This window comes from Phocoena phocoena, chromosome 3 (genome assembly GCF_963924675.1).
Source record: "Phocoena phocoena chromosome 3, mPhoPho1.1, whole genome shotgun sequence".
Taxonomy (NCBI): Eukaryota; Metazoa; Chordata; class Mammalia; order Artiodactyla; family Phocoenidae; genus Phocoena; species Phocoena phocoena.
In genome coordinates, this window is record NC_089221.1 from 154,462,063 (window position 1) to 154,531,887 (window position 69,825).

Here is a 69,825-nt window from a genome sequence, read left to right on the forward strand (position 1 = left end):
TAGGCGTCCGGAGCGTAAGAGGAATGCAGGGACCGCAAAGACGTTTTCGGCAGACTGCCCTCTCAGACTAAAAGATTCTCCCTGGTGGCAGTGAGACTCTCCGGAGATCAAGGTAGTGACTTGGACTGTAACCGACGCCTCCTCCCACAGGCCCCAGGCTCCGGAGGCTCCCTGTGCAGTCAAGACTGTTGTATCTGGCAAGCAGGGCCATGTTTCGGCCCCAGGTTGCATGCAGCTAGGCCAGTGCTTTGGCGCCAGCTTGCTTGCTACAGGCGATGGGCATACTGAATACAGGTAGTCCCTTAGTGAGGTCATCGGTAAGTAAGAGCGGTCCTTAAGTGAGTGGACTCCGCAAACATAGAGCCAAGGAGCTTGGTGGGAAAAGGCTCTGAGATGCCAACGGCCGGCGCGAGGTGGACAGATGCAATGGCACGTTTTGCTGCTTAGCCTAGGAAAGAACTCCTAAGCGGCGCATCCCGTCCTGGGCTGGAAGACATCTGTGGGCTCTAGGGCAAGACAACTTTGGGACGGAGATGTCCCGGAGCTCTTCTGACTAGGCCTCTCTACCGCCGCACTCACTTCTCTGGGGGCGGAGGCCAAGCAGTAAGCGAGCCTCGTCCATCCCCGCAGTAGCTTGTTGCCCCGGCTTAGGACGTATAGGTGGCGGTGAGGGACAAGGAGAGAGATGTGCCACAAGACGGTGCTGCCTGCAAACGTTACAGGAGACCCTGCGTTGGACTCCCTCGGCTAGGAGAGTGGTAGGAGCTCTGTCCACAAACCGTTTGCAGAGACGCAGACCCAGCCAGGTGGCAGGCTGCGTTCAGAGGGGAGGTGGCAGCAGGACGTCTGTGACGCCTGTGAGGGCTTTGGAGTGTTGACGTGTGGACCTCGGGGCTCAGAGCGTGCGCTTGTGGTTAGGCCCTTTGCACCGGGGACGAGGGCAGGTCAACTCGTTCGTTGAGAGATGCAGAAGGCCCTACCATTTGCACACAGGCTGCGCTGAGTGTATCCTCCAAGCAGCTTCTCAAAGAGCAGGGAGGCAGAGGGCAGCTCGGCCAGCATCACCAAGAGCGTCCTGTCACGAAACGCGCAACTTGCAAGCAGGCTACCAACGCGCAGCTTTCACGGGAGGTGCCTCCTCGCCAAGAGAGTGATACCTTGAGCGTGATCTGGGCAGCGATGTGTTCCCCCGGAGAGTAGTTTCTAGCACATATAGATGCTAAGTGAGCTTAGCGGCACAACGTACGCCCCACAGTGGCGAGGCAAAAACGTTTCCAAAGGCAGTGAACAGGCGCCGGCGCTTCCCCTCAGAGAACAAGCAGTTCCCATGCAGTGCCTTCCCTCCTCGAAATGAGAGTGCAGTTTAGTGTGTTCAAAGAACAGTCATGATCGAGGGCGCTGCAGGCGTACACTCTCGAAAGTTAATGGGAAGATGCCCTCCCACGAGTGGCTATAGGCCGAACGCCGTGAAGTCCTTTTCCCTGCGTGCCAAAGGAGCAGAGGAAAAGGCCATCTTTGCGATAAGAAAGGGGACCTATGGTGCCCCGAAACAACGACAACACTTTTCAAGTACGGCCCTTTCACAGTATGGCCCCTAACACCGTGACTCGCTGCAACTGGCGTATGTGTAGAGGTCCTGCCGAAGATCTGGGTGGTTTCCAGGAGAGCTACCGGATGCCTTCGTTTCAGACGCCAAAGGACCATGAACTGGATGCAAGCAGCCCGGCTTGGGCTGCCTCGCTCCACAAGCATGCGTGGTCCGCTGGAAGGGACTTGGAACGTTGAATGCATGGCCCCCGCTACTTTTAGGGGTCCGGAGCGTAAGAGGAATGCAGGGACCGCAAAGGCGTTTTCGGCAGACTGCCCTCTCAGACTAAAAAATTCTCCCTGGTGGCAGTGAGACTCTCCGGAGATCAAGGTAGTGACTTGGACTGTAACCGACGCCTCCTCCCACAGGCCCCAGGCTCCGGAGGCTCCCTGTGCAGTCAAGACTGTTGTATCTGGCAAGCAGGGCCATGTTTCGGCCCCAGTTTGCATGCAGCTAGGCCAGTGCTTTGGCGCCAGCTTGCTTGCTACAGGCGATGGGCATACTGAATACAGGTAGTCCCTTAGTGAGGTCATCGGTAAGTAAGAGCGGTCCTTAAGTGAGTGGACTCCGCAAACATAGAGCCAAGGAGCTTGGTGGGAAAAGGCTCTGAGATGCCAACGGCCGGCGCGAGGTGGACAGATGCAATGGCACGGTTCGCTGCTTAGCCTAGGAAAGAACTCCTAAGCGGCGCATCCCGTCCTGGGCTGGAAGACATCTGTGGGCTCTGGGGCAAGACAACTTTGGGACGGAGACGTCCCGGAGCTCTTCTGACTAGGCCTCTCTACCGCAGCACTCACTTCTCTGGGGGCGGAGGCCAAGCAGTAAGCGAGCCTCGTCCATCCCAGCAGTAGCCTGTTGCCCCGGCTTAGGACGTATAGGTGGCGGTGAGGGACAACGAGAGAGATGTGCCACAAGACGGTGCTGCCTGCAAACGTTACAGGAGACCCTGCGTTGGACTCCCTCGGCTAGGAGAGTGGTAGGAGCTCTGTCCACAAACCGTTTGCAGAGACGCAGGCCCAGCCAGGTGGCAGGCTGCGTTCAGAGGAGAGGTGGCAGCAGGACGACTGTGACGCCTGTGAGGGCTTTGGAGTGTTGACGTGTGGACCTCGGGGCTCAGAGCGTGCGCTTGTGGTTAGGCCCTTTGCACCGGGGACGAGGGCAGGTCAACACGTTCGTTGAGAGATGCAGAAGGCCCTACCATTTGCACACAGGCTGCGCTGAGTGTATCCTCCAAACAGCTTCTCAAAGAGCAGGGAGGCAGAGGGCAGCTCGGCCAGCATCACCAAGAGCGTCCTGTCACGAAACGCGCAACTTGCAAGCAGGCTACCAACGCGCAGCTTTCGTGGAAGGTGCCTCCTCGCCAAGAGAGTGATACCTTGAGCGTGATCTGGGCAGCGATGTGTTCCCCCGGAGAGTAGTTTCTAGCACATATAGATGCTAAGTGAGCTTAGCGGAACAACGTACGCCCCACAGTGGCGAGGCAAAATCGTTTCCAAAGGCAGTGAACAGGCGCCGGCGCTTCCCCTCAGAGAACAAGCAGTTCCCATGCAGTGCCTTCCCTCCTCGAAATGAGAGTGCAGTTTAGTGTGTTCAAAGAACAGTCATGATCGAGGGCGCTGCAGGCGTACCCTCTCCAAAGTTAATGGGAAGACGCCCTCCCACGAGTGGCTATAGGCCGAACGCCGTTAAGTCCTTTTCCCTGCGTGCCAAAGGAGCAGAGGAAAAGGCCATCTTTGCGATAAGAAAGGGGACCTATGGTGCCCCGAAACAACGACAACACTTTTCAAGCACGGCCCTTTCACAGTATGGGCCCTAACACCGTGACTCGCTGCACCTGGCGTACGTGTAGAGGTCCTGCCGAAGATCTGGGTGGTTTCCAGGAGAGCTACCGGATGCCTTCGTTTCAGACGCCAAAGGACCATGAACTGGATGCAAGCAGCCCGGCTTGGGCTGCCTCGCTCCACAAGCATGCGTGGTCTGCAGGAAGGGACTTGGAACGTTGAATGCATGGCCCCCGCTACTTTTAGGGGTCCGGAGCGTAAGAGGAATGCAGGGACCGCAAAGGCGTTTTCGGCAGACTGCCCTCTCAGACTAAAAGATTCTCCCTGGTGGCAGTGAGACTCTCCGGAGATCAAGGTAGTGACTTGGACTGTAACCGACGCCTCCTCCCACAGGCCCCAGGCTCCGGAGGCTCCCTGTGCAGTCAAGACTGTTGTATCTGGCAAGCAGGGCCATGTTTCGGCCCCAGTTTGCATGCAGCTAGGCCAGTGCTTTGGCGCCAGCTTGCTTGCTACAGGCGATGGGCATACTGAATACAGGTAGTCCCTTAGTGAGCTCATCGGTAAGTAAGAGCGGTCCTTAAGTGAGTGGACTCCGCAAACATAGAGCCAAGGAGCTTGGTGGGAAAAGGCTCTGAGATGCCAACGGCCGGCGCGAGGTTGACAGATGCAATGGCACGGTTCGCTGCTTAGCCTAAGAAAGAACTCCTAAGCGGCGCATCCCGTCCTGGGCTGGAAGACATCTGTGGGCTCTGGGGCAAGACAACTTTGGGACGGAGACGTCCCGGAGCTCTTCTGACTAGGCCTCTCTACCGCCGCACTCACTTCTCTGGGGGCGGAGGCCAAGCAGTAAGCGAGCCTCGTCCATCCCAGCAGTAGCCTGTTGCCCCGGCTTAGGACGTATAGGTGGCGGTGAGGGACAAGGAGAGAGATGTGCCACAAGACGGTGCTGCCTGCAAACGTTACAGGAGACCCTGCGTTGGACTCCCTCGGCTAGGAGAGTGGTAGGAGCTCTGTCCACAAACCGTTTGCAGAGACGCAGGCCCAGCCAGGTGGCAGGCTGCGTTCAGAGGGGAGGTGGCAGCAGGACGTCTGTGACGCCTGTGAGGGCTTTGGAGTGTTGACGTGTGGACCTCGGGGCTCAGAGCGTGCGCTTGTGGTTAGACCCTTTGCACCGGGGACGAGGGCAGGTCAACTCGTTCGTTGAGAGATGCAGAAGGCCCTACCATTTGCACACAGGCTGCGCTGAGTGTATCCTCCAAGCAGCTTCTCAAAGAGCAGGGAGGCAGAGGGCAGCTCGGCCAGCATCACCAAGAGCGTCCTGTCACGAAACGCGCAACTTGCAAGCAGGCTACCAACGCGCAGCTTTCGCGGAAGGTGCCTCCTCGCCAAGAGAGTGATACCTTGAGCGTGATCTGGGCAGCGATGTGTTCCCCCGGAGAGTAGTTTCTAGCACATATAGATGCTAAGTGAGCTTAGCGGCACAACGTACGCCCCACAGTGGCGAGGCAAAAACGTTTCCAAAGGCATTGAACAGGCGCCGGCGCTTCCCCTCAGAGAACAAGCAGTTCCCATGCAGTGCCTTCCCTCCTCGAAATGAGAGTGCAGTTTAGTGTGTTCAAAGAACAGTCATGATCGAGGGCGCTGCAGGCGTACACTCTCGAAAGTTAATGGGAAGATGCCCTCCCACGAGTGGCTATAGGCCGAACGCCGTGAAGTCCTTTTCCCTGCGTGCCAAAGGAGCAGAGGAAAAGGCCATCTTTGCGATAAGAAAGGGGACCTATGGTGCCCCGAAACAACGAAAACACTTTTCAAGTACGGCCCTTTCACAGTATGGGCCCTAACACCGTGACTCGCTGCAACTGGCGTACGTGTAGAGGTCCTGCCGAAGATCTGGGTGGTTTCCAGGTGAGCTACCGGATGCCTTCGTTTCAGACGCCAAAGGACCATGAACTGGATGCAAGCAGCCCGGCTTGGGCTGCCTCGCTCCACAAGCATGCGTGGTCCGCAGGAAGGGACTTGGAACGTTGAATGCATGGCCCCCTCTATTTTTAGGCGTCCGGAGCGTAAGAGGAATGCAGGGACCGCAAAGGCGTTTTCGGCAGACTGCCCTCTCAGACTAAAAGATTCTCCCTGGTGGCAGTGAGACTCTCCGGAGATCAAGGTAGTGACTTGGACTGTAACCGACGCCTCCTCCCACAGGCCCCAGGCTCCGGAGGCTCCCTGTGCAGTCAAGACTGTTGTATCTGGCAAGCAGGGCCATGTTTCGGCCCCAGGTTGCATGCAGCTAGGCCAGTGCTTTGGCGCCAGCTTGCTTTCTACAGGCGATGGGCATACTGAATACAGGTAGTCCCTTAGTGAGCTCATCGGTAAGTAAGAGCGGTCCTTAAGTGAGTGGACTCTGCAAAAATAGAGCCAAGGAGCTTGGTGGGAAAAGGCTCTGAGATGCCAACGGCCGGCGCGAGGTGGACAGATGCAATGGCACGGTTCGCTGCTTAGCCTAGGAAAGAACTCCTAAGCGGCGCATCCCGTCCTGGGCTGGAAGACATCTGTGGGCTCTGGGGCAAGACAACTTTGGGACGGAGACGTCCCGGAGCTCTTCTGACTAGGCCTCTCTACCGCCGCACTCACTTCTCTGGGGGCGGAGGCCAAGCAGTAAGCGAGCCTCGTCCATCCCAGCAGTAGCCTGTTGCCCCGGCTTAGGACGTATAGGTGGCGGTGAGGGACAAGGAGAGAGATGTGCCACAAGACGGTGCTGCCTGCAAACGTTACAGGAGACCCTGCGTTGGACTCCCTCGGCTAGGAGAGTGGTAGGAGCTCTGTCCACAAACCGTTTGCAGAGACGCAGGCCCAGCCAGGTGGCAGGCTGCGTTCAGAGGAGAGGTGGCAGCAGGACGTCTGTGACGCCTGTGAGGGCTTTGGAGTGTTGACGTGTGGACCTCGGGGCTCAGAGCGTGCGCTTGTGGTTAGGCCCTTTGCACCGGGGACGAGGGCAGGTCAACACGTTCGTTGAGAGATGCAGAAGGCCCTACCATTTGCACACAGGCTGCGCTGAGTGTATCCTCCAAACAGCTTCTCAAAGAGCAGGGAGGCAGAGGGCAGCTCGGCCAGCATCACCAAGAGCGTCCTGTCACGAAACGCGCAACTTGCAAGCAGGCTACCAACGCGCAGCTTTCGTGGAAGGTGCCTCCTCGCCAAGAGAGTGATACCTTGAGCGTGATCTGGGCAGCGATGTGTTCCCCCGGAGAGTAGTTTCTAGCACATATAGATGCTAAGTGAGCTTAGCGGAACAACGTACGCCCCACAGTGGCGAGGCAAAATCGTTTCCAAAGGCAGTGAACAGGCGCCGGCGCTTCCCCTCAGAGAACAAGCAGTTCCCATGCAGTGCCTTCCCTCCTCGAAATGAGAGTGCAGTTTAGTGTGTTCATAGAACAGTCATGATCGAGGGCGCTGCAGGCGTACCCTCTCGAAAGTTAATGGGAAGACGCCCTCCCACGAGTGGCTATAGGCCGAACGCCGTGAAGTCCTTTTCCCTGCGTGCCAAAGGAGCAGAGGAAAAGGCCATCTTTGCGATAAGAAAGGGGACCTATGGTGCCCCGAAACAACGACAACACTTTTCAAGTACGGCCCTTTCACAGTATGGGCCCTAACACCGTGACTCGCTGCACCTGGCGTACGTGTAGAGGTCCTGCCGAAGATCTGGGTGGTTTCCAGGAGAGCTACCGGATGCCTTCGTTTCAGACGCCAAAGGACCATGAACTGGATGCAAGCAGCCCGGCTTGGGCTGCCTCGCTCCACAAGCATGCGTGGTCCGCAGGAAGGGACTTGGAACGTTGAATTCATGGCCCCCGCTACTTTTAGGGGTCTGGAGCGTAAGAGGAATGCAGGGACCGCAAAGGCGTTTTCGGCAGACTGCCCTCTCAGACTAAAAAATTCTCCCTGGTGGCAGTGAGACTCTCCGGAGATCAAGGTAGTGACTTGGACTGTAACCGACGCCTCCTCCCACAGGCCCCAGGCTCCGGAGGCTCCCTGTGCAGTCAAGACTGTTGTATCTGGCAAGCAGGGCCATGTTTCGGCCCCAGTTTGCATGCAGCTAGGCCAGTGCTTTGGCGCCAGCTTGCTTGCTACAGGCGATGGGCATACTGAATACAGGTAGTCCCTTAGTGAGGTCATCGGTAAGTAAGAGCGGTCCTTAAGTGAGTGGACTCCGCAAACATAGAGCCAAGGAGCTTGGTGGGAAAAGGCTCTGAGATGCCAACGGCCGGCGCGAGGTGGACAGATGCAATGGCACGTTTTGCTGCTTAGCCTAGGAAAGAACTCCTAAGCGGCGCATCCCGTCCTGGGCTGGAAGACATCTGTGGGCTCTAGGGCAAGACAACTTTGGGACGGAGATGTCCCCGAGCTCTTCTGACTAGGCCTCTCTACCGCCGCACTCACTTCTCTGGGGGCGGAGGCCAAGCAGTAAGCGAGCCTCGTCCATCCCCGCAGTAGCTTGTTGCCCCGGCTTAGGACGTATAGGTGGCGGTGAGGGACAAGGAGAGAGATGTGCCACAAGACGGTGCTGCCTGCAAACGTTACAGGAGACCCTGCGTTGGACTCCCTCGGCTAGGAGAGTGGTAGGAGCTCTGTCCACAAACCGTTTGCAGAGACGCAGACCCAGCCAGGTGGCAGGCTGCGTTCAGAGGGGAGGTGGCAGCAGGACGTCTGTGACGCCTGTGAGGGCTTTGGAGTGTTGACGTGTGGACCTCGGGGCTCAGAGCGTGCGCTTGTGGTTAGGCCCTTTGCACCGGGGACGAGGGCAGGTCAACTCGTTCGTTGAGAGATGCAGAAGGCCCTACCATTTGCACACAGGCTGCGCTGAGTGTATCCTCCAAGCAGCTTCTCAAAGAGCAGGGAGGCAGAGGGCAGCTCGGCCAGCATCACCAAGAGCGTCCTGTCACGAAACGCGCAACTTGCAAGCAGGCTACCAACGCGCAGCTTTCACGGGAGGTGCCTCCTCGCCAAGAGAGTGATACCTTGAGCGTGATCTGGGCAGCGATGTGTTCCCCCGGAGAGTAGTTTCTAGCACATATAGATGCTAAGTGAGCTTAGCGGCACAACGTACGCCCCACAGTGGCGAGGCAAAAACGTTTCCAAAGGCAGTGAACAGGCGCCGGCGCTTCCCCTCAGAGAACAAGCAGTTCCCATGCAGTGCCTTCCCTCCTCGAAATGAGAGTGCAGTTTAGTGTGTTCAAAGAACAGTCATGATCGAGGGCGCTGCAGGCGTACACTCTCGAAAGTTAATGGGAAGATGCCCTCCCACGAGTGGCTATAGGCCGAACGCCGTGAAGTCCTTTTCCCTGCGTGCCAAAGGAGGAGAGGAAAAGGCCATCTTTGCGATAAGAAAGGGGACCTATGGTGCCCCGAAACAACGACAACACTTTTCAAGTACGGCCCTTTCACAGTATGGGCCCTAACACCGTGACTCGCTGCAACTGGCGTACGTGTAGAGGTCCTGCCGAAGATCTGGGTGGTTTCCAGGAGAGCTACCGGATGCCTTCGTTTCAGACGCCAAAGGACCATGAACTGGATGCAAGCAGCCCGGCTTGGGCTGCCTCGCTCCACAAGCATGCGTGGTCCGCTGGAAGGGACTTGGAACGTTGAATGCATGGCCCCCGCTACTTTTAGGGGTCCGGAGCGTAAGAGGAATGCAGGGACCGCAAAGGCGTTTTCGGCAGACTGCCCTCTCAGACTAAAAAATTCTCCCTGGTGGCAGTGAGACTCTCCGGAGATCAAGGTAGTGACTTGGACTGTAACCGACGCCTCCTCCCACAGGCCCCAGGCTCCGGAGGCTCCCTGTGCAGTCAAGACTGTTGTATCTGGCAAGCAGGGCCATGTTTCGGCCCCAGTTTGCATGCAGCTAGGCCAGTGCTTTGGCGCCAGCTTGCTTGCTACAGGCGATGGGCATACTGAATACAGGTAGTCCCTTAGTGAGGTCATCGGTATGTAAGAGCGGTCCTTAAGTGAGTGGACTCCGCAAACATAGAGCCAAGGAGCTTGGTGGGAAAAGGCTCTGAGATGCCAACGGCCGGCGCGAGGTGGACAGATGCAATGGCACGTTTTGCTGCTTAGCCTAGGAAAGAACTCCTAAGCGGCGCATCCCGTCCTGGGCTGGAAGACATCTGTGGGCTCTGGGGCAAGACAACTTTGGGACGGAGACGTCCCGGAGCTCTTCTGACTAGGCCTCTCTACCGCAGCACTCACTTCTCTGGGGGCGGAGGCCAAGCAGTAAGCGAGCCTCGTCCATCCCAGCAGTAGCCTGTTGCCCCGGCTTAGGACGTATAGGTGGTGGTGAGGGACAACGAGAGAGATGTGCCACAAGACGGTGCTGCCTGCAAACGTTACAGGAGACCCTGCGTTGGACTCCCTCGGCTAGGAGAGTGGTAGGAGCTCTGTCCACAAACCGTTTGCAGAGACGCAGGCCCAGCCAGGTGGCAGGCTGCGTTCAGAGGAGAGGTGGCAGCAGGACGACTGTGACGCCTGTGAGGGCTTTGGAGTGTTGACGTGTGGACCTCGGGGCTCAGAGCGTGCGCTTGTGGTTAGGCCCTTTGCACCGGGGACGAGGGCAGGTCAACACGTTCGTTGAGAGATGCAGAAGGCCCTACCATTTGCACACAGGCTGCGCTGAGTGTATCCTCCAAACAGCTTCTCAAAGAGTAGGGAGGCAGAGGGCAGCTCGGCCAGCATCACCAAGAGCGTCCTGTCACGAAACGCGCAACTTGCAAGCAGGCTACCAACGCGCAGCTTTCGTGGAAGGTGCCTCCTCGCCAAGAGAGTGATACCTTGAGCGTGATCTGGGCAGCGATGTGTTCCCCCGGAGAGTAGTTTCTAGCACTTATAGATGCTAAGTGAGCTTAGCGGAACAACGTACGCCCCACAGTGGCGAGGCAAAATCGTTTCCAAAGGCAGTGAACAGGCGACGGCGCTTCCCCTCAGAGAACAAGCAGTTCCCATGCAGTGCCTTCCTTCCTCGAAATGAGAGTGCAGTTTAGTGTGTTCAAAGAACAGTCATGATCGAGGGCGCTGCAGGCGTACCCTCTCGAAAGTTAATGGGAAGACGCCCTCCCACGAGTGGCTATAGGCCGAACGCCGTGAAGTCCTTTTCCCTGCGTGCCAAAGGAGCAGAGGAAAAGGCCATCTTTGCGATAAGAAAGGGGACCTATGGTGCCCCGAAACAACGACAACACTTTTCAAGTACGGCCCTTTCACAGTATGGGCCCTAACACCGTGACTCGCTGCACCTGGCGTACGTGTAGAGGTCCTGCCGAAGATCTGGGTGGTTTCCAGGAGAGCTACCGGATGCCTTCGTTTCAGACGCCAAAGGACCATGAACTGGATGCAAGCAGCCCGGCTTGGGCTGCCTCGCTCCACAAGCATGCGTGGTCTGCAGGAAGGGACTTGGAACGTTGAATGCATGGCCCCCGCTACTTTTAGGGGTCCGGAGCGTAAGAGGAATGCAGGGACCGCAAAGGCGTTTTCGGCAGACTGCCCTCTCAGACTAAAAGATTCTCCCTGGTGGCAGTGAGACTCTCCGGAGATCAAGGTAGTGACTTGGACTGTAACTGACGCCTCCTCCCACAGGCCCCAGGCTCCGGAGGCTCCCTGTGCAGTCAAGACTGTTGTATCTGGCAAGCAGGGCCATGTTTCGGCCCCAGGTTGCATGCAGCTAGGCCAGTGCTTTGGCGCCAGCTTGCTTGCTACAGGCGATGGGCATACTGAATACAGGTAGTCCCTTAGTGAGGTCATCGGTAAGTAAGAGCGGTCCTTAAGTGAGTGGACTCCGCAAAAATAGAGCCAAGGAGCTTGGTGGGAAAAGGCTCTGAGATGCCAACGGCCGGCGCGAGGTGGACAGATGCAATGGCACGGTTCGCTGCTTAGCCTAAGAAAGAACTCCTAAGCGGCGCATCCCGTCCTGGGCTGGAAGACATCTGTGGGCTCTGGGGCAAGACAACTTTGGGACGGAGACGTCCCGGAGCTCTTCTGACTAGGCCTCTCTACCGCCGCACTCACTTCTCTGGGGGCGGAGGCCAAGCAGTAAGCGAGCCTCGTCCATCCCCACAGTAGCCTGTTGCCCCGGCTTAGGACGTATAGGTGGCGGTGAGGGACAACGAGAGAGATGTACCACAAGACGGTGCTGCCTGCAAACGTTACAGGAGACCCTGCGTTGGACTCCCTCGGCTAGGAGAGTGGTAGGAGCTCTGTCCACAAACCGTTTGCAGAGACGCAGGCCCAGCCAGGTGGCAGGCTGCGTTCAGAGGGGAGGTGGCAGCAGGACGTCTGTGACGCCTGTGAGGGCTTTGGAGTGTTGACGTGTGGACCTCGGGGCTCAGAGCGTGCGCTTGTGGTTAGACCCTTTGCACCGGGGACGAGGGCAGGTCAACTCGTTCGTTGAGAGATGCAGAAGGCCCTACCATTTGCACACAGGCTGCGCTGAGTGTATCCTCCAAGCAGCTTCTCAAAGAGCAGGGAGGCAGAGGGCAGCTCGGCCAGCATCACCAAGAGCGTCCTGTCACGAAACGCGCAACTTGCAAGCAGGCTACCAACGCGCAGCTTTCGCGGAAGGTGCCTCCTCGCCAAGAGAGTGATACCTTGAGCGTGATCTGGGCAGCGATGTGTTCCCCCGGAGAGTAGTTTCTAGCACATATAGATGCTAAGTGAGCTTAGCGGCACAACGTACGCCCCACAGTGGCGAGGCAAAAACGTTTCCAAAGGCATTGAACAGGCGCCGGCGCTTCCCCTCAGAGAACAAGCAGTTCCCATGCAGTGCCTTCCCTCCTCGAAATGAGAGTGCAGTTTAGTGTGTTCAAAGAACAGTCATGATCGAGGGCGCTGCAGGCGTACACTCTCGAAAGTTAATGGGAAGATGCCCTCCCACGAGTGGCTATAGGCCGAACGCCGTGAAGTCCTTTTCCCTGCGTGCCAAAGGAGCAGAGGAAAAGGCCATCTTTGCGATAAGAAAGGGGACCTATGGTGCCCCGAAACAACGACAACACTTTTCAAGTACGGCCCTTTCACAGTATGGGCCCTAACACCGTGACTCGCTGCAACTGGCGTACGTGTAGAGGTCCTGCCGAAGATCTGGGTGGTTTCCAGGTGAGCTACCGGATGCCTTCGTTTCAGACGCCAAAGGACCATGAACTGGATGCAAGCAGCCCGGCTTGGGCTGCCTCGCTCCACAAGCATGCGTGGTCCGCAGGAAGGGACTTGGAACGTTGAATGCATGGCCCCCTCTATTTTTAGGCGTCCGGAGCGTAAGAGGAATGCAGGGACCGCAAAGGCGTTTTCGGCAGACTGCCCTCTCAGACTAAAAGATTCTCCCTGGTGGCAGTGAGACTCTCCGGAGATCAAGGTAGTGACTTGGACTGTAACCGACGCCTCCTCCCACAGGCCCCAGGCTCCGGAGGCTCCCTGTGCAGTCAAGACTGTTGTATCTGGCAAGCAGGGCCATGTTTCGGCCCCAGGTTGCATGCAGCTAGGCCAGTGCTTTGGCGCCAGCTTGCTTTCTACAGGCGATGGGCATACTGAATACAGGTAGTCCCTTAGTGAGCTCATCGGTAAGTAAGAGCGGTCCTTAAGTGAGTGGACTCTGCAAAAATAGAGCCAAGGAGCTTGGTGGGAAAAGGCTCTGAGATGCCAACGGCCGGCGCGAGGTGGACAGATGCAATGGCACGGTTCGCTGCTTAGCCTAGGAAAGAACTCCTAAGCGGCGCATCCCGTCCTGGGCTGGAAGACATCTGTGGGCTCTGGGGCAAGACAACTTTGGGACGGAGACGTCCCGGAGCTCTTCTGACTAGGCCTCTCTACCGCCGCACTCACTTCTCTGGGGGCGGAGGCCAAGCAGTAAGCGAGCCTCGTCCATCCCAGCAGTAGCCTGTTGCCCCGGCTTAGGACGTATAGGTGGCGGTGAGGGACAACGAGAGAGATGTGCCACAAGACGGTGCTGCCTGCAAACGTTACAGGAGACCCTGCGTTGGACTCCCTCGGCTAGGAGAGTGGTAGGAGCTCTGTCCACAAACCGTTTGCAGAGACGCAGGCCCAGCCAGGTGGCAGGCTGCGTTCAGAGGAGAGGTGGCAGCAGGACGTCTGTGACGCCTGTGAGGGCTTTGGAGTGTTGACGTGTGGACCTCGGGGCTCAGAGCGTGCGCTTGTGGTTAGGCCCTTTGCACCGGGGACGAGGGCAGGTCAACACGTTCGTTGAGAGATGCAGAAGGCCCTACCATTTGCACACAGGCTGCGCTGAGTGTATCCTCCAAGCAGCTTCTCAAAGAGCAGGGAGGCAGAGGGCAGCTCGGCCAGCATCACCAAGAGCGTCCTGTCACGAAACGCGCAACTTGCAAGCAGGCTACCAACGCGCAGCTTTCGTGGAAGGTGCCTCCTCGCCAAGAGAGTGATACCTTGAGCGTGATCTGGGCAGCGATGTGTTCCCCCGGAGAGTAGTTTCTAGCACATATAGATGCTAAGTGAGCTTAGCGGAACAACGTACGCCCCACAGTGGCGAGGCAAAATCGTTTCCAAAGGCAGTGAACAGGCGCCGGCGCTTCCCCTCAGAGAACAAGCAGTTCCCATGCAGTGCCTTCCCTCCTCGAAATGAGAGTGCAGTTTAGTGTGTTCAAAGAACAGTCATGATCGAGGGCGCTGCAGGCGTACCCTCTCCAAAGTTAATGGGAAGACGCCCTCCCACGAGTGGCTATAGGCCGAACGCCGTGAAGTCCTTTTCCCTGCGTGCCAAAGGAGGAGAGGAAAAGGCCATCTTTGCGATAAGAAAGGGGACCTATGGTGCCCCGAAACAACGACAACACTTTTCAAGTACGGCCCTTTCACAGTATGGGCCCTAACACCGTGACTCGCTGCAACTGGCGTACGTGTAGAGGTCCTGCCGAAGATCTGGGTGGTTTCCAGGAGAGCTACCGGATGCCTTCGTTTCAGACGCCAAAGGACCATGAACTGGATGCAAGCAGCCCGGCTTGGGCTGCCTCGCTCCACAAGCATGCGTGGTCCGCTGGAAGGGACTTGGAACGTTGAATGCATGGCCCCCGCTACTTTTAGGGGTCCGGAGCGTAAGAGGAATGCAGGGACCGCAAAGGCGTTTTCGGCAGACTGCCCTCTCAGACTAAAAAATTCTCCCTGGTGGCAGTGAGACTCTCCGGAGATCAAGGTAGTGACTTGGACTGTAACCGACGCCTCCTCCCACAGGCCCCAGGCTCCGGAGGCTCCCTGTGCAGTCAAGACTGTTGTATCTGGCAAGCAGGGCCATGTTTCGGCCCCAGTTTGCATGCAGCTAGGCCAGTGCTTTGGCGCCAGCTTGCTTGCTACGGGCGATGGGCATACTGAATACAGGTAGTCCCTTAGTGAGGTCATCGGTAAGTAAGAGCGGTCCTTAAGTGAGTGGACTCCGCAAACATAGAGCCAAGGAGCTTGGTGGGAAAAGGCTCTGAGATGCCAACGGCCGGCGCGAGGTGGACAGATGCAATGGCACGTTTTGCTGCTTAGCCTAGGAAAGAACTCCTAAGCGGCGCATCCCGTCCTGGGCTGGAAGACATCTGTGGGCTCTGGGGCAAGACAACTTTGGGACGGAGACGTCCCGGAGCTCTTCTGACTAGGCCTCTCTACCGCAGCACTCACTTCTCTGGGGGCGGAGGCCAAGCAGTAAGCGAGCCTCGTCCATCCCAGCAGTAGCCTGTTGCCCCGGCTTAGGACGTATAGGTGGTGGTGAGGGACAACGAGAGAGATGTGCCACAAGACGGTGCTGCCTGCAAACGTTACAGGAGACCCTGCGTTGGACTCCCTCGGCTAGGAGAGTGGTAGGAGCTCTGTCCACAAACCGTTTGCAGAGACGCAGGCCCAGCCAGGTGGCAGGCTGCGTTCAGAGGAGAGGTGGCAGCAGGACGACTGTGACGCCTGTGAGGGCTTTGGAGTGTTGACGTGTGGACCTCGGGGCTCAGAGCGTGCGCTTGTGGTTAGGCCCTTTGCACCGGGGACGAGGGCAGGTCAACACGTTCGTTGAGAGATGCAGAAGGCCCTACCATTTGCACACAGGCTGCGCTGAGTGTATCCTCCAAACAGCTTCTCAAAGAGTAGGGAGGCAGAGGGCAGCTCGGCCAGCATCACCAAGAGCGTCCTGTCACGAAACGCGCAACTTGCAAGCAGGCTACCAACGCGCAGCTTTCGTGGAAGGTGCCTCCTCGCCAAGAGAGTGATACCTTGAGCGTGATCTGGGCAGCGATGTGTTCCCCCGGAGAGTAGTTTCTAGCACTTATAGATGCTAAGTGAGCTTAGCGGAACAACGTACGCCCCACAGTGGCGAGGCAAAATCGTTTCCAAAGGCAGTGAACAGGCGACGGCGCTTCCCCTCAGAGAACAAGCAGTTCCCATGCAGTGCCTTCCTTCCTCGAAATGAGAGTGCAGTTTAGTGTGTTCAAAGAACAGTCATGATCGAGGGCGCTGCAGGCGTACCCTCTCGAAAGTTAATGGGAAGACGCCCTCCCACGAGTGGCTATAGGCCGAACGCCGTGAAGTCCTTTTCCCTGCGTGCCAAAGGAGCAGAGGAAAAGGCCATCTTTGCGATAAGAAAGGGGACCTATGGTGCCCCGAAACAACGACAACACTTTTCAAGTACGGCCCTTTCACAGTATGGGCCCTAACACCGTGACTCGCTGCACCTGGCGTACGTGTAGAGGTCCTGCCGAAGATCTGGGTGGTTTCCAGGAGAGCTACCGGATGCCTTCGTTTCAGACGCCAAAGGACCATGAACTGGATGCAAGCAGCCCGGCTTGGGCTGCCTCGCTCCACAAGCATGCGTGGTCTGCAGGAAGGGACTTGGAACGTTGAATGCATGGCCCCCGCTACTTTTAGGGGTCCGGAGCGTAAGAGGAATGCAGGGACCGCAAAGGCGTTTTCGGCAGACTGCCCTCTCAGACTAAAAGATTCTCCCTGGTGGCAGTGAGACTCTCCGGAGATCAAGGTAGTGACTTGGACTGTAACCGACGCCTCCTCCCACAGGCCCCAGGCTCCGGAGGCTCCCTGTGCAGTCAAGACTGTTGTATCTGGCAAGCAGGGCCATGTTTCGGCCCCAGGTTGCATGCAGCTAGGCCAGTGCTTTGGCGCCAGCTTGCTTGCTACAGGCGATGGGCATACTGAATACAGGTAGTCCCTTAGTGAGGTCATCGGTAAGTAAGAGCGGTCCTTAAGTGAGTGGACTCCGCAAAAATAGAGCCAAGGAGCTTGGTGGGAAAAGGCTCTGAGATGCCAACGGCCGGCGCGAGGTGGACAGATGCAATGGCACGGTTCGCTGCTTAGCCTAAGAAAGAACTCCTAAGCGGCGCATCCCGTCCTGGGCTGGAAGACATCTGTGGGCTCTGGGGCAAGACAACTTTGGGAGGAGACGTCCCGGAGCTCTTCTGACTAGGCCTCTCTACCGCCGCACTCACTTCTCTGGGGGCGGAGGCCAAGCAGTAAGCGAGCCTCGTCCATCCCCACAGTAGCCTGTTGCCCCGGCTTAGGACGTATAGGTGGCGGTGAGGGACAACGAGAGAGATGTACCACAAGACGGTGCTGCCTGCAAACGTTACAGGAGACCCTGCGTTGGACTCCCTCGGCTAGGAGAGTGGTAGGAGCTCTGTCCACAAACCGTTTGCAGAGACGCAGGCCCAGCCAGGTGGCAGGCTGCGTTCAGAGGGGAGGTGGCAGCAGGACGTCTGTGACGCCTGTGAGGGCTTTGGAGTGTTGACGTGTGGACCTCGGGGCTCAGAGCGTGCGCTTGTGGTTAGACCCTTTGCACCGGGGACGAGGGCAGGTCAACTCGTTCGTTGAGAGATGCAGAAGGCCCTACCATTTGCACACAGGCTGCGCTGAGTGTATCCTCCAAGCAGCTTCTCAAAGAGCAGGGAGGCAGAGGGCAGCTCGGCCAGCATCACCAAGAGCGTCCTGTCACGAAACGCGCAACTTGCAAGCAGGCTACCAACGCGCAGCTTTCGCGGAAGGTGCCTCCTTGCCAAGAGAGTGATACCTTGAGCGTGATCTGGGCAGCGATGTGTTCCCCCGGAGAGTAGTTTCTAGCACATATAGATGCTAAGTGAGCTTAGCGGCACAACGTACGCCCCACAGTGGCGAGGCAAAAACGTTTCCAAAGGCATTGAACAGGCGCCGGCGCTTCCCCTCAGAGAACAAGCAGTTCCCATGCAGTGCCTTCCCTCCTCGAAATGAGAGTGCAGTTTAGTGTGTTCAAAGAACAGTCATGATCGAGGGCGCTGCAGGCGTACACTCTCGAAAGTTAATGGGAAGATGCCCTCCCACGAGTGGCTATAGGCCGAACGCCGTGAAGTCCTTTTCCCTGCGTGCCAAAGGAGCAGAGGAAAAGGCCATCTTTGCGATAAGAAAGGGGACCTATGGTGCCCCGAAACAACGACAACACTTTTCAAGTACGGCCCTTTCACAGTATGGGCCCTAACACCGTGACTCGCTGCAACTGGCGTACGTGTAGAGGTCCTGCCGAAGATCTGGGTGGTTTCCAGGTGAGCTACCGGATGCCTTCGTTTCAGACGCCAAAGGACCATGAACTGGATGCAAGCAGCCCGGCTTGGGCTGCCTCGCTCCACAAGCATGCGTGGTCCGCAGGAAGGGACTTGGAACGTTGAATGCATGGCCCCCTCTATTTTTAGGCGTCCGGAGCGTAAGAGGAATGCAGGGACCGCAAAGGCGTTTTCGGCAGACTGCCCTCTCAGACTAAAAGATTCTCCCTGGTGGCAGTGAGACTCTCCGGAGATCAAGGTAGTGACTTGGACTGTAACCGACGCCTCCTCCCACAGGCCCCAGGCTCCGGAGGCTCCCTGTGCAGTCAAGACTGTTGTATCTGGCAAGCAGGGCCATGTTTCGGCCCCAGGTTGCATGCAGCTAGGCCAGTGCTTTGGCGCCAGCTTGCTTTCTACAGGCGATGGGCATACTGAATACAGGTAGTCCCTTAGTGAGCTCATCGGTAAGTAAGAGCGGTCCTTAAGTGAGTGGACTCTGCAAAAATAGAGCCAAGGAGCTTGGTGGGAAAAGGCTCTGAGATGCCAACGGCCGGCGCGAGGTGGACAGATGCAATGGCACGGTTCGCTGCTTAGCCTAGGAAAGAACTCCTAAGCGGCGCATCCCGTCCTGGGCTGGAAGACATCTGTGGGCTCTGGGGCAAGACAACTTTGGGACGGAGACGTCCCGGAGCTCTTCTGACTAGGCCTCTCTACCGCCGCACTCACTTCTCTGGGGGCGGAGGCCAAGCAGTAAGCGAGCCTCGTCCATCCCAGCAGTAGCCTGTTGCCCCGGCTTAGGACGTATAGGTGGCGGTGAGGGACAACGAGAGAGATGTGCCACAAGACGGTGCTGCCTGCAAACGTTACAGGAGACCCTGCGTTGGACTCCCTCGGCTAGGAGAGTGGTAGGAGCTCTGTCCACAAACCGTTTGCAGAGACGCAGGCCCAGCCAGGTGGCAGGCTGCGTTCAGAGGAGAGGTGGCAGCAGGACGTCTGTGACGCCTGTGAGGGCTTTGGAGTGTTGACGTGTGGACCTCGGGGCTCAGAGCGTGCGCTTGTGGTTAGGCCCTTTGCACCGGGGACGAGGGCAGGTCAACACGTTCGTTGAGAGATGCAGAAGGCCCTACCATTTGCACACAGGCTGCGCTGAGTGTATCCTCCAAGCAGCTTCTCAAAGAGCAGGGAGGCAGAGGGCAGCTCGGCCAGCATCACCAAGAGCGTCCTGTCACGAAACGCGCAACTTGCAAGCAGGCTACCAACGCGCAGCTTTCGTGGAAGGTGCCTCCTCGCCAAGAGAGTGATACCTTGAGCGTGATCTGGGCAGCGATGTGTTCCCCCGGAGAGTAGTTTCTAGCACATATAGATGCTAAGTGAGCTTAGCGGAACAACGTACGCCCCACAGTGGCGAGGCAAAATCGTTTCCAAAGGCAGTGAACAGGCGCCGGCGCTTCCCCTCAGAGAACAAGCAGTTCCCATGCAGTGCCTTCCCTCCTCGAAATGAGAGTGCAGTTTAGTGTGTTCAAAGAACAGTCATGATCGAGGGCGCTGCAGGCGTACCCTCTCCAAAGTTAATGGGAAGACGCCCTCCCACGAGTGGCTATAGGCCGAACGCCGTGAAGTCCTTTTCCCTGCGTGCCAAAGGAGCAGAGGAAAAGGCCATCTTTGCGATAAGAAAGGGGACCTATGGTGCCCCGAAACAACGACAACACTTTTCAAGTACGGCCCTTTCACAGTATGGGCCCTAACACCGTGACTCGCTGCACCTGGCGTACGTGTAGAGGTCCTGCCGAAGATCTGGGTGGTTTCCAGGAGAGCTACCGGATGCCTTCGTTTCAGACGCCAAAGGACCATGAACTGGATGCAAGCAGCCCGGCTTGGGCTGCCTCGCTCCACAAGCATGCGTGGTCCGCAGGAAGGGACTTGGAACGTTGAATTCATGGCCCCCGCTACTTTTAGGGGTCTGGAGCGTAAGAGGAATGCAGGGACCGCAAAGGCGTTTTCGGCAGACTGCCCTCTCAGACTAAAAAATTCTCCCTGGTGGCAGTGAGACTCTCCGGAGATCAAGGTAGTGACTTGGACTGTAACCGACGCCTCCTCCCACAGGCCCCAGGCTCCGGAGGCTCCCTGTGCAGTCAAGACTGTTGTATCTGGCAAGCAGGGCCATGTTTCGGCCCCAGTTTGCATGCAGCTAGGCCAGTGCTTTGGCGCCAGCTTGCTTGCTACAGGCGATGGGCATACTGAATACAGGTAGTCCCTTAGTGAGGTCATCGGTAAGTAAGAGCGGTCCTTAAGTGAGTGGACTCCGCAAACATAGAGCCAAGGAGCTTGGTGGGAAAAGGCTCTGAGATGCCAACGGCCGGCGCGAGGTGGACAGATGCAATGGCACGTTTTGCTGCTTAGCCTAGGAAAGAACTCCTAAGCGGCGCATCCCGTCCTGGGCTGGAAGACATCTGTGGGCTCTAAGGCAAGACAACTTTGGGACGGAGATGTCCCCGAGCTCTTCTGACTAGGCCTCTCTACCGCCGCACTCACTTCTCTGGGGGCGGAGGCCAAGCAGTAAGCGAGCCTCGTCCATCCCCGCAGTAGCTTGTTGCCCCGGCTTAGGACGTATAGGTGGCGGTGAGGGACAAGGAGAGAGATGTGCCACAAGACGGTGCTGCCTGCAAACGTTACAGGAGACCCTGCGTTGGACTCCCTCGGCTAGGAGAGTGGTAGGAGCTCTGTCCACAAACCGTTTGCAGAGACGCAGACCCAGCCAGGTGGCAGGCTGCGTTCAGAGGGGAGGTGGCAGCAGGACGTCTGTGACGCCTGTGAGGGCTTTGGAGTGTTGACGTGTGGACCTCGGGGCTCAGAGCGTGCGCTTGTGGTTAGGCCCTTTGCACCGGGGACGAGGGCAGGTCAACACGTTCGTTGAGAGATGCAGAAGGCCCTACCATTTGCACACAGGCTGCGCTGAGTGTATCCTCCAAGCAGCTTCTCAAAGAGCAGGGAGGCAGAGGGCAGCTCGGCCAGCATCACCAAGAGCGTCCTGTCACGAAACGCGCAACTTGCAAGCAGGCTACCAACGCGCAGCTTTCACGGGAGGTGCCTCCTCGCCAAGAGAGTGATACCTTGAGCGTGATCTGGGCAGCGATGTGTTCCCCCGGAGAGTAGTTTCTAGCACTTATAGATGCTAAGTGAGCTTAGCGGAACAACGTACGCCCCACAGTGGCGAGGCAAAATCGTTTCCAAAGGCAGTGAACAGGCGACGGCGCTTCCCCTCAGAGAACAAGCAGTTCCCATGCAGTGCCTTCCTTCCTCGAAATGAGAGTGCAGTTTAGTGTGTTCAAAGAACAGTCATGATCGAGGGCGCTGCAGGCGTACCCTCTCGAAAGTTAATGGGAAGACGCCCTCCCACGAGTGGCTATAGGCCGAACGCCGTGAAGTCCTTTTCCCTGCGTGCCAAAGGAGCAGAGGAAAAGGCCATCTTTGCGATAAGAAAGGGGACCTATGGTGCCCCGAAACAACGACAACACTTTTCAAGTACGGCCCTTTCACAGTATGGGCCCTAACACCGTGACTCGCTGCACCTGGCGTACGTGTAGAGGTCCTGCCGAAGATCTGGGTGGTTTCCAGGAGAGCTACCGGATGCCTTCGTTTCAGACGCCAAAGGACCATGAACTGGATGCAAGCAGCCCGGCTTGGGCTGCCTCGCTCCACAAGCATGCGTGGTCTGCAGGAAGGGACTTGGAACGTTGAATGCATGGCCCCCGCTACTTTTAGGGGTCCGGAGCGTAAGAGGAATGCAGGGACCGCAAAGGCGTTTTCGGCAGACTGCCCTCTCAGACTAAAAGATTCTCCCTGGTGGCAGTGAGACTCTCCGGAGATCAAGGTAGTGACTTGGACTGTAACCGACGCCTCCTCCCACAGGCCCCAGGCTCCGGAGGCTCCCTGTGCAGTCAAGACTGTTGTATCTGGCAAGCAGGGCCATGTTTCGGCCCCAGGTTGCATGCAGCTAGGCCAGTGCTTTGGCGCCAGCTTGCTTGCTACAGGCGATGGGCATACTGAATACAGGTAGTCCCTTAGTGAGGTCATCGGTAAGTAAGAGCGGTCCTTAAGTGAGTGGACTCCGCAAAAATAGAGCCAAGGAGCTTGGTGGGAAAAGGCTCTGAGATGCCAACGGCCGGCGCGAGGTGGACAGATGCAATGGCACGGTTCGCTGCTTAGCCTAAGAAAGAACTCCTAAGCGGCGCATCCCGTCCTGGGCTGGAAGACATCTGTGGGCTCTGGGGCAAGACAACTTTGGGAGGAGACGTCCCGGAGCTCTTCTGACTAGGCCTCTCTACCGCCGCACTCACTTCTCTGGGGGCGGAGGCCAAGCAGTAAGCGAGCCTCGTCCATCCCCACAGTAGCCTGTTGCCCCGGCTTAGGACGTATAGGTGGCGGTGAGGGACAACGAGAGAGATGTACCACAAGACGGTGCTGCCTGCAAACGTTACAGGAGACCCTGCGTTGGACTCCCTCGGCTAGGAGAGTGGTAGGAGCTCTGTCCACAAACCGTTTGCAGAGACGCAGGCCCAGCCAGGTGGCAGGCTGCGTTCAGAGGGGAGGTGGCAGCAGGACGTCTGTGACGCCTGTGAGGGCTTTGGAGTGTTGACGTGTGGACCTCGGGGCTCAGAGCGTGCGCTTGTGGTTAGACCCTTTGCACCGGGGACGAGGGCAGGTCAACTCGTTCGTTGAGAGATGCAGAAGGCCCTACCATTTGCACACAGGCTGCGCTGAGTGTATCCTCCAAGCAGCTTCTCAAAGAGCAGGGAGGCAGAGGGCAGCTCGGCCAGCATCACCAAGAGCGTCCTGTCACGAAACGCGCAACTTGCAAGCAGGCTACCAACGCGCAGCTTTCGCGGAAGGTGCCTCCTTGCCAAGAGAGTGATACCTTGAGCGTGATCTGGGCAGCGATGTGTTCCCCCGGAGAGTAGTTTCTAGCACATATAGATGCTAAGTGAGCTTAGCGGCACAACGTACGCCCCACAGTGGCGAGGCAAAAACGTTTCCAAAGGCATTGAACAGGCGCCGGCGCTTCCCCTCAGAGAACAAGCAGTTCCCATGCAGTGCCTTCCCTCCTCGAAATGAGAGTGCAGTTTAGTGTGTTCAAAGAACAGTCATGATCGAGGGCGCTGCAGGCGTACACTCTCGAAAGTTAATGGGAAGATGCCCTCCCACGAGTGGCTATAGGCCGAACGCCGTGAAGTCCTTTTCCCTGCGTGCCAAAGGAGCAGAGGAAAAGGCCATCTTTGCGATAAGAAAGGGGACCTATGGTGCCCCGAAACAACGACAACACTTTTCAAGTACGGCCCTTTCACAGTATGGGCCCTAACACCGTGACTCGCTGCAACTGGCGTACGTGTAGAGGTCCTGCCGAAGATCTGGGTGGTTTCCAGGTGAGCTACCGGATGCCTTCGTTTCAGACGCCAAAGGACCATGAACTGGATGCAAGCAGCCCGGCTTGGGCTGCCTCGCTCCACAAGCATGCGTGGTCCGCAGGAAGGGACTTGGAACGTTGAATGCATGGCCCCCTCTATTTTTAGGCGTCCGGAACGTAAGAGGAATGCAGGGACCGCAAAGGCGTTTTCGGCAGACTGCCCTCTCAGACTAAAAGATTCTCCCTGGTGGCAGTGAGACTCTCCGGAGATCAAGGTAGTGACTTGGACTGTAACCGACGCCTCCTCCCACAGGCCCCAGGCCCGGAGGCGTCCCGGTGCAGTCAAGACTGTTGTATCTGGCAAGCAGGGCCATGTTTCGGCCCCAGGTTGCATGCAGCTAGGCCAGTGCTTTGGCGCCAGCTTGCTTTCTACAGGCGATGGGCATACTGAATACAGGTAGTCCCTTAGTGAGCTCATCGGTAAGTAAGAGCGGTCCTTAAGTGAGTGGACTCTGCAAAAATAGAGCCAAGGAGCTTGGTGGGAAAAGGCTCTGAGATGCCAACGGCCGGCGCGAGGTGGACAGATGCAATGGCACGGTTCGCTGCTTAGCCTAGGAAAGAACTCCTAAGCGGCGCATCCCGTCCTGGGCTGGAAGACATCTGTGGGCTCTGGGGCAAGACAACTTTGGGACGGAGACGTCCCGGAGCTCTTCTGACTAGGCCTCTCTACCGCCGCACTCACTTCTCTGGGGGCGGAGGCCAAGCAGTAAGCGAGCCTCGTCCATCCCAGCAGTAGCCTGTTGCCCCGGCTTAGGACGTATAGGTGGCGGTGAGGGACAACGAGAGAGATGTGCCACAAGACGGTGCTGCCTGCAAACGTTACAGGAGACCCTGCGTTGGACTCCCTCGGCTAGGAGAGTGGTAGGAGCTCTGTCCACAAACCGTTTGCAGAGACGCAGGCCCAGCCAGGTGGCAGGCTGCGTTCAGAGGAGAGGTGGCAGCAGGACGACTGTGACGCCTGTGAGGGCTTTGGAGTGTTGACGTGTGGACCTCGGGGCTCAGAGCGTGCGCTTGTGGTTAGGCCCTTTGCACCGGGGACGAGGGCAGGTCAACACGTTCGTTGAGAGATGCAGAAGGCCCTACCATTTGCACACAGGCTGCGCTGAGTGTATCCTCCAAGCAGCTTCTCAAAGAGCAGGGAGGCAGAGGGCAGCTCGGCCAGCATCACCAAGAGCGTCCTGTCACGAAACGCGCAACTTGCAAGCAGGCTACCAACGCGCAGCTTTCGTGGAAGGTGCCTCCTCGCCAAGAGAGTGATACCTTGAGCGTGATCTGGGCAGCGATGTGTTCCCCCGGAGAGTAGTTTCTAGCACATATAGATGCTAAGTGAGCTTAGCGGAACAACGTACGCCCCACAGTGGCGAGGCAAAATCGTTTCCAAAGGCAGTGAACAGGCGCCGGCGCTTCCCCTCAGAGAACAAGCAGTTCCCATGCAGTGCCTTCCCTCCTCGAAATGAGAGTGCAGTTTAGTGTGTTCAAAGAACAGTCATGATCGAGGGCGCTGCAGGCGTACCCTCTCCAAAGTTAATGGGAAGACGCCCTCCCACGAGTGGCTATAGGCCGAACGCCGTGAAGTCCTTTTCCCTGCGTGCCAAAGGAGCAGAGGAAAAGGCCATCTTTGCGATAAGAAAGGGGACCTATGGTGCCCCGAAACAACGACAACACTTTTCAAGTACGGCCCTTTCACAGTATGGGCCCTAACACCGTGACTCGCTGCACCTGGCGTACGTGTAGAGGTCCTGCCGAAGATCTGGGTGGTTTCCAGGAGAGCTACCGGATGCCTTCGTTTCAGACGCCAAAGGACCATGAACTGGATGCAAGCAGCCCGGCTTGGGCTGCCTCGCTCCACAAGCATGCGTGGTCCGCAGGAAGGGACTTGGAACGTTGAATTCATGGCCCCCGCTACTTTTAGGGGTCTGGAGCGTAAGAGGAATGCAGGGACCGCAAAGGCGTTTTCGGCAGACTGCCCTCTCAGACTAAAAAATTCTCCCTGGTGGCAGTGAGACTCTCCGGAGATCAAGGTAGTGACTTGGACTGTAACCGACGCCTCCTCCCACAGGCCCCAGGCTCCGGAGGCTCCCTGTGCAGTCAAGACTGTTGTATCTGGCAAGCAGGGCCATGTTTCGGCCCCAGTTTGCATGCAGCTAGGCCAGTGCTTTGGCGCCAGCTTGCTTGCTACAGGCGATGGGCATACTGAATACAGGTAGTCCCTTAGTGAGGTCATCGGTAAGTAAGAGCGGTCCTTAAGTGAGTGGACTCCGCAAACATAGAGCCAAGGAGCTTGGTGGGAAAAGGCTCTGAGATGCCAACGGCCGGCGCGAGGTGGACAGATGCAATGGCACGTTTTGCTGCTTAGCCTAGGAAAGAACTCCTAAGCGGCGCATCCCGTCCTGGGCTGGAAGACATCTGTGGGCTCTAAGGCAAGACAACTTTGGGACGGAGATGTCCCCGAGCTCTTCTGACTAGGCCTCTCTACCGCCGCACTCACTTCTCTGGGGGCGGAGGCCAAGCAGTAAGCGAGCCTCGTCCATCCCCGCAGTAGCTTGTTGCCCCGGCTTAGGACGTATAGGTGGCGGTGAGGGACAAGGAGAGAGATGTGCCACAAGACGGTGCTGCCTGCAAACGTTACAGGAGACCCTGCGTTGGACTCCCTCGGCTAGGAGAGTGGTAGGAGCTCTGTCCACAAACCGTTTGCAGAGACGCAGACCCAGCCAGGTGGCAGGCTGCGTTCAGAGGGGAGGTGGCAGCAGGACGTCTGTGACGCCTGTGAGGGCTTTGGAGTGTTGACGTGTGGACCTCGGGGCTCAGAGCGTGCGCTTGTGGTTAGGCCCTTTGCACCGGGGACGAGGGCAGGTCAACACGTTCGTTGAGAGATGCAGAAGGCCCTACCATTTGCACACAGGCTGCGCTGAGTGTATCCTCCAAGCAGCTTCTCAAAGAGCAGGGAGGCAGAGGGCAGCTCGGCCAGCATCACCAAGAGCGTCCTGTCACGAAACGCGCAACTTGCAAGCAGGCTACCAACGCGCAGCTTTCACGGGAGGTGCCTCCTCGCCAAGAGAGTGATACCTTGAGCGTGATCTGGGCAGCGATGTGTTCCCCCGGAGAGTAGTTTCTAGCACATATAGATGCTAAGTGAGCTTAGCGGCACAACGTACGCCCCACAGTGGCGAGGCAAAAACGTTTCCAAAGGCAGTGAACAGGCGCCGGCGCTTCCCCTCAGAGAACAAGCAGTTCCCATGCAGTGCCTTCCCTCCTCGAAATGAGAGTGCAGTTTAGTGTGTTCAAAGAACAGTCATGATCGAGGGCGCTGCAGGCGTACACTCTCGAAAGTTAATGGGAAGATGCCCTCCCACGAGTGGCTATAGGCCGAACGCCGTGAAGTCCTTTTCCCTGCGTGCCAAAGGAGGAGAGGAAAAGGCCATCTTTGCGATAAGAAAGGGGACCTATGGTGCCCCGAAACAACGACAACACTTTTCAAGTACGGCCCTTTCACAGTATGGGCCCTAACACCGTGACTCGCTGCAACTGGCGTACGTGTAGAGGTCCTGCCGAAGATCTGGGTGGTTTCCAGGAGAGCTACCGGATGCCTTCGTTTCAGACGCCAAAGGACCATGAACTGGATGCAAGCAGCCCGGCTTGGGCTGCCTCGCTCCACAAGCATGCGTGGTCCGCTGGAAGGGACTTGGAACGTTGAATGCATGGCCCCCGCTACTTTTAGGGGTCCGGAGCGTAAGAGGAATGCAGGGACCGCAAAGGCGTTTTCGGCAGACTGCCCTCTCAGACTAAAAAATTCTCCCTGGTGGCAGTGAGACTCTCCGGAGATCAAGGTAGTGACTTGGACTGTAACCGACGCCTCCTCCCACAGGCCCCAGGCTCCGGAGGCTCCCTGTGCAGTCAAGACTGTTGTATCTGGCAAGCAGGGCCATGTTTCGGCCCCAGTTTGCATGCAGCTAGGCCAGTGCTTTGGCGACAGCTTGCTTGCTACAGGCGATGGGCATACTGAATACAGGTAGTCCCTTAGTGAGGTCATCGGTAAGTAAGAGCGGTCCTTAAGTGAGTGGACTCCGCAAACATAGAGCCAAGGAGCTTGGTGGGAAAAGGCTCTGAGATGCCAACGGCCGGCGCGAGGTGGACAGATGCAATGGCACGTTTTGCTGCTTAGCCTAGGAAAGAACTCCTAAGCGGCGCATCCCGTCCTGGGCTGGAAGACATCTGTGGGCTCTAGGGCAAGACAACTTTGGGACGGAGATGTCCCCGAGCTCTTCTGACTAGGCCTCTCTACCGCCGCACTCACTTCTCTGGGGGCGGAGGCCAAGCAGTAAGCGAGCCTCGTCCATCCCCGCAGTAGCTTGTTGCCCCGGCTTAGGACGTATAGGTGGCGGTGAGGGACAAGGAGAGAGATGTGCCACAAGACGGTGCTGCCTGCAAACGTTACAGGAGACCCTGCGTTGGACTCCCTCGGCTAGGAGAGTGGTAGGAGCTCTGTCCACAAACCGTTTGCAGAGACGCAGGCCCAGCCAGGTGGCAGGCTGCGTTCAGAGGGGAGGTGGCAGCAGGACGTCTGTGACGCCTGTGAGGGCTTTGGAGTGTTGACGTGTGGACCTCGGGGCTCAGAGCGTGCGCTTGTGGTTAGACCCTTTGCACCGGGGACGAGGGCAGGTCAACTCGTTCGTTGAGAGATGCAGAAGGCCCTACCATTTGCACACAGGCTGCGCTGAGTGTATCCTCCAAGCAGCTTCTCAAAGAGCAGGGAGGCAGAGGGCAGCTCGGCCAGCATCACCAAGAGCGTCCTGTCACGAAACGCGCAACTTGCAAGCAGGCTACCAACGCGCAGCTTTCGTGGAAGGTGCCTCCTCGCCAAGAGAGTGATACCTTGAGCGTGATCTGGGCAGCGATGTGTTCCCCCGGAGAGTAGTTTCTAGCACTTATAGATGCTAAGTGAGCTTAGCGGAACAACGTACGCCCCACAGTGGCGAGGCAAAATCGTTTCCAAAGGCAGTGAACAGGCGACGGCGCTTCCCCTCAGAGAACAAGCAGTTCCCATGCAGTGCCTTCCTTCCTCGAAATGAGAGTGCAGTTTAGTGTGTTCAAAGAACAGTCATGATCGAGGGCGCTGCAGGCGTACCCTCTCGAAAGTTAATGGGAAGACGCCCTCCCACGAGTGGCTATAGGCCGAACGCCGTGAAGTCCTTTTCCCTGCGTGCCAAAGGAGCAGAGGAAAAGGCCATCTTTGCGATAAGAAAGGGGACCTATGGTGCCCCGAAACAACGACAACACTTTTCAAGTACGGCCCTTTCACAGTATGGGCCCTAACACCGTGACTCGCTGCACCTGGCGTACGTGTAGAGGTCCTGCCGAAGATCTGGGTGGTTTCCAGGAGAGCTACCGGATGCCTTCGTTTCAGACGCCAAAGGACCATGAACTGGATGCAAGCAGCCCGGCTTGGGCTGCCTCGCTCCACAAGCATGCGTGGTCTGCAGGAAGGGACTTGGAACGTTGAATGCATGGCCCCCGCTACTTTTAGGGGTCCGGAGCGTAAGAGGAATGCAGGGACCGCAAAGGCGTTTTCGGCAGACTGCCCTCTCAGACTAAAAGATTCTCCCTGGTGGCAGTGAGACTCTCCGGAGATCAAGGTAGTGACTTGGACTGTAACCGACGCCTCCTCCCACAGGCCCCAGGCTCCGGAGGCTCCCTGTGCAGTCAAGACTGTTGTATCTGGCAAGCAGGGCCATGTTTCGGCCCCAGGTTGCATGCAGCTAGGCCAGTGCTTTGGCGCCAGCTTGCTTGCTACAGGCGATGGGCATACTGAATACAGGTAGTCCCTTAGTGAGGTCATCGGTAAGTAAGAGCGGTCCTTAAGTGAGTGGACTCCGCAAAAATAGAGCCAAGGAGCTTGGTGGGAAAAGGCTCTGAGATGCCAACGGCCGGCGCGAGGTGGACAGATGCAATGGCACGGTTCGCTGCTTAGCCTAAGAAAGAACTCCTAAGCGGCGCATCCCGTCCTGGGCTGGAAGACATCTGTGGGCTCTGGGGCAAGACAACTTTGGGAGGAGACGTCCCGGAGCTCTTCTGACTAGGCCTCTCTACCGCCGCACTCACTTCTCTGGGGGCGGAGGCCAAGCAGTAAGCGAGCCTCGTCCATCCCCACAGTAGCCTGTTGCCCCGGCTTAGGACGTATAGGTGGCGGTGAGGGACAACGAGAGAGATGTACCACAAGACGGTGCTGCCTGCAAACGTTACAGGAGACCCTGCGTTGGACTCCCTCGGCTAGGAGAGTGGTAGGAGCTCTGTCCACAAACCGTTTGCAGAGACGCAGGCCCAGCCAGGTGGCAGGCTGCGTTCAGAGGGGAGGTGGCAGCAGGACGTCTGTGACGCCTGTGAGGGCTTTGGAGTGTTGACGTGTGGACCTCGGGGCTCAGAGCGTGCGCTTGTGGTTAGACCCTTTGCACCGGGGACGAGGGCAGGTCAACTCGTTCGTTGAGAGATGCAGAAGGCCCTACCATTTGCACACAGGCTGCGCTGAGTGTATCCTCCAAGCAGCTTCTCAAAGAGCAGGGAGGCAGAGGGCAGCTCGGCCAGCATCACCAAGAGCGTCCTGTCACGAAACGCGCAACTTGCAAGCAGGCTACCAACGCGCAGCTTTCGCGGAAGGTGCCTCCTTGCCAAGAGAGTGATACCTTGAGCGTGATCTGGGCAGCGATGTGTTCCCCCGGAGAGTAGTTTCTAGCACATATAGATGCTAAGTGAGCTTAGCGGCACAACGTACGCCCCACAGTGGCGAGGCAAAAACGTTTCCAAAGGCATTGAACAGGCGCCGGCGCTTCCCCTCAGAGAACAAGCAGTTCCCATGCAGTGCCTTCCCTCCTCGAAATGAGAGTGCAGTTTAGTGTGTTCAAAGAACAGTCATGATCGAGGGCGCTGCAGGCGTACACTCTCGAAAGTTAATGGGAAGATGCCCTCCCACGAGTGGCTATAGGCCGAACGCCGTGAAGTCCTTTTCCCTGCGTGCCAAAGGAGCAGAGGAAAAGGCCATCTTTGCGATAAGAAAGGGGACCTATGGTGCCCCGAAACAACGACAACACTTTTCAAGTACGGCCCTTTCACAGTATGGGCCCTAACACCGTGACTCGCTGCAACTGGCGTACGTGTAGAGGTCCTGCCGAAGATCTGGGTGGTTTCCAGGTGAGCTACCGGATGCCTTCGTTTCAGACGCCAAAGGACCATGAACTGGATGCAAGCAGCCCGGCTTGGGCTGCCTCGCTCCACAAGCATGCGTGGTCCGCAGGAAGGGACTTGGAACGTTGAATGCATGGCCCCCTCTATTTTTAGGCGTCCGGAGCGTAAGAGGAATGCAGGGACCGCAAAGGCGTTTTCGGCAGACTGCCCTCTCAGACTAAAAGATTCTCCCTGGTGGCAGTGAGACTCTCCGGAGATCAAGGTAGTGACTTGGACTGTAACCGACGCCTCCTCCCACAGGCCCCAGGCTCCGGAGGCTCCCTGTGCAGTCAAGACTGTTGTATCTGGCAAGCAGGGCCATGTTTCGGCCCCAGGTTGCATGCAGCTAGGCCAGTGCTTTGGCGCCAGCTTGCTTTCTACAGGCGATGGGCATACTGAATACAGGTAGTCCCTTAGTGAGCTCATCGGTAAGTAAGAGCGGTCCTTAAGTGAGTGGACTCTGCAAAAATAGAGCCAAGGAGCTTGGTGGGAAAAGGCTCTGAGATGCCAACGGCCGGCGCGAGGTGGACAGATGCAATGGCACGGTTCGCTGCTTAGCCTAGGAAAGAACTCCTAAGCGGCGCATCCCGTCCTGGGCTGGAAGACATCTGTGGGCTCTGGGGCAAGACAACTTTGGGACGGAGACGTCCCGGAGCTCTTCTGACTAGGCCTCTCTACCGCCGCACTCACTTCTCTGGGGGCGGAGGCCAAGCAGTAAGCGAGCCTCGTCCATCCCAGCAGTAGCCTGTTGCCCCGGCTTAGGACGTATAGGTGGCGGTGAGGGACAACGAGAGAGATGTGCCACAAGACGGTGCTGCCTGCAAACGTTACAGGAGACCCTGCGTTGGACTCCCTCGGCTAGGAGAGTGGTAGGAGCTCTGTCCACAAACCGTTTGCAGAGACGCAGGCCCAGCCAGGTGGCAGGCTGCGTTCAGAGGAGAGGTGGCAGCAGGACGACTGTGACGCCTGTGAGGGCTTTGGAGTGTTGACGTGTGGACCTCGGGGCTCAGAGCGTGCGCTTGTGGTTAGGCCCTTTGCACCGGGGACGAGGGCAGGTCAACACGTTCGTTGAGAGATGCAGAAGGCCCTACCATTTGCACACAGGCTGCGCTGAGTGTATCCTCCAAGCAGCTTCTCAAAGAGCAGGGAGGCAGAGGGCAGCTCGGCCAGCATCACCAAGAGCGTCCTGTCACGAAACGCGCAACTTGCAAGCAGGCTACCAACGCGCAGCTTTCGTGGAAGGTGCCTCCTCGCCAAGAGAGTGATACCTTGAGCGTGATCTGGGCAGCGATGTGTTCCCCCGGAGAGTAGTTTCTAGCACATATAGATGCTAAGTGAGCTTAGCGGAACAACGTACGCCCCACAGTGGCGAGGCAAAATCGTTTCCAAAGGCAGTGAACAGGCGCCGGCGCTTCCCCTCAGAGAACAAGCAGTTCCCATGCAGTGCCTTCCCTCCTCGAAATGAGAGTGCAGTTTAGTGTGTTCAAAGAACAGTCATGATCGAGGGCGCTGCAGGCGTACCCTCTCCAAAGTTAATGGGAAGACGCCCTCCCACGAGTGGCTATAGGCCGAACGCCGTGAAGTCCTTTTCCCTGCGTGCCAAAGGAGCAGAGGAAAAGGCCATCTTTGCGATAAGAAAGGGGACCTATGGTGCCCCGAAACAACGACAACACTTTTCAAGTACGGCCCTTTCACAGTATGGGCCCTAACACCGTGACTCGCTGCACCTGGCGTACGTGTAGAGGTCCTGCCGAAGATCTGGGTGGTTTCCAGGAGAGCTACCGGATGCCTTCGTTTCAGACGCCAAAGGACCATGAACTGGATGCAAGCAGCCCGGCTTGGGCTGCCTCGCTCCACAAGCATGCGTGGTCCGCAGGAAGGGACTTGGAACGTTGAATTCATGGCCCCCGCTACTTTTAGGGGTCTGGAGCGTAAGAGGAATGCAGGGACCGCAAAGGCGTTTTCGGCAGACTGCCCTCTCAGACTAAAAAATTCTCCCTGGTGGCAGTGAGACTCTCCGGAGATCAAGGTAGTGACTTGGACTGTAACCGACGCCTCCTCCCACAGGCCCCAGGCTCCGGAGGCTCCCTGTGCAGTCAAGACTGTTGTATCTGGCAAGCAGGGCCATGTTTCGGCCCCAGTTTGCATGCAGCTAGGCCAGTGCTTTGGCGCCAGCTTGCTTGCTACAGGCGATGGGCATACTGAATACAGGTAGTCCCTTAGTGAGGTCATCGGTAAGTAAGAGCGGTCCTTAAGTGAGTGGACTCCGCAAACATAGAGCCAAGGAGCTTGGTGGGAAAAGGCTCTGAGATGCCAACGGCCGGCGCGAGGTGGACAGATGCAATGGCACGTTTTGCTGCTTAGCCTAGGAAAGAACTCCTAAGCGGCGCATCCCGTCCTGGGCTGGAAGACATCTGTGGGCTCTAAGGCAAGACAACTTTGGGACGGAGATGTCCCCGAGCTCTTCTGACTAGGCCTCTCTACCGCCGCACTCACTTCTCTGGGGGCGGAGGCCAAGCAGTAAGCGAGCCTCGTCCATCCCCGCAGTAGCTTGTTGCCCCGGCTTAGGACGTATAGGTGGCGGTGAGGGACAAGGAGAGAGATGTGCCACAAGACGGTGCTGCCTGCAAACGTTACAGGAGACCCTGCGTTGGACTCCCTCGGCTAGGAGAGTGGTAGGAGCTCTGTCCACAAACCGTTTGCAGAGACGCAGACCCAGCCAGGTGGCAGGCTGCGTTCAGAGGGGAGGTGGCAGCAGGACGTCTGTGACGCCTGTGAGGGCTTTGGAGTGTTGACGTGTGGACCTCGGGGCTCAGAGCGTGCGCTTGTGGTTAGGCCCTTTGCACCGGGGACGAGGGCAGGTCAACACGTTCGTTGAGAGATGCAGAAGGCCCTACCATTTGCACACAGGCTGCGCTGAGTGTATCCTCCAAGCAGCTTCTCAAAGAGCAGGGAGGCAGAGGGCAGCTCGGCCAGCATCACCAAGAGCGTCCTGTCACGAAACGCGCAACTTGCAAGCAGGCTACCAACGCGCAGCTTTCACGGGAGGTGCCTCCTCGCCAAGAGAGTGATACCTTGAGCGTGATCTGGGCAGCGATGTGTTCCCCCGGAGAGTAGTTTCTAGCACATATAGATGCTAAGTGAGCTTAGCGGCACAACGTACGCCCCACAGTGGCGAGGCAAAAACGTTTCCAAAGGCAGTGAACAGGCGCCGGCGCTTCCCCTCAGAGAACAAGCAGTTCCCATGCAGTGCCTTCCCTCCTCGAAATGAGAGTGCAGTTTAGTGTGTTCAAAGAACAGTCATGATCGAGGGCGCTGCAGGCGTACACTCTCGAAAGTTAATGGGAAGATGCCCTCCCACGAGTGGCTATAGGCCGAACGCCGTGAAGTCCTTTTCCCTGCGTGCCAAAGGAGGAGAGGAAAAGGCCATCTTTGCGATAAGAAAGGGGACCTATGGTGCCCCGAAACAACGACAACACTTTTCAAGTACGGCCCTTTCACAGTATGGGCCCTAACACCGTGACTCGCTGCAACTGGCGTACGTGTAGAGGTCCTGCCGAAGATCTGGGTGGTTTCCAGGAGAGCTACCGGATGCCTTCGTTTCAGACGCCAAAGGACCATGAACTGGATGCAAGCAGCCCGGCTTGGGCTGCCTCGCTCCACAAGCATGCGTGGTCCGCTGGAAGGGACTTGGAACGTTGAATGCATGGCCCCCGCTACTTTTAGGGGTCCGGAGCGTAAGAGGAATGCAGGGACCGCAAAGGCGTTTTCGGCAGACTGCCCTCTCAGACTAAAAAATTCTCCCTGGTGGCAGTGAGACTCTCCGGAGATCAAGGTAGTGACTTGGACTGTAACCGACGCCTCCTCCCACAGGCCCCAGGCTCCGGAGGCTCCCTGTGCAGTCAAGACTGTTGTATCTGGCAAGCAGGGCCATGTTTCGGCCCCAGTTTGCATGCAGCTAGGCCAGTGCTTTGGCGACAGCTTGCTTGCTACAGGCGATGGGCATACTGAATACAGGTAGTCCCTTAGTGAGGTCATCGGTAAGTAAGAGCGGTCCTTAAGTGAGTGGACTCCGCAAACATAGAGCCAAGGAGCTTGGTGGGAAAAGGCTCTGAGATGCCAACGGCCGGCGCGAGGTGGACAGATGCAATGGCACGTTTTGCTGCTTAGCCTAGGAAAGAACTCCTAAGCGGCGCATCCCGTCCTGGGCTGGAAGACATCTGTGGGCTCTAGGGCAAGACAACTTTGGGACGGAGATGTCCCCGAGCTCTTCTGACTAGGCCTCTCTACCGCCGCACTCACTTCTCTGGGGGCGGAGGCCAAGCAGTAAGCGAGCCTCGTCCATCCCCGCAGTAGCTTGTTGCCCCGGCTTAGGACGTATAGGTGGCGGTGAGGGACAAGGAGAGAGATGTGCCACAAGACGGTGCTGCCTGCAAACGTTACAGGAGACCCTGCGTTGGACTCCCTCGGCTAGGAGAGTGGTAGGAGCTCTGTCCACAAACCGTTTGCAGAGACGCAGGCCCAGCCAGGTGGCAGGCTGCGTTCAGAGGGGAGGTGGCAGCAGGACGTCTGTGACGCCTGTGAGGGCTTTGGAGTGTTGACGTGTGGACCTCGGGGCTCAGAGCGTGCGCTTGTGGTTAGACCCTTTGCACCGGGGACGAGGGCAGGTCAACTCGTTCGTTGAGAGATGCAGAAGGCCCTACCATTTGCACACAGGCTGCGCTGAGTGTATCCTCCAAGCAGCTTCTCAAAGAGCAGGGAGGCAGAGGGCAGCTCGGCCAGCATCACCAAGAGCGTCCTGTCACGAAACGCGCAACTTGCAAGCAGGCTACCAACGCGCAGCTTTCGTGGAAGGTGCCTCCTCGCCAAGAGAGTGATACCTTGAGCGTGATCTGGGCAGCGATGTGTTCCCCCGGAGAGTAGTTTCTAGCACTTATAGATGCTAAGTGAGCTTAGCGGAACAACGTACGCCCCACAGTGGCGAGGCAAAATCGTTTCCAAAGGCAGTGAACAGGCGACGGCGCTTCCCCTCAGAGAACAAGCAGTTCCCATGCAGTGCCTTCCTTCCTCGAAATGAGAGTGCAGTTTAGTGTGTTCAAAGAACAGTCATGTTCGAGGGCGCTGCAGGCGTACCCTCTCGAAAGTTAATGGGAAGACGCCCTCCCACGAGTGGCTATAGGCCGAACGCCGTGAAGTCCTTTTCCCTGCGTGCCAAAGGAGCAGAGGAAAAGGCCATCTTTGCGATAAGAAAGGGGACCTATGGTGCCCCGAAACAACGACAACACTTTTCAAGTACGGCCCTTTCACAGTATGGGCCCTAACACCGTGACTCGCTGCACCTGGCGTACGTGTAGAGGTCCTGCCGAAGATCTGGGTGGTTTCCAGGAGAGCTACCGGATGCCTTCGTTTCAGACGCCAAAGGACCATGAACTGGATGCAAGCAGCCCGGCTTGGGCTGCCTCGCTCCACAAGCATGCGTGGTCTGCAGGAAGGGACTTGGAACGTTGAATGCATGGCCCCCGCTACTTTTAGGGGTCCGGAGCGTAAGAGGAATGCAGGGACCGCAAAGGCGTTTTCGGCAGACTGCCCTCTCAGACTAAAAGATTCTCCCTGGTGGCAGTGAGACTCTCCGGAGATCAAGGTAGTGACTTGGACTGTAACCGACGCCTCCTCCCACAGGCCCCAGGCTCCGGAGGCTCCCTGTGCAGTCAAGACTGTTGTATCTGGCAAGCAGGGCCATGTTTCGGCCCCAGGTTGCATGCAGCTAGGCCAGTGCTTTGGCGCCAGCTTGCTTGCTACAGGCGATGGGCATACTGAATACAGGTAGTCCCTTAGTGAGGTCATCGGTAAGTAAGAGCGGTCCTTAAGTGAGTGGACTCCGCAAAAATAGAGCCAAGGAGCTTGGTGGGAAAAGGCTCTGAGATGCCAACGGCCGGCGCGAGGTGGACAGATGCAATGGCACGGTTCGCTGCTTAGCCTAAGAAAGAACTCCTAAGCGGCGCATCCCGTCCTGGGCTGGAAGACATCTGTGGGCTCTGGGGCAAGACAACTTTGGGACGGAGACGTCCCGGAGCTCTTCTGACTAGGCCTCTCTACCGCCGCACTCACTTCTCTGGGGGCGGAGGCCAAGCAGTAAGCGAGCCTCGTCCATCCCCACAGTAGCCTGTTGCCCCGGCTTAGGACGTATAGGTGGCGGTGAGGGACAACGAGAGAGATGTACCACAAGACGGTGCTGCCTGCAAACGTTACAGGAGACCCTGCGTTGGACTCCCTCGGCTAGGAGAGTGGTAGGAGCTCTGTCCACAAACCGTTTGCAGAGACGCAGGCCCAGCCAGGTGGCAGGCTGCGTTCAGAGGGGAGGTGGCAGCAGGACGTCTGTGACGCCTGTGAGGGCTTTGGAGTGTTGACGTGTGGACCTCGGGGCTCAGAGCGTGCGCTTGTGGTTAGACCCTTTGCACCGGGGACGAGGGCAGGTCAACTCGTTCGTTGAGAGATGCAGAAGGCCCTACCATTTGCACACAGGCTGCGCTGAGTGTATCCTCCAAGCAGCTTCTCAAAGAGCAGGGAGGCAGAGGGCAGCTCGGCCAGCATCACCAAGAGCGTCCTGTCACGAAACGCGCAACTTGCAAGCAGGCTACCAACGCGCAGCTTTCGCGGAAGGTGCCTCCTTGCCAAGAGAGTGATACCTTGAGCGTGATCTGGGCAGCGATGTGTTCCCCCGGAGAGTAGTTTCTAGCACATATAGATGCTAAGTGAGCTTAGCGGCACAACGTACGCCCCACAGTGGCGAGGCAAAAACGTTTCCAAAGGCATTGAACAGGCGCCGGCGCTTCCCCTCAGAGAACAAGCAGTTCCCATGCAGTGCCTTCCCTCCTCGAAATGAGAGTGCAGTTTAGTGTGTTCAAAGAACAGTCATGATCGAGGGCGCTGCAGGCGTACACTCTCGAAAGTTAATGGGAAGATGCCCTCCCACGAGTGGCTATAGGCCGAACGCCGTGAAGTCCTTTTCCCTGCGTGCCAAAGGAGCAGAGGAAAAGGCCATCTTTGCGATAAGAAAGGGGACCTATGGTGCCCCGAAACAACGGCAACACTTTTCAAGTACGGCCCTTTCACAGTATGGGCCCTAACACCGTGACTCGCTGCAACTGGCGTACGTGTAGAGGTCCTGCCGAAGATCTGGGTGGTTTCCAGGTGAGCTACCGGATGCCTTCGTTTCAGACGCCAAAGGACCATGAACTGGATGCAAGCAGCCCGGCTTGGGCTGCCTCGCTCCACAAGCATGCGTGGTCCGCAGGAAGGGACTTGGAACGTTGAATGCATGGCCCCCTCTATTTTTAGGCGTCCGGAGCGTAAGAGGAATGCAGGGACCGCAAAGGCGTTTTCGGCAGACTGCCCTCTCAGACTAAAAGATTCTCCCTGGTGGCAGTGAGACTCTCCGGAGATCAAGGTAGTGACTTGGACTGTAACCGACGCCTCCTCCCACAGGCCCCAGGCTCCGGAGGCTCCCTGTGCAGTCAAGACTGTTGTATCTGGCAAGCAGGGCCATGTTTCGGCCCCAGGTTGCATGCAGCTAGGCCAGTGCTTTGGCGCCAGCTTGCTTTCTACAGGCGATGGGCATACTGAATACAGGTAGTCCCTTAGTGAGCTCATCGGTAAGTAAGAGCGGTCCTTAAGTGAGTGGACTCTGCAAAAATAGAGCCAAGGAGCTTGGTGGGAAAAGGCTCTGAGATGCCAACGGCCGGCGCGAGGTGGACAGATGCAATGGCACGGTTCGCTGCTTAGCCTAGGAAAGAACTCCTAAGCGGCGCATCCCGTCCTGGGCTGGAAGACATCTGTGGGCTCTGGGGCAAGACAACTTTGGGACGGAGACGTCCCGGAGCTCTTCTGACTAGGCCTCTCTACCGCCGCACTCACTTCTCTGGGGGCGGAGGCCAAGCAGTAAGCGAGCCTCGTCCATCCCAGCAGTAGCCTGTTGCCCCGGCTTAGGACGTATAGGTGGCGGTGAGGGACAACGAGAGAGATGTGCCACAAGACGGTGCTGCCTGCAAACGTTACAGGAGACCCTGCGTTGGACTCCCTCGGCTAGGAGAGTGGTAGGAGCTCTGTCCACAAACCGTTTGCAGAGACGCAGGCCCAGCCAGGTGGCAGGCTGCGTTCAGAGGAGAGGTGGCAGCAGGACGTCTGTGACGCCTGTGAGGGCTTTGGAGTGTTGACGTGTGGACCTCGGGGCTCAGAGCGTGCGCTTGTGGTTAGGCCCTTTGCACCGGGGACGAGGGCAGGTCAACACGTTCGTTGAGAGATGCAGAAGGCCCTACCATTTGCACACAGGCTGCGCTGAGTGTATCCTCCAAGCAGCTTCTCAAAGAGCAGGGAGGCAGAGGGCAGCTCGGCCAGCATCACCAAGAGCGTCCTGTCACGAAACGCGCAACTTGCAAGCAGGCTACCAACGCGCAGCTTTCGTGGAAGGTGCCTCCTCGCCAAGAGAGTGATACCTTGAGCGTGATCTGGGCAGCGATGTGTTCCCCCGGAGAGTAGTTTCTAGCACATATAGATGCTAAGTGAGCTTAGCGGAACAACGTACGCCCCACAGTGGCGAGGCAAAATCGTTTCCAAAGGCAGTGAACAGGCGCCGGCGCTTCCCCTCAGAGAACAAGCAGTTCCCATGCAGTGCCTTCCCTCCTCGAAATGAGAGTGCAGTTTAGTGTGTTCAAAGAACAGTCATGATCGAGGGCGCTGCAGGCGTACCCTCTCCAAAGTTAATGGGAAGACGCCCTCCCACGAGTGGCTATAGGCCGAACGCCGTGAAGTCCTTTTCCCTGCGTGCCAAAGGAGCAGAGGAAAAGGCCATCTTTGCGATAAGAAAGGGGACCTATGGTGCCCCGAAACAACGACAACACTTTTCAAGTACGGCCCTTTCACAGTATGGGCCCTAACACCGTGACTCGCTGCACCTGGCGTACGTGTAGAGGTCCTGCCGAAGATCTGGGTGGTTTCCAGGAGAGCTACCGGATGCCTTCGTTTCAGACGCCAAAGGACCATGAACTGGATGCAAGCAGCCCGGCTTGGGCTGCCTCGCTCCACAAGCATGCGTGGTCCGCAGGAAGGGACTTGGAACGTTGAATTCATGGCCCCCGCTACTTTTAGGGGTCTGGAGCGTAAGAGGAATGCAGGGACCGCAAAGGCGTTTTCGGCAGACTGCCCTCTCAGACTAAAAAATTCTCCCTGGTGGCAGTGAGACTCTCCGGAGATCAAGGTAGTGACTTGGACTGTAACCGACGCCTCCTCCCACAGGCCCCAGGCTCCGGAGGCTCCCTGTGCAGTCAAGACTGTTGTATCTGGCAAGCAGGGCCATGTTTCGGCCCCAGTTTGCATGCAGCTAGGCCAGTGCTTTGGCGCCAGCTTGCTTGCTACAGGCGATGGGCATACTGAATACAGGTAGTCCCTTAGTGAGGTCATCGGTAAGTAAGAGCGGTCCTTAAGTGAGTGGACTCCGCAAACATAGAGCCAAGGAGCTTGGTGGGAAAAGGCTCTGAGATGCCAACGGCCGGCGCGAGGTGGACAGATGCAATGGCACGTTTTGCTGCTTAGCCTAGGAAAGAACTCCTAAGCGGCGCATCCCGTCCTGGGCTGGAAGACATCTGTGGGCTCTAAGGCAAGACAACTTTGGGACGGAGATGTCCCCGAGCTCTTCTGACTAGGCCTCTCTACCGCCGCACTCACTTCTCTGGGGGCGGAGGCCAAGCAGTAAGCGAGCCTCGTCCATCCCCGCAGTAGCTTGTTGCCCCGGCTTAGGACGTATAGGTGGCGGTGAGGGACAAGGAGAGAGATGTGCCACAAGACGGTGCTGCCTGCAAACGTTACAGGAGACCCTGCGTTGGACTCCCTCGGCTAGGAGAGTGGTAGGAGCTCTGTCCACAAACCGTTTGCAGAGACGCAGACCCAGCCAGGTGGCAGGCTGCGTTCAGAGGGGAGGTGGCAGCAGGACGTCTGTGACGCCTGTGAGGGCTTTGGAGTGTTGACGTGTGGACCTCGGGGCTCAGAGCGTGCGCTTGTGGTTAGGCCCTTTGCACCGGGGACGAGGGCAGGTCAACACGTTCGTTGAGAGATGCAGAAGGCCCTACCATTTGCACACAGGCTGCGCTGAGTGTATCCTCCAAGCAGCTTCTCAAAGAGCAGGGAGGCAGAGGGCAGCTCGGCCAGCATCACCAAGAGCGTCCTGTCACGAAACGCGCAACTTGCAAGCAGGCTACCAACGCGCAGCTTTCACGGGAGGTGCCTCCTCGCCAAGAGAGTGATACCTTGAGCGTGATCTGGGCAGCGATGTGTTCCCCCGGAGAGTAGTTTCTAGCACATATAGATGCTAAGTGAGCTTAGCGGCACAACGTACGCCCCACAGTGGCGAGGCAAAAACGTTTCCAAAGGCAGTGAACAGGCGCCGGCGCTTCCCCTCAGAGAACAAGCAGTTCCCATGCAGTGCCTTCCCTCCTCGAAATGAGAGTGCAGTTTAGTGTGTTCAAAGAACAGTCATGATCGAGGGCGCTGCAGGCGTACACTCTCGAAAGTTAATGGGAAGATGCCCTCCCACGAGTGGCTATAGGCCGAACGCCGTGAAGTCCTTTTCCCTGCGTGCCAAAGGAGGAGAGGAAAAGGCCATCTTTGCGATAAGAAAGGGGACCTATGGTGCCCCGAAACAACGACAACACTTTTCAAGTACGGCCCTTTCACAGTATGGGCCCTAACACCGTGACTCGCTGCAACTGGCGTACGTGTAGAGGTCCTGCCGAAGATCTGGGTGGTTTCCAGGAGAGCTACCGGATGCCTTCGTTTCAGACGCCAAAGGACCATGAACTGGATGCAAGCAGCCCGGCTTGGGCTGCCTCGCTCCACAAGCATGCGTGGTCCGCTGGAAGGGACTTGGAACGTTGAATGCATGGCCCCCGCTACTTTTAGGGGTCCGGAGCGTAAGAGGAATGCAGGGACCGCAAAGGCGTTTTCGGCAGACTGCCCTCTCAGACTAAAAAATTCTCCCTGGTGGCAGTGAGACTCTCCGGAGATCAAGGTAGTGACTTGGACTGTAACCGACGCCTCCTCCCACAGGCCCCAGGCTCCGGAGGCTCCCTGTGCAGTCAAGACTGTTGTATCTGGCAAGCAGGGCCATGTTTCGGCCCCAGTTTGCATGCAGCTAGGCCAGTGCTTTGGCGCCAGCTTGCTTGCTACAGGCGATGGGCATACTGAATACAGGTAGTCCCTTAGTGAGGTCATCGGTAAGTAAGAGCGGTCCTTAAGTGAGTGGACTCCGCAAACATAGAGCCAAGGAGCTTGGTGGGAAAAGGCTCTGAGATGCCAACGGCCGGCGCGAGGTGGACAGATGCAATGGCACGTTTTGCTGCTTAGCCTAGGAAAGAACTCCTAAGCGGCGCATCCCGTCCTGGGCTGGAAGACATCTGTGGGCTCTAGGGCAAGACAACTTTGGGACGGAGATGTCCCCGAGCTCTTCTGACTAGGCCTCTCTACCGCCGCACTCACTTCTCTGGGGGCGGAGGCCAAGCAGTAAGCGAGCCTCGTCCATCCCCGCAGTAGCTTGTTGCCCCGGCTTAGGACGTATAGGTGGCGGTGAGGGACAAGGAGAGAGATGTGCCACAAGACGGTGCTGCCTGCAAACGTTACAGGAGACCCTGCGTTGGACTCCCTCGGCTAGGAGAGTGGTAGGAGCTCTGTCCACAAACCGTTTGCAGAGACGCAGGCCCAGCCAGGTGGCAGGCTGCGTTCAGAGGGGAGGTGGCAGCAGGACGTCTGTGACGCCTGTGAGGGCTTTGGAGTGTTGACGTGTGGACCTCGGGGCTCAGAGCGTGCGCTTGTGGTTAGGCCCTTTGCACCGGGGACGAGGGCAGGTCAACTCGTTCGTTGAGAGATGCAGAAGGCCCTACCATTTGCACACAGGCTGCGCTGAGTGTATCCTCCAAGCAGCTTCTCAAAGAGCAGGGAGGCAGAGGGCAGCTCGGCCAGCATCACCAAGAGCGTCCTGTCACGAAACGCGCAACTTGCAAGCAGGCTACCAACGCGCAGCTTTCGCGGAAGGTGCCTCCTCGCCAAGAGAGTGATACCTTGAGCGTGATCTGGGCAGCGATGTGTTCCCCCGGAGAGTAGTTTCTAGCACATATAGATGCTAAGTGAGCTTAGCGGCACAACGTACGCCCCACAGTGGCGAGGCAAAAACGTTTCCAAAGGCATTGAACAGGCGCCGGCGCTTCCCCTCAGAGAACAAGCAGTTCCCATGCAGTGCCTTCCCTCCTCGAAATGAGAGTGCAGTTTAGTGTGTTCAAAGAACAGTCATGATCGAGGGCGCTGCAGGCGTACACTCTCGAAAGTTAATGGGAAGATGCCCTCCCACGAGTGGCTATAGGCCGAACGCCGTGAAGTCCTTTTCCCTGCGTGCCAAAGGAGCAGAGGAAAAGGCCATCTTTGCGATAAGAAAGGGGACCTATGGTGCCCCGAAACAACGAAAACACTTTTCAAGTACGGCCCTTTCACAGTATGGGCCCTAACACCGTGACTCGCTGCAACTGGCGTACGTGTAGAGGTCCTGCCGAAGATCTGGGTGGTTTCCAGGTGAGCTACCGGATGCCTTCGTTTCAGACGCCAAAGGACCATGAACTGGATGCAAGCAGCCCGGCTTGGGCTGCCTCGCTCCACAAGCATGCGTGGTCCGCAGGAAGGGACTTGGAACGTTGAATGCATGGCCCCCTCTATTTTTAGGCGTCCGGAGCGTAAGAGGAATGCAGGGACCGCAAAGGCGTTTTCGGCAGACTGCCCTCTCAGACTAAAAGATTCTCCCTGGTGGCAGTGAGACTCTCCGGAGATCAAGGTAGTGACTTGGACTGTAACCGACGCCTCCTCCCACAGGCCCCAGGCTCCGGAGGCTCCCTGTGCAGTCAAGACTGTTGTATCTGGCAAGCAGGGCCATGTTTCGGCCCCAGGTTGCATGCAGCTAGGCCAGTGCTTTGGCGCCAGCTTGCTTTCTACAGGCGATGGGCATACTGAATACAGGTAGTCCCTTAGTGAGCTCATCGGTAAGTAAGAGCGGTCCTTAAGTGAGTGGACTCTGCAAAAATAGAGCCAAGGAGCTTGGTGGGAAAAGGCTCTGAGATGCCAACGGCCGGCGCGAGGTGGACAGATGCAATGGCACGGTTCGCTGCTTAGCCTAGGAAAGAACTCCTAAGCGGCGCATCCCGTCCTGGGCTGGAAGACATCTGTGGGCTCTGGGGCAAGACAACTTTGGGACGGAGACGTCCCGGAGCTCTTCTGACTAGGCCTCTCTACCGCCGCACTCACTTCTCTGGGGGCGGAGGCCAAGCAGTAAGCGAGCCTCGTCCATCCCAGCAGTAGCCTGTTGCCCCGGCTTAGGACGTATAGGTGGCGGTGAGGGACAACGAGAGAGATGTGCCACAAGACGGTGCTGCCTGCAAACGTTACAGGAGACCCTGCGTTGGACTCCCTCGGCTAGGAGAGTGGTAGGAGCTCTGTCCACAAACCGTTTGCAGAGACGCAGGCCCAGCCAGGTGGCAGGCTGCGTTCAGAGGAGAGGTGGCAGCAGGACGTCTGTGACGCCTGTGAGGGCTTTGGAGTGTTGACGTGTGGACCTCGGGGCTCAGAGCGTGCGCTTGTGGTTAGGCCCTTTGCACCGGGGACGAGGGCAGGTCAACACGTTCGTTGAGAGATGCAGAAGGCCCTACCATTTGCACACAGGCTGCGCTGAGTGTATCCTCCAAACAGCTTCTCAAAGAGCAGGGAGGCAGAGGGCAGCTCGGCCAGCATCACCAAGAGCGTCCTGTCACGAAACGCGCAACTTGCAAGCAGGCTACCAACGCGCAGCTTTCGTGGAAGGTGCCTCCTCGCCAAGAGAGTGATACCTTGAGCGTGATCTGGGCAGCGATGTGTTCCCCCGGAGAGTAGTTTCTAGCACATATAGATGCTAAGTGAGCTTAGCGGAACAACGTACGCCCCACAGTGGCGAGGCAAAATCGTTTCCAAAGGCAGTGAACAGGCGCCGGCGCTTCCCCTCAGAGAACAAGCAGTTCCCATGCAGTGCCTTCCCTCCTCGAAATGAGAGTGCAGTTTAGTGTGTTCAAAGAACAGTCATGATCGAGGGCGCTGCAGGCGTACCCTCTCCAAAGTTAATGGGAAGACGCCCTCCCACGAGTGGCTATAGGCCGAACGCCGTGAAGTCCTTTTCCCTGCGTGCCAAAGGAGCAGAGGAAAAGGCCATCTTTGCGATAAGAAAGGGGACCTATGGTGCCCCGAAACAACGACAACACTTTTCAAGTACGGCCCTTTCACAGTATGGGCCCTAACACCGTGACTCGCTGCACCTGGCGTACGTGTAGAGGTCCTGCCGAAGATCTGGGTGGTTTCCAGGAGAGCTACCGGATGCCTTCGTTTCAGACGCCAAAGGACCATGAACTGGATGCAAGCAGCCCGGCTTGGGCTGCCTCGCTCCACAAGCATGCGTGGTCCGCAGGAAGGGACTTGGAACGTTGAATTCATGGCCCCCGCTACTTTTAGGGGTCTGGAGCGTAAGAGGAATGCAGGGACCGCAAAGGCGTTTTCGGCAGACTGCCCTCTCAGACTAAAAAATTCTCCCTGGTGGCAGTGAGACTCTCCGGAGATCAAGGTAGTGACTTGGACTGTAACCGACGCCTCCTCCCACAGGCCCCAGGCTCCGGAGGCTCCCTGTGCAGTCAAGACTGTTGTATCTGGCAAGCAGGGCCATGTTTCGGCCCCAGTTTGCATGCAGCTAGGCCAGTGCTTTGGCGCCAGCTTGCTTGCTACAGGCGATGGGCATACTGAATACAGGTAGTCCCTTAGTGAGGTCATCGGTAAGTAAGAGCGGTCCTTAAGTGAGTGGACTCCGCAAACATAGAGCCAAGGAGCTTGGTGGGAAAAGGCTCTGAGATGCCAACGGCCGGCGCGAGGTGGACAGATGCAATGGCACGTTTTGCTGCTTAGCCTAGGAAAGAACTCCTAAGCGGCGCATCCCGTCCTGGGCTCGAAGACATCTGTGGGCTCTAGGGCAAGACAACTTTGGGACGGAGATGTCCCCGAGCTCTTCTGACTAGGCCTCTCTACCGCCGCACTCACTTCTCTGGGGGCGGAGGCCAAGCAGTAAGCGAGCCTCGTCCATCCCCGCAGTAGCTTGTTGCCCCGGCTTAGGACGTATAGGTGGCGGTGAGGGACAAGGAGAGAGATGTGCCACAAGACGGTGCTGCCTGCAAACGTTACAGGAGACCCTGCGTTGGACTCCCTCGGCTAGGAGAGTGGTAGGAGCTCTGTCCACAAACCGTTTGCAGAGACGCAGACCCAGCCAGGTGGCAGGCTGCGTTCAGAGGGGAGGTGGCAGCAGGACGTCTGTGACGCCTGTGAGGGCTTTGGAGTGTTGACGTGTGGACCTCGGGGCTCAGAGCGTGCGCTTGTGGTTAGGCCCTTTGCACCGGGGACGAGGGCAGGTCAACTCGTTCGTTGAGAGATGCAGAAGGCCCTACCATTTGCACACAGGCTGCGCTGAGTGTATCCTCCAAGCAGCTTCTCAAAGAGCAGGGAGGCAGAGGGCAGCTCGGCCAGCATCACCAAGAGCGTCCTGTCACGAAACGCGCAACTTGCAAGCAGGCTACCAACGCGCAGCTTTCGCTGAAGGTGCCTCCTCGCCAAGAGAGTGATACCTTGAGCGTGATCTGGGCAGCGATGTGTTCCCCCGGAGAGTAGTTTCTAGCACATATAGATGCTAAGTGAGCTTAGCGGCACAACGTACGCCCCACAGTGGCGAGGCAAAAACGTTTCCAAAGGCATTGAACAGGCGCCGGCGCTTCCCCTCAGAGAACAAGCAGTTCCCATGCAGTGCCTTCCCTCCTCGAAATGAGAGTGCAGTTTAGTGTGTTCAAAGAACAGTCATGATCGAGGGCGCTGCAGGCGTACACTCTCGAAAGTTAATGGGAAGATGCCCTCCCACGAGTGGCTATAGGCCGAACGCCGTGAAGTCCTTTTCCCTGCGTGCCAAAGGAGCAGAGGAAAAGGCCATCTTTGCGATAAGAAAGGGGACCTATGGTGCCCCGAAACAACGAAAACACTTTTCAAGTACGGCCCTTTCACAGTACGGGCCCTAACACCGTGACTCGCTGCAACTGGCGTACGTGTAGAGGTCCTGCCGAAGATCTGGGTGGTTTCCAGGTGAGCTACCGGATGCCTTCGTTTCAGACGCCAAAGGACCATGAACTGGATGCAAGCAGCCCGGCTTGGGCTGCCTCGCTCCACAAGCATGCGTGGTCCGCAGGAAGGGACTTGGAACGTTGAATGCATGGCCCCCTCTATTTTTAGGCGTCCGGAGCGTAAGAGGAATGCAGGGACCGCAAAGGCGTTTTCGGCAGACTGCCCTCTCAGACTAAAAGATTCTCCCTGGTGGCAGTGAGACTCTCCGGAGATCAAGGTAGTGACTTGGACTGTAACCGACGCCTCCTCCCACAGGCCCCAGGCTCCGGAGGCTCCCTGTGCAGTCAAGACTGTTGTATCTGGCAAGCAGGGCCATGTTTCGGCCCCAGGTTGCATGCAGCTAGGCCAGTGCTTTGGCGCCAGCTTGCTTTCTACAGGCGATGGGCATACTGAATACAGGTAGTCCCTTAGTGAGCTCATCGGTAAGTAAGAGCGGTCCTTAAGTGAGTGGACTCCGCAAACATAGAGCCAAGGAGCTTGGTGGGAAAAGGCTCTGAGATGCCAACGGCCGGCGCGAGGTGGACAGATGCAATGGCACGTTTTGCTGCTTAGCCTAGGAAAGAACTCCTAAGCGGCGCATCCCGTCCTGGGCTGGAAGACATCTGTGGGCTCTAGGGCAAGACAACTTTGGGACGGAGATGTCCCCGAGCTCTTCTGACTAGGCCTCTCTACCGCCGCACTCACTTCTCTGGGGGCGGAGGCCAAGCAGTAAGCGAGCCTCGTCCATCCTCGCAGTAGCTTGTTGCCCCGGCTTAGGACGTATAGGTGGCGGTGAGGGACAAGGAGAGAGATGTGCCACAAGACGGTGCTGCCTGCAAACGTTACAGGAGACCCTGCGTTGGACTCCCTCGGCTAGGAGAGTGGTAGGAGCTCTGTCCACAAACCGTTTGCAGAGACGCAGACCCAGCCAGGTGGCAGGCTGCGTTCAGAGGGGAGGTGGCAGCAGGACGTCTGTGACGCCTGTGAGGGCTTTGGAGTGTTGACGTGTGGACCTCGGGGCTCAGAGCGTGCGCTTGTGGTTAGGCCCTTTGCACCGGGGACGAGGGCAGGTCAACTCGTTCGTTGAGAGATGCAGAAGGCCCTACCATTTGCACACAGGCTGCGCTGAGTGTATCCTCCAAGCAGCTTCTCAAAGAGCAGGGAGGCAGAGGGCAGCTCGGCCAGCATCACCAAGAGCGTCCTGTCACGAAACGCGCAACTTGCAAGCAGGCTACCAACGCGCAGCTTTCGCGGAAGGTGCCTCCTCGCCAAGAGAGTGATACCTTGAGCGTGATCTGGGCAGCGATGTGTTCCCCCGGAGAGTAGTTTCTAGCACATATAGATGCTAAGTGAGCTTAGCGGCACAACGTACGCCCCACAGTGGCGAGGCAAAAACGTTTCCAAAGGCAGTGAACAGGCGCCGGCGCTTCCCCTCAGAGAACAAGCAGTTCCCATGCAGTGCCTTCCCTCCTCGAAATGAGAGTGCAGTTTAGTGTGTTCAAAGAACAGTCATGATCGAGGGCGCTGCAGGCGTACACTCTCGAAAGTTAATGGGAAGATGCCCTCCCACGAGTGGCTATAGGCCGAACGCCGTGAAGTCCTTTTCCCTGCGTGCCAAAGGAGCAGAGGAAAAGGCCATCTTTGCGATAAGAAAGGGGACCTATGGTGCCCCGAAACAACGACAACACTTTTCAAGTACGGCCCTTTCACAGTATGGGCCCTAACACCGTGACTCGCTGCAACTGGCGTACGTGTAGAGGTCCTGCCGAAGATCTGGGTGGTTTCCAGGAGAGCTACCGGATGCCTTCGTTTCAGACGCCAAAGGACCATGAACTGGATGCAAGCAGCCCGGCTTGGGCTGCCTCGCTCCACAAGCATGCGTGGTCCGCTGGAAGGGACTTGGAACGTTGAATGCATGGCCCCCGCTACTTTTAGGGGTCCGGAGCGTAAGAGGAATGCAGGGACCGCAAAGGCGTTTTCGGCAGACTGCCCTCTCAGACTAAAAAATTCTCCCTGGTGGCAGTGAGACTCTCCGGAGATCAAGGTAGTGACTTGGACTGTAACCGACGCCTCCTCCCACAGGCCCCAGGCTCCGGAGGCTCCCTGTGCAGTCAAGACTGTTGTATCTGGCAAGCAGGGCCATGTTTCGGCCCCAGTTTGCATGCAGCTAGGCCAGTGCTTTGGCGCCAGCTTGCTTGCTACAGGCGATGGGCATACTGAATACAGGTAGTCCCTTAGTGAGGTCATCGGTAAGTAAGAGCGGTCCTTAAGTGAGTGGACTCCGCAAACATAGAGCCAAGGAGCTTGGTGGGAAAAGGCTCTGAGATGCCAACGGCCGGCGCGAGGTGGACAGATGCAATGGCACGTTTTGCTGCTTAGCCTAGGAAAGAACTCCTAAGCGGCGCATCCCGTCCTGGGCTGGAAGACATCTGTGGGCTCTAGGGCAAGACAACTTTGGGACGGAGATGTCCCCGAGCTCTTCTGACTAGGCCTCTCTACCGCCGCACTCACTTCTCTGGGGGCGGAGGCCAAGCAGTAAGCGAGCCTCGTCCATCCCCGCAGTAGCTTGTTGCCCCGGCTTAGGACGTATAGGTGGCGGTGAGGGACAAGGAGAGAGATGTGCCACAAGACGGTGCTGCCTGCAAACGTTACAGGAGACCCTGCGTTGGACTCCCTCGGCTAGGAGAGTGGTAGGAGCTCTGTCCACAAACCGTTTGCAGAGACGCAGACCCAGCCAGGTGGCAGGCTGCGTTCAGAGGGGAGGTGGCAGCAGGACGTCTGTGACGCCTGTGAGGGCTTTGGAGTGTTGACGTGTGGACCTCGGGGCTCAGAGCGTGCGCTTGTGGTTAGGCCCTTTGCACCGGGGACGAGGGCAGGTCAACTCGTTCGTTGAGAGATGCAGAAGGCCCTACCATTTGCACACAGGCTGCGCTGAGTGTATCCTCCAAGCAGCTTCTCAAAGAGCAGGGAGGCAGAGGGCAGCTCGGCCAGCATCACCAAGAGCGTCCTGTCACGAAACGCGCAACTTGCAAGCAGGCTACCAACGCGCAGCTTTCGCGGAAGGTGCCTCCTCGCCAAGAGAGTGATACCTTGAGCGTGATCTGGGCAGCGATGTGTTCCCCCGGAGAGTAGTTTCTAGCACATATAGATGCTAAGTGAGCTTAGCGGCACAACGTACGCCCCACAGTGGCGAGGCAAAAACGTTTCCAAAGGCATTGAACAGGCGCCGGCGCTTCCCCTCAGAGAACAAGCAGTTCCCATGCAGTGCCTTCCCTCCTCGAAATGAGAGTGCAGTTTAGTGTGTTCAAAGAACAGTCATGATCGAGGGCGCTGCAGGCGTACACTCTCGAAAGTTAATGGGAAGATGCCCTCCCACGAGTGGCTATAGGCCGAACGCCGTGAAGTCCTTTTCCCTGCGTGCCAAAGGAGCAGAGGAAAAGGCCATCTTTGCGATAAGAAAGGGGACCTATGGTGCCCCGAAACAACGAAAACACTTTTCAAGTACGGCCCTTTCACAGTACGGGCCCTAACACCGTGACTCGCTGCAACTGGCGTACGTGTAGAGGTCCTGCCGAAGATCTGGGTGGTTTCCAGGTGAGCTACCGGATGCCTTCGTTTCAGACGCCAAAGGACCATGAACTGGATGCAAGCAGCCCGGCTTGGGCTGCCTCGCTCCACAAGCATGCGTGGTCCGCAGGAAGGGACTTGGAACGTTGAATGCATGGCCCCCTCTATTTTTAGGCGTCCGGAGCGTAAGAGGAATGCAGGGACCGCAAAGGCGTTTTCGGCAGACTGCCCTCTCAGACTAAAAGATTCTCCCTGGTGGCAGTGAGACTCTCCGGAGATCAAGGTAGTGACTTGGACTGTAACCGACGCCTCCTCCCACAGGCCCCAGGCTCCGGAGGCTCCCTGTGCAGTCAAGACTGTTGTATCTGGCAAGCAGGGCCATGTTTCGGCCCCAGGTTGCATGCAGCTAGGCCAGTGCTTTGGCGCCAGCTTGCTTTCTACAGGCGATGGGCATACTGAATACAGGTAGTCCCTTAGTGAGGTCATCGGTAAGTAAGAGCGGTCCTTAAGTGAGTGGACTCCGCAAACATAGAGCCAAGGAGCTTGGTGGGAAAAGGCTCTGAGATGCCAACGGCCGGCGCGAGGTGGACAGATGCAATGGCACGTTTTGCTGCTTAGCCTAGGAAAGAACTCCTAAGCGGCGCATCCCGTCCTGGGCTGGAAGACATCTGTGGGCTCTAGGGCAAGACAACTTTGGGACGGAGATGTCCCCGAGCTCTTCTGACTAGGCCTCTCTACCGCCGCACTCACTTCTCTGGGGGCGGAGGCCAAGCAGTAAGCGAGCCTCGTCCATCCTCGCAGTAGCTTGTTGCCCCGGCTTAGGACGTATAGGTGGCGGTGAGGGACAAGGAGAGAGATGTGCCACAAGACGGTGCTGCCTGCAAACGTTACAGGAGACCCTGCGTTGGACTCCCTCGGCTAGGAGAGTGGTAGGAGCTCTGTCCACAAACCGTTTGCAGAGACGCAGACCCAGCCAGGTGGCAGGCTGCGTTCAGAGGGGAGGTGGCAGCAGGACGTCTGTGACGCCTGTGAGGGCTTTGGAGTGTTGACGTGTGGACCTCGGGGCTCAGAGCGTGCGCTTGTGGTTAGGCCCTTTGCACCGGGGACGAGGGCAGGTCAACTCGTTCGTTGAGAGATGCAGAAGGCCCTACCATTTGCACACAGGCTGCGCTGAGTGTATCCTCCAAGCAGCTTCTCAAAGAGCAGGGAGGCAGAGGGCAGCTCGGCCAGCATCACCAAGAGCGTCCTGTCACGAAACGCGCAACTTGCAAGCAGGCTACCAACGCGCAGCTTTCACGGGAGGTGCCTCCTCGCCAAGAGAGTGATACCTTGAGCGTGATCTGGGCAGCGATGTGTTCCCCCGGAGAGTAGTTTCTAGCACATATAGATGCTAAGTGAGCTTAGCGGCACAACGTACGCCCCACAGTGGCGAGGCAAAAACGTTTCCAAAGGCATTGAACAGGCGCCGGCGCTTCCCCTCAGAGAACAAGCAGTTCCCATGCAGTGCCTTCCCTCCTCGAAATGAGAGTGCAGTTTAGTGTGTTCAAAGAACAGTCATGATCGAGGGCGCTGCAGGCGTACACTCTCGAAAGTTAATGGGAAGATGCCCTCCCACGAGTGGCTATAGGCCGAACGCCGTGAAGTCCTTTTCCCTGCGTGCCAAAGGAGCAGAGGAAAAGGCCATCTTTGCGATAAGAAAGGGGACCTATGGTGCCCCGAAACAACGAAAACACTTTTCAAGTACGGCCCTTTCACAGTACGGGCCCTAACACCGTGACTCGCTGCAACTGGCGTACGTGTAGAGGTCCTGCCGAAGATCTGGGTGGTTTCCAGGAGAGCTACCGGATGCCTTCGTTTCAGACGCCAAAGGACCATGAACTGGATGCAAGCAGCCCGGCTTGGGCTGCCTCGCTCCACAAGCATGCGTGGTCCGCAGGAAGGGACTTGGAACGTTGAATGCATGGCCCCCTCTATTTTTAGGCGTCCGGAGCGTAAGAGGAATGCAGGGACCGCAAAGGCGTTTTCGGCAGACTGCCCTCTCAGACTAAAAGATTCTCCCTGGTGGCAGTGAGACTCTCCGGAGATCAAGGTAGTGACTTGGACTGTAACCGACGCCTCCTCCCACAGGCCCCAGGCTCCGGAGGCTCCCTGTGCAGTCAAGACTGTTGTATCTGGCAAGCAGGGCCATGTTTCGGCCCCAGGTTGCATGCAGCTAGGCCAGTGCTTTGGCGCCAGCTTGCTTTCTACAGGCGATGGGCATACTGAATACAGGTAGTCCCTTAGTGAGCTCATCGGTAAGTAAGAGCGGTCCTTAAGTGAGTGGACTCCGCAAACATAGAGCCAAGGAGCTTGGTGGGAAAAGGCTCTGAGATGCCAACGGCCGGCGCGAGGTGGACAGATGCAATGGCACGTTTTGCTGCTTAGCCTAGGAAAGAACTCCTAAGCGGCGCATCCCGTCCTGGGCTGGAAGACATCTGTGGGCTCTAGGGCAAGACAACTTTGGGACGGAGATGTCCCCGAGCTCTTCTGACTAGGCCTCTCTACCGCCGCACTCACTTCTCTGGGGGCGGAGGCCAAGCAGTAAGCGAGCCTCGTCCATCCTCGCAGTAGCTTGTTGCCCCGGCTTAGGACGTATAGGTGGCGGTGAGGGACAAGGAGAGAGATGTGCCACAAGACGGTGCTGCCTGCAAACGTTACAGGAGACCCTGCGTTGGACTCCCTCGGCTAGGAGAGTGGTAGGAGCTCTGTCCACAAACCGTTTGCAGAGACGCAGACCCAGCCAGGTGGCAGGCTGCGTTCAGAGGGGAGGTGGCAGCAGGACGTCTGTGACGCCTGTGAGGGCTTTGGAGTGTTGACGTGTGGACCTCGGGGCTCAGAGCGTGCGCTTGTGGTTAGGCCCTTTGCACCGGGGACGAGGGCAGGTCAACTCGTTCGTTGAGAGATGCAGAAGGCCCTACCATTTGCACACAGGCTGCGCTGAGTGTATCCTCCAAGCAGCTTCTCAAAGAGCAGGGAGGCAGAGGGCAGCTCGGCCAGCATCACCAAGAGCGTCCTGTCACGAAACGCGCAACTTGCAAGCAGGCTACCAACGCGCAGCTTTCGCGGAAGGTGCCTCCTCGCCAAGAGAGTGATACCTTGAGCGTGATCTGGGCAGCGATGTGTTCCCCCGGAGAGTAGTTTCTAGCACATATAGATGCTAAGTGAGCTTAGCGGCACAACGTACGCCCCACAGTGGCGAGGCAAAAACGTTTCCAAAGGCAGTGAACAGGCGCCGGCGCTTCCCCTCAGAGAACAAGCAGTTCCCATGCAGTGCCTTCCCTCCTCGAAATGAGAGTGCAGTTTAGTGTGTTCAAAGAACAGTCATGATCGAGGGCGCTGCAGGCGTACACTCTCGAAAGTTAATGGGAAGATGCCCTCCCACGAGTGGCTATAGGCCGAACGCCGTGAAGTCCTTTTCCCTGCGTGCCAAAGGAGCAGAGGAAAAGGCCATCTTTGCGATAAGAAAGGGGACCTATGGTGCCCCGAAACAACGACAACACTTTTCAAGTACGGCCCTTTCACAGTATGGGCCCTAACACCGTGACTCGCTGCAACTGGCGTACGTGTAGAGGTCCTGCCGAAGATCTGGGTGGTTTCCAGGAGAGCTACCGGATGCCTTCGTTTCAGACGCCAAAGGACCATGAACTGGATGCAAGCAGCCCGGCTTGGGCTGCCTCGCTCCACAAGCATGCGTGGTCCGCTGGAAGGGACTTGGAACGTTGAATGCATGGCCCCCGCTACTTTTAGGGGTCCGGAGCGTAAGAGGAATGCAGGGACCGCAAAGGCGTTTTCGGCAGACTGCCCTCTCAGACTAAAAAATTCTCCCTGGTGGCAGTGAGACTCTCCGGAGATCAAGGTAGTGACTTGGACTGTAACCGACGCCTCCTCCCACAGGCCCCAGGCTCCGGAGGCTCCCTGTGCAGTCAAGACTGTTGTATCTGGCAAGCAGGGCCATGTTTCGGCCCCAGTTTGCATGCAGCTAGGCCAGTGCTTTGGCGCCAGCTTGCTTGCTACAGGCGATGGGCATACTGAATACAGGTAGTCCCTTAGTGAGGTCATCGGTAAGTAAGAGCGGTCCTTAAGTGAGTGGACTCCGCAAACATAGAGCCAAGGAGCTTGGTGGGAAAAGGCTCTGAGATGCCAACGGCCGGCGCGAGGTGGACAGATGCAATGGCACGTTTTGCTGCTTAGCCTAGGAAAGAACTCCTAAGCGGCGCATCCCGTCCTGGGCTGGAAGACATCTGTGGGCTCTAGGGCAAGACAACTTTGGGACGGAGATGTCCCCGAGCTCTTCTGACTAGGCCTCTCTACCGCCGCACTCACTTCTCTGGGGGCGGAGGCCAAGCAGTAAGCGAGCCTCGTCCATCCCCGCAGTAGCTTGTTGCCCCGGCTTAGGACGTATAGGTGGCGGTGAGGGACAAGGAGAGAGATGTGCCACAAGACGGTGCTGCCTGCAAACGTTACAGGAGACCCTGCGTTGGACTCCCTCGGCTAGGAGAGTGGTAGGAGCTCTGTCCACAAACCGTTTGCAGAGACGCAGACCCAGCCAGGTGGCAGGCTGCGTTCAGAGGGGAGGTGGCAGCAGGACGTCTGTGACGCCTGTGAGGGCTTTGGAGTGTTGACGTGTGGACCTCGGGGCTCAGAGCGTGCGCTTGTGGTTAGGCCCTTTGCACCGGGGACGAGGGCAGGTCAACTCGTTCGTTGAGAGATGCAGAAGGCCCTACCATTTGCACACAGGCTGCGCTGAGTGTATCCTCCAAGCAGCTTCTCAAAGAGCAGGGAGGCAGAGGGCAGCTCGGCCAGCATCACCAAGAGCGTCCTGTCACGAAACGCGCAACTTGCAAGCAGGCTACCAACGCGCAGCTTTCGCGGAAGGTGCCTCCTCGCCAAGAGAGTGATACCTTGAGCGTGATCTGGGCAGCGATGTGTTCCCCCGGAGAGTAGTTTCTAGCACATATAGATGCTAAGTGAGCTTAGCGGCACAACGTACGCCCCACAGTGGCGAGGCAAAAACGTTTCCAAAGGCATTGAACAGGCGCCGGCGCTTCCCCTCAGAGAACAAGCAGTTCCCATGCAGTGCCTTCCCTCCTCGAAATGAGAGTGCAGTTTAGTGTGTTCAAAGAACAGTCATGATCGAGGGCGCTGCAGGCGTACACTCTCGAAAGTTAATGGGAAGATGCCCTCCCACGAGTGGCTATAGGCCGAACGCCGTGAAGTCCTTTTCCCTGCGTGCCAAAGGAGCAGAGGAAAAGGCCATCTTTGCGATAAGAAAGGGGACCTATGGTGCCCCGAAACAACGAAAACACTTTTCAAGTACGGCCCTTTCACAGTACGGGCCCTAACACCGTGACTCGCTGCAACTGGCGTACGTGTAGAGGTCCTGCCGAAGATCTGGGTGGTTTCCAGGTGAGCTACCGGATGCCTTCGTTTCAGACGCCAAAGGACCATGAACTGGATGCAAGCAGCCCGGCTTGGGCTGCCTCGCTCCACAAGCATGCGTGGTCCGCAGGAAGGGACTTGGAACGTTGAATGCATGGCCCCCTCTATTTTTAGGCGTCCGGAGCGTAAGAGGAATGCAGGGACCGCAAAGGCGTTTTCGGCAGACTGCCCTCTCAGACTAAAAGATTCTCCCTGGTGGCAGTGAGACTCTCCGGAGATCAAGGTAGTGACTTGGACTGTAACCGACGCCTCCTCCCACAGGCCCCAGGCTCCGGAGGCTCCCTGTGCAGTCAAGACTGTTGTATCTGGCAAGCAGGGCCATGTTTCGGCCCCAGGTTGCATGCAGCTAGGCCAGTGCTTTGGCGCCAGCTTGCTTTCTACAGGCGATGGGCATACTGAATACAGGTAGTCCCTTAGTGAGCTCATCGGTAAGTAAGAGCGGTCCTTAAGTGAGTGGACTCCGCAAACATAGAGCCAAGGAGCTTGGTGGGAAAAGGCTCTGAGATGCCAACGGCCGGCGCGAGGTGGACAGATGCAATGGCACGTTTTGCTGCTTAGCCTAGGAAAGAACTCCTAAGCGGCGCATCCCGTCCTGGGCTGGAAGACATCTGTGGGCTCTAGGGCAAGACAACTTTGGGACGGAGATGTCCCCGAGCTCTTCTGACTAGGCCTCTCTACCGCCGCACTCACTTCTCTGGGGGCGGAGGCCAAGCAGTAAGCGAGCCTCGTCCATCCTCGCAGTAGCTTGTTGCCCCGGCTTAGGACGTATAGGTGGCGGTGAGGGACAAGGAGAGAGATGTGCCACAAGACGGTGCTGCCTGCAAACGTTACAGGAGACCCTGCGTTGGACTCCCTCGGCTAGGAGAGTGGTAGGAGCTCTGTCCACAAACCGTTTGCAGAGACGCAGACCCAGCCAGGTGGCAGGCTGCGTTCAGAGGGGAGGTGGCAGCAGGACGTCTGTGACGCCTGTGAGGGCTTTGGAGTGTTGACGTGTGGACCTCGGGGCTCAGAGCGTGCGCTTGTGGTTAGGCCCTTTGCACCGGGGACGAGGGCAGGTCAACTCGTTCGTTGAGAGATGCAGAAGGCCCTACCATTTGCACACAGGCTGCGCTGAGTGTATCCTCCAAGCAGCTTCTCAAAGAGCAGGGAGGCAGAGGGCAGCTCGGCCAGCATCACCAAGAGCGTCCTGTCACGAAACGCGCAACTTGCAAGCAGGCTACCAACGCGCAGCTTTCACGGGAGGTGCCTCCTCGCCAAGAGAGTGATACCTTGAGCGTGATCTGGGCAGCGATGTGTTCCCCCGGAGAGTAGTTTCTAGCACATATAGATGCTAAGTGAGCTTAGCGGCACAACGTACGCCCCACAGTGGCGAGGCAAAAACGTTTCCAAAGGCAGTGAACAGGCGCCGGCGCTTCCCCTCAGAGAACAAGCAGTTCCCATGCAGTGCCTTCCCTCCTCGAAATGAGAGTGCAGTTTAGTGTGTTCAAAGAACAGTCATGATCGAGGGCGCTGCAGGCGTACACTCTCGAAAGTTAATGGGAAGATGCCCTCCCACGAGTGGCTATAGGCCGAACGCCGTGAAGTCCTTTTCCCTGCGTGCCAAAGGAGGAGAGGAAAAGGCCATCTTTGCGATAAGAAAGGGGACCTATGGTGCCCCGAAACAACGACAACACTTTTCAAGTACGGCCCTTTCACAGTATGGGCCCTAACACCGTGACTCGCTGCAACTGGCGTACGTGTAGAGGTCCTGCCGAAGATCTGGGTGGTTTCCAGGAGAGCTACCGGATGCCTTCGTTTCAGACGCCAAAGGACCATGAACTGGATGCAAGCAGCCCGGCTTGGGCTGCCTCGCTCCACAAGCATGCGTGGTCCGCTGGAAGGGACTTGGAACGTTGAATGCATGGCCCCCGCTACTTTTAGGGGTCCGGAGCGTAAGAGGAATGCAGGGACCGCAAAGGCGTTTTCGGCAGACTGCCCTCTCAGACTAAAAAATTCTCCCTGGTGGCAGTGAGACTCTCCGGAGATCAAGGTAGTGACTTGGACTGTAACCGACGCCTCCTCCCACAGGCCCCAGGCTCCGGAGGCTCCCTGTGCAGTCAAGACTGTTGTATCTGGCAAGCAGGGCCATGTTTCGGCCCCAGTTTGCATGCAGCTAGGCCAGTGCTTTGGCGCCAGCTTGCTTGCTACAGGCGATGGGCATACTGAATACAGGTAGTCCCTTAGTGAGGTCATCGGTAAGTAAGAGCGGTCCTTAAGTGAGTGGACTCCGCAAACATAGAGCCAAGGAGCTTGGTGGGAAAAGGCTCTGAGATGCCAACGGCCGGCGCGAGGTGGACAGATGCAATGGCACGTTTTGCTGCTTAGCCTAGGAAAGAACTCCTAAGCGGCGCATCCCGTCCTGGGCTGGAAGACATCTGTGGGCTCTAGGGCAAGACAACTTTGGGACGGAGATGTCCCCGAGCTCTTCTGACTAGGCCTCTCTACCGCCGCACTCACTTCTCTGGGGGCGGAGGCCAAGCAGTAAGCGAGCCTCGTCCATCCCCGCAGTAGCTTGTTGCCCCGGCTTAGGACGTATAGGTGGCGGTGAGGGACAAGGAGAGAGATGTGCCACAAGACGGTGCTGCCTGCAAACGTTACAGGAGACCCTGCGTTGGACTCCCTCGGCTAGGAGAGTGGTAGGAGCTCTGTCCACAAACCGTTTGCAGAGACGCAGACCCAGCCAGGTGGCAGGCTGCGTTCAGAGGGGAGGTGGCAGCAGGACGTCTGTGACGCCTGTGAGGGCTTTGGAGTGTTGACGTGTGGACCTCGGGGCTCAGAGCGTGCGCTTGTGGTTAGGCCCTTTGCACCGGGGACGAGGGCAGGTCAACTCGTTCGTTGAGAGATGCAGAAGGCCCTACCATTTGCACACAGGCTGCGCTGAGTGTATCCTCCAAGCAGCTTCTCAAAGAGCAGGGAGGCAGAGGGCAGCTCGGCCAGCATCACCAAGAGCGTCCTGTCACGAAACGCGCAACTTGCAAGCAGGCTACCAACGCGCAGCTTTCACGGGAGGTGCCTCCTCGCCAAGAGAGTGATACCTTGAGCGTGATCTGGGCAGCGATGTGTTCCCCCGGAGAGTAGTTTCTAGCACATATAGATGCTAAGTGAGCTTAGCGGCACAACGTACGCCCCACAGTGGCGAGGCAAAAACGTTTCCAAAGGCAGTGAACAGGCGCCGGCGCTTCCCCTCAGAGAACAAGCAGTTCCCATGCAGTGCCTTCCCTCCTCGAAATGAGAGTGCAGTTTAGTGTGTTCAAAGAACAGTCATGATCGAGGGCGCTGCAGGCGTACACTCTCGAAAGTTAATGGGAAGATGCCCTCCCACGAGTGGCTATAGGCCGAACGCCGTGAAGTCCTTTTCCCTGCGTGCCAAAGGAGCAGAGGAAAAGGCCATCTTTGCGATAAGAAAGGGGACCTATGGTGCCCCGAAACAACGACAACACTTTTCAAGTACGGCCCTTTCACAGTATGGGCCCTAACACCGTGACTCGCTGCAACTGGCGTACGTGTAGAGGTCCTGCCGAAGATCTGGGTGGTTTCCAGGAGAGCTACCGGATGCCTTCGTTTCAGACGCCAAAGGACCATGAACTGGATGCAAGCAGCCCGGCTTGGGCTGCCTCGCTCCACAAGCATGCGTGGTCCGCTGGAAGGGACTTGGAACGTTGAATGCATGGCCCCCGCTACTTTTAGGGGTCCGGAGCGTAAGAGGAATGCAGGGACCGCAAAGGCGTTTTCGGCAGACTGCCCTCTCAGACTAAAAAATTCTCCCTGGTGGCAGTGAGACTCTCCGGAGATCAAGGTAGTGACTTGGACTGTAACCGACGCCTCCTCCCACAGGCCCCAGGCTCCGGAGGCTCCCTGTGCAGTCAAGACTGTTGTATCTGGCAAGCAGGGCCATGTTTCGGCCCCAGTTTGCATGCAGCTAGGCCAGTGCTTTGGCGCCAGCTTGCTTGCTACAGGCGATGGGCATACTGAATACAGGTAGTCCCTTAGTGAGGTCATCGGTAAGTAAGAGCGGTCCTTAAGTGAGTGGACTCCGCAAACATAGAGCCAAGGAGCTTGGTGGGAAAAGGCTCTGAGATGCCAACGGCCGGCGCGAGGTGGACAGATGCAATGGCACGTTTTGCTGCTTAGCCTAGGAAAGAACTCCTAAGCGGCGCATCCCGTCCTGGGCTGGAAGACATCTGTGGGCTCTAGGGCAAGACAACTTTGGGACGGAGATGTCCCCGAGCTCTTCTGACTAGGCCTCTCTACCGCCGCACTCACTTCTCTGGGGGCGGAGGCCAAGCAGTAAGCGAGCCTCGTCCATCCCCGCAGTAGCTTGTTGCCCCGGCTTAGGACGTATAGGTGGCGGTGAGGGACAAGGAGAGAGATGTGCCACAAGACGGTGCTGCCTGCAAACGTTACAGGAGACCCTGCGTTGGACTCCCTCGGCTAGGAGAGTGGTAGGAGCTCTGTCCACAAACCGTTTGCAGAGACGCAGACCCAGCCAGGTGGCAGGCTGCGTTCAGAGGGGAGGTGGCAGCAGGACGTCTGTGACGCCTGTGAGGGCTTTGGAGTGTTGACGTGTGGACCTCGGGGCTCAGAGCGTGCGCTTGTGGTTAGGCCCTTTGCACCGGGGACGAGGGCAGGTCAACTCGTTCGTTGAGAGATGCAGAAGGCCCTACCATTTGCACACAGGCTGCGCTGAGTGTATCCTCCAAGCAGCTTCTCAAAGAGCAGGGAGGCAGAGGGCAGCTCGGCCAGCATCACCAAGAGCGTCCTGTCACGAAACGCGCAACTTGCAAGCAGGCTACCAACGCGCAGCTTTCGCGGAAGGTGCCTCCTCGCCAAGAGAGTGATACCTTGAGCGTGATCTGGGCAGCGATGTGTTCCCCCGGAGAGTAGTTTCTAGCACATATAGATGCTAAGTGAGCTTAGCGGCACAACGTACGCCCCACAGTGGCGAGGCAAAAACGTTTCCAAAGGCATTGAACAGGCGCCGGCGCTTCCCCTCAGAGAACAAGCAGTTCCCATGCAGTGCCTTCCCTCCTCGAAATGAGAGTGCTGTTTAGTGTGTTCAAAGAACAGTCATGATCGAGGGCGCTGCAGGCGTACACTCTCGAAAGTTAATGGGAAGATGCCCTCCCACGAGTGGCTATAGGCCGAACGCCGTGAAGTCCTTTTCCCTGCGTGCCAAAGGAGCAGAGGAAAAGGCCATCTTTGCGATAAGAAAGGGGACCTATGGTGCCCCGAAACAACGAAAACACTTTTCAAGTACGGCCCTTTCACAGTACGGGCCCTAACACCGTGACTCGCTGCAACTGGCGTACGTGTAGAGGTCCTGCCGAAGATCTGGGTGGTTTCCAGGTGAGCTACCGGATGCCTTCGTTTCAGACGCCAAAGGACCATGAACTGGATGCAAGCAGCCCGGCTTGGGCTGCCTCGCTCCACAAGCATGCGTGGTCCGCAGGAAGGGACTTGGAACGTTGAATGCATGGCCCCCTCTATTTTTAGGCGTCCGGAGCGTAAGAGGAATGCAGGGACCGCAAAGGCGTTTTCGGCAGACTGCCCTCTCAGACTAAAAGATTCTCCCTGGTGGCAGTGAGACTCTCCGGAGATCAAGGTAGTGACTTGGACTGTAACCGACGCCTCCTCCCACAGGCCCCAGGCTCCGGAGGCTCCCTGTGCAGTCAAGACTGTTGTATCTGGCAAGCAGGGCCATGTTTCGGCCCCAGTTTGCATGCAGCTAGGCCAGTGCTTTGGCGCCAGCTTGCTTGCTACAGGCGATGGGCATACTGAATACAGGTAGTCCCTTAGTGAGGTCATCGGTAAGTAAGAGCGGTCCTTAAGTGAGTGGACTCCGCAAACATAGAGCCAAGGAGCTTGGTGGGAAAAGGCTCTGAGATGCCAACGGCCGGCGCGAGGTGGACAGATGCAATGGCACGTTTTGCTGCTTAGCCTAGGAAAGAACTCCTAAGCGGCGCATCCCGTCCTGGGCTGGAAGACATCTGTGGGCTCTAGGGCAAGACAACTTTGGGACGGAGATGTCCCCGAGCTCTTCTGACTAGGCCTCTCTACCGCCGCACTCACTTCTCTGGGGGCGGAGGCCAAGCAGTAAGCGAGCCTCGTCCATCCCCGCAGTAGCTTGTTGCCCCGGCTTAGGACGTATAGGTGGCGGTGAGGGACAAGGAGAGAGATGTGCCACAAGACGGTGCTGCCTGCAAACGTTACAGGAGACCCTGCGTTGGACTCCCTCGGCTAGGAGAGTGGTAGGAGCTCTGTCCACAAACCGTTTGCAGAGACGCAGACCCAGCCAGGTGGCAGGCTGCGTTCAGAGGGGAGGTGGCAGCAGGACGTCTGTGACGCCTGTGAGGGCTTTGGAGTGTTGACGTGTGGACCTCGGGGCTCAGAGCGTGCGCTTGTGGTTAGGCCCTTTGCACCGGGGACGAGGGCAGGTCAACTCGTTCGTTGAGAGATGCAGAAGGCCCTACCATTTGCACACAGGCTGCGCTGAGTGTATCCTCCAAGCAGCTTCTCAAAGAGCAGGGAGGCAGAGGGCAGCTCGGCCAGCATCACCAAGAGCGTCCTGTCACGAAACGCGCAACTTGCAAGCAGGCTACCAACGCGCAGCTTTCACGGGAGGTGCCTCCTCGCCAAGAGAGTGATACCTTGAGCGTGATCTGGGCAGCGATGTGTTCCCCCGGAGAGTAGTTTCTAGCACATATAGATGCTAAGTGAGCTTAGCGGCACAACGTACGCCCCACAGTGGCGAGGCAAAAACGTTTCCAAAGGCAGTGAACAGGCGCCGGCGCTTCCCCTCAGAGAACAAGCAGTTCCCATGCAGTGCCTTCCCTCCTCGAAATGAGAGTGCAGTTTAGTGTGTTCAAAGAACAGTCATGATCGAGGGCGCTGCAGGCGTACACTCTCGAAAGTTAATGGGAAGATGCCCTCCCACGAGTGGCTATAGGCCGAACGCCGTGAAGTCCTTTTCCCTGCGTGCCAAAGGAGCAGAGGAAAAGGCCATCTTTGCGATAAGAAAGGGGACCTATGGTGCCCCGAAACAACGACAACACTTTTCAAGTACGGCCCTTTCACAGTATGGGCCCTAACACCGTGACTCGCTGCAACTGGCGTACGTGTAGAGGTCCTGCCGAAGATCTGGGTGGTTTCCAGGAGAGCTACCGGATGCCTTCGTTTCAGACGCCAAAGGACCATGAACTGGATGCAAGCAGCCCGGCTTGGGCTGCCTCGCTCCACAAGCATGCGTGGTCCGCTGGAAGGGACTTGGAACGTTGAATGCATGGCCCCCGCTACTTTTAGGGGTCCGGAGCGTAAGAGGAATGCAGGGACCGCAAAGGCGTTTTCGGCAGACTGCCCTCTCAGACTAAAAAATTCTCCCTGGTGGCAGTGAGACTCTCCGGAGATCAAGGTAGTGACTTGGACTGTAACCGACGCCTCCTCCCACAGGCCCCAGGCTCCGGAGGCTCCCTGTGCAGTCAAGACTGTTGTATCTGGCAAGCAGGGCCATGTTTCGGCCCCAGTTTGCATGCAGCTAGGCCAGTGCTTTGGCGCCAGCTTGCTTGCTACAGGCGATGGGCATACTGAATACAGGTAGTCCCTTAGTGAGGTCATCGGTAAGTAAGAGCGGTCCTTAAGTGAGTGGACTCCGCAAACATAGAGCCAAGGAGCTTGGTGGGAAAAGGCTCTGAGATGCCAACGGCCAGCGTGAAGTGGACAGATGCAATGGCACGGTTCGCTGCTTAGCCTAGGAAAGAACTCCTAAGCGGCGCATCCCGTCCTGGGCTGGAAGACATCTGTGGGCTCTGGGGCAAGACAACTTTGGGACGGAGACGTCCCGGAGCTCTTCTGACTAGGCCTCTCTACCGCCGCACTCACTTCTCTGGGGGCGGAGGCCAAGCAGTAAGCGAGCCTCGTCCATCCCAGCAGTAGCCTGTTGCCCCGGCTTAGGACGTATAGGTGGCGGTGAGGGACAACGAGAGAGATGTTCCACAAGACGGTGCTGCCTGCAAACGTTACAGGAGACCCTGCGTTGGACTCCCTCGGCTAGGAGAGTGGTAGGAGCTCTGTCCACAAACCGTTTGCAGAGACGCAGGCCCAGCCAGGTGGCAGGCTGCGTTCAGAGGAGAGGTGGCAGCAGGACGTCTGTGACGCCTGTGAGGGCTTTGGAGTGTTGACGTGTGGACCTCGGGGCTCAGAGCGTGCGCTTGTGGTTAGGCCCTTTGCACCGGGGACGAGGGCAGGTCAACACGTTCGTTGAGAGATGCAGAAGGCCCTACCATTTGCACACAGGCTGCGCTGAGTGTATCCTCCAAACAGCTTCTCAAAGAGCAGGGAGGCAGAGGGCAGCTCGGCCAGCATCACCAAGAGCGTCCTGTCACGAAACGCGCAACTTGCAAGCAGGCTACCAACGCGCAGCTTTCGTGGAAGGTGCCTCCTCGCCAAGAGAGTGATACCTTGAGCGTGATCTGGGCAGCGATGTGTTCCCCCGGAGAGTAGTTTCTAGCACATATAGATGCTAAGTGAGCTTAGCGGAACAACGTACGCCCCACAGTGGCGAGGCAAAATCGTTTCCAAAGGCAGTGAACAGGCGCCGGCGCTTCCCCTCAGAGAACAAGCAGTTCCCATGCAGTGCCTTCCCTCCTCGAAATGAGAGTGCAGTTTAGTGTGTTCAAAGAACAGTCATGATCGAGGGCGCTGCAGGCGTACCCTCTCGAAAGTTAATGGGAAGACGCCCTCCCACGAGTGGCTATAGGCCGAACGCCGTGAAGTCCTTTTCCCTGCGTGCCAAAGGAGCAGAGGAAAAGGCCATCTTTGCGATAAGAAAGGGGACCTATGGTGCCCCGAAACAACGACAACACTTTTCAAGTACGGCCCTTTCACAGTATGGGCCCTAACACCGTGACTCGCTGCAACTGGCGTACGTGTAGAGGTCCTGCCGAAGATCTGGGTGGTTTCCAGGAGAGCTACCGGATGCCTTCGTTTCAGACGCCAAAGGACCATGAACTGGATGCAAGCAGCCCGGCTTGGGCTGCCTCGCTCCACAAGCATGCGTGGTCCGCTGGAAGGGACTTGGAACGTTGAATGCATGGCCCCCGCTACTTTTAGGGGTCCGGAGCGTAAGAGGAATGCAGGGACCGCAAAGGCGTTTTCGGCAGACTGCCCTCTCAGACTAAAAAATTCTCCCTGGTGGCAGTGAGACTCTCCGGAGATCAAGGTAGTGACTTGGACTGTAACCGACGCCTCCTCCCACAGGCCCCAGGCTCCGGAGGCTCCCTGTGCAGTCAAGACTGTTGTATCTGGCAAGCAGGGCCATGTTTCGGCCCCAGTTTGCATGCAGCTAGGCCAGTGCTTTGGCGCCAGCTTGCTTGCTACAGGCGATGGGCATACTGAATACAGGTAGTCCCTTAGTGAGGTCATCGGTAAGTAAGAGCGGTCCTTAAGTGAGTGGACTCCGCAAACATAGAGCCAAGGAGCTTGGTGGGAAAAGGCTCTGAGATGCCAACGGCCGGCGCGAGGTGGACAGATGCAATGGCACGTTTTGCTGCTTAGCCTAGGAAAGAACTCCTAAGCGGCGCATCCCGTCCTGGGCTGGAAGACATCTGTGGGCTCTAGGGCAAGACAACTTTGGGACGGAGATGTCCCCGAGCTCTTCTGACTAGGCCTCTCTACCGCCGCACTCACTTCTCTGGGGGCGGAGGCCAAGCAGTAAGCGAGCCTCGTCCATCCCCGCAGTAGCTTGTTGCCCCGGCTTAGGACGTATAGGTGGCGGTGAGGGACAAGGAGAGAGATGTGCCACAAGACGGTGCTGCCTGCAAACGTTACAGGAGACCCTGCGTTGGACTCCCTCGGCTAGGAGAGTGGTAGGAGCTCTGTCCACAAACCGTTTGCAGAGACGCAGACCCAGCCAGGTGGCAGGCTGCGTTCAGAGGGGAGGTGGCAGCAGGACGTCTGTGACGCCTGTGAGGGCTTTGGAGTGTTGACGTGTGGACCTCGGGGCTCAGAGCGTGCGCTTGTGGTTAGGCCCTTTGCACCGGGGACGAGGGCAGGTCAACTCGTTCGTTGAGAGATGCAGAAGGCCCTACCATTTGCACACAGGCTGCGCTGAGTGTATCCTCCAAGCAGCTTCTCAAAGAGCAGGGAGGCAGAGGGCAGCTCGGCCAGCATCACCAAGAGCGTCCTGTCACGAAACGTGCAACTTGCAAGCAGGCTACCAACGCGCAGCTTTCACGGGAGGTGCCTCCTCGCCAAGAGAATGATACCTTGAGCGTGATCTGGGCAGCGATGTGTTCCCCCGGAGAGTAGTTTCTAGCACATATAGATGCTAAGTGAGCTTAGCGGCACAACGTACGCCCCACAGTGGCGAGGCAAAAACGTTTCCAAAGGCAGTGAACAGGCGCCGGCGCTTCCCCTCAGAGAACAAGCAGTTCCCATGCAGTGCCTTCCCTCCTCGAAATGAGAGTGCAGTTTAGTGTGTTCAAAGAACAGTCATGATCGAGGGCGCTGCAGGCGTACACTCTCGAAAGTTAATGGGAAGATGCCCTCCCACGAGTGGCTATAGGCCGAACGCCGTGAAGTCCTTTTCCCTGCGTGCCAAAGGAGCAGAGGAAAAGGCCATCTTTGCGATAAGAAAGGGGACCTATGGTGCCCCGAAACAACGACAACACTTTTCAAGTACGGCCCTTTCACAGTATGGGCCCTAACACCGTGACTCGCTGCAACTGGCGTACGTGTAGAGGTCCTGCCGAAGATCTGGGTGGTTTCCAGGAGAGCTACCGGATGCCTTCGTTTCAGACGCCAAAGGACCATGAACTGGATGCAAGCAGCCCGGCTTGGGCTGCCTCGCTCCACAAGCATGCGTGGTCCGCTGGAAGGGACTTGGAACGTTGAATGCATGGCCCCCGCTACTTTTAGGGGTCCGGAGCGTAAGAGGAATGCAGGGACCGCAAAGGCGTTTTCGGCAGACTGCCCTCTCAGACTAAAAAATTCTCCCTGGTGGCAGTGAGACTCTCCGGAGATCAAGGTAGTGACTTGGACTGTAACCGACGCCTCCTCCCACAGGCCCCAGGCTCCGGAGGCTCCCTGTGCAGTCAAGACTGTTGTATCTGGCAAGCAGGGCCATGTTTCGGCCCCAGTTTGCATGCAGCTAGGCCAGTGCTTTGGCGCCAGCTTGCTTGCTACAGGCGATGGGCATACTGAATACAGGTAGTCCCTTAGTGAGGTCATCGGTAAGTAAGAGCGGTCCTTAAGTGAGTGGACTCCGCAAACATAGAGCCAAGGAGCTTGGTGGGAAAAGGCTCTGAGATGCCAACGGCCAGCGTGAAGTGGACAGATGCAATGGCACGGTTCGCTGCTTAGCCTAGGAAAGAACTCCTAAGCGGCGCATCCCGTCCTGGGCTGGAAGACATCTGTGGGCTCTGGGGCAAGACAACTTTGGGACGGAGACGTCCCGGAGCTCTTCTGACTAGGCCTCTCTACCGCCGCACTCACTTCTCTGGGGGCGGAGGCCAAGCAGTAAGCGAGCCTCGTCCATCCCAGCAGTAGCCTGTTGCCCCGGCTTAGGACGTATAGGTGGCGGTGAGGGACAACGAGAGAGATGTGCCACAAGACGGTGCTGCCTGCAAACGTTACAGGAGACCCTGCGTTGGACTCCCTCGGCTAGGAGAGTGGTAGGAGCTCTGTCCACAAACCGTTTGCAGAGACGCAGGCCCAGCCAGGTGGCAGGCTGCGTTCAGAGGAGAGGTGGCAGCAGGACGTCTGTGACGCCTGTGAGGGCTTTGGAGTGTTGACGTGTGGACCTCGGGGCTCAGAGCGTGCGCTTGTGGTTAGGCCCTTTGCACCGGGGACGAGGGCAGGTCAACACGTTCGTTGAGAGATGCAGAAGGCCCTACCATTTGCACACAGGCTGCGCTGAGTGTATCCTCCAAACAGCTTCTCAAAGAGCAGGGAGGCAGAGGGCAGCTCGGCCAGCATCACCAAGAGCGTCCTGTCACGAAACGCGCAACTTGCAAGCAGGCTACCAACGCGCAGCTTTCGTGGAAGGTGCCTCCTCGCCAAGAGAGTGATACCTTGAGCGTGATCTGGGCAGCGATGTGTTCCCCCGGAGAGTAGTTTCTAGCACATATAGATGCTAAGTGAGCTTAGCGGAACAACGTACGCCCCACAGTGGCGAGGCAAAATCGTTTCCAAAGGCAGTGAACAGGCGCCGGCGCTTCCCCTCAGAGAACAAGCAGTTCCCATGCAGTGCCTTCCCTCCTCGAAATGAGAGTGCAGTTTAGTGTGTTCAAAGAACAGTCATGATCGAGGGCGCTGCAGGCGTACCCTCTCGAAAGTTAATGGGAAGACGCCCTCCCACGAGTGGCTATAGGCCGAACGCCGTGAAGTCCTTTTCCCTGCGTGCCAAAGGAGCAGAGGAAAAGGCCATCTTTGCGATAAGAAAGGGGACCTATGGTGCCCCGAAACAACGACAACACTTTTCAAGTACGGCCCTTTCACAGTATGGGCCCTAACACCGTGACTCGCTGCAACTGGCGTACGTGTAGAGGTCCTGCCGAAGATCTGGGTGGTTTCCAGGAGAGCTACCGGATGCCTTCGTTTCAGACGCCAAAGGACCATGAACTGGATGCAAGCAGCCCGGCTTGGGCTGCCTCGCTCCACAAGCATGCGTGGTCCGCTGGAAGGGACTTGGAACGTTGAATGCATGGCCCCCGCTACTTTTAGGGGTCCGGAGCGTAAGAGGAATGCAGGGACCGCAAAGGCGTTTTCGGCAGACTGCCCTCTCAGACTAAAAAATTCTCCCTGGTGGCAGTGAGACTCTCCGGAGATCAAGGTAGTGACTTGGACTGTAACCGACGCCTCCTCCCACAGGCCCCAGGCTCCGGAGGCTCCCTGTGCAGTCAAGACTGTTGTATCTGGCAAGCAGGGCCATGTTTCGGCCCCAGTTTGCATGCAGCTAGGCCAGTGCTTTGGCGCCAGCTTGCTTGCTACAGGCGATGGGCATACTGAATACAGGTAGTCCCTTAGTGAGGTCATCGGTAAGTAAGAGCGGTCCTTAAGTGAGTGGACTCCGCAAACATAGAGCCAAGGAGCTTGGTGGGAAAAGGCTCTGAGATGCCAACGGCCGGCGCGAGGTGGACAGATGCAATGGCACGTTTTGCTGCTTAGCCTAGGAAAGAACTCCTAAGCGGCGCATCCCGTCCTGGGCTGGAAGACATCTGTGGGCTCTAGGGCAAGACAACTTTGGGACGGAGATGTCCCCGAGCTCTTCTGACTAGGCCTCTCTACCGCCGCACTCACTTCTCTGGGGGCGGAGGCCAAGCAGTAAGCGAGCCTCGTCCATCCCCGCAGTAGCTTGTTGCCCCGGCTTAGGACGTATAGGTGGCGGTGAGGGACAAGGAGAGAGATGTGCCACAAGACGGTGCTGCCTGCAAACGTTACAGGAGACCCTGCGTTGGACTCCCTCGGCTAGGAGAGTGGTAGGAGCTCTGTCCACAAACCGTTTGCAGAGACGCAGACCCAGCCAGGTGGCAGGCTGCGTTCAGAGGGGAGGTGGCAGCAGGACGTCTGTGACGCCTGTGAGGGCTTTGGAGTGTTGACGTGTGGACCTCGGGGCTCAGAGCGTGCGCTTGTGGTTAGGCCCTTTGCACCGGGGACGAGGGCAGGTCAACTCGTTCGTTGAGAGATGCAGAAGGCCCTACCATTTGCACACAGGCTGCGCTGAGTGTATCCTCCAAGCAGCTTCTCAAAGAGCAGGGAGGCAGAGGGCAGCTCGGCCAGCATCACCAAGAGCGTCCTGTCACGAAACGTGCAACTTGCAAGCAGGCTACCAACGCGCAGCTTTCACGGGAGGTGCCTCCTCGCCAAGAGAATGATACCTTGAGCGTGATCTGGGCAGCGATGTGTTCCCCCGGAGAGTAG